This window comes from Glycine soja, chromosome 3, assembly GCF_004193775.1.
Source record: "Glycine soja cultivar W05 chromosome 3, ASM419377v2, whole genome shotgun sequence".
Taxonomy (NCBI): domain Eukaryota; kingdom Viridiplantae; phylum Streptophyta; class Magnoliopsida; order Fabales; family Fabaceae; genus Glycine; species Glycine soja.
Genome location: NC_041004.1, coordinates 28,282,093 through 28,354,181, shown reverse-complemented (window position 1 = coordinate 28,354,181; position 72,089 = coordinate 28,282,093). Strand labels below are relative to the sequence as shown.

Below are 72,089 nucleotides of genomic sequence, written 5' to 3'. Positions count from 1 at the left end.
TAGTAGAAAAACCTGAAAATTATCCTGTCATAGGAACAAAATGGGTTTTTAGAAATAAATTAGATGAACATGGTATAATTATTAGAAATAAAGCCAGGTTAGTAGCAAAAGGGTATAATCAAGAAGAGGGAATAGACTATGAAGAAACATATGCTCCTGTTGCAAGATTAGAAGCCATTAGAATGCTTTTGGCATATGCATCCATAATGAACTTTAAACTTTATCAAATGGATGTTAAGAGTGCCTTTCTAAATGGCTTAATTCAAGAAGAGGTATATGTTGAACAACCCCCTGGTTTTGAAATTTCTGATAAACCAAACCATGTTTATAAATTACAAAAGGCTCTTTATGGTTTGAAACAAGCCCCTAGGGCATGGTATGAACGATTAAGTAATTTTCTTCTAGAAAAAGAATTCTCCAGAGGTAAAGTGGATACCACATTATTCATAAAGAGAAAGCATAATGATATTTTGTTGGTTCAAATATATGTTGATGATATAATTTTTGGATCCACTAATGATTCATTGTGCAAGGAGTTTTCCCTTGATATGCAAAGTGAATTTGAAATGTCAATGATGGGAGAACTAAAGTACTTTCTGGGATTACAAATCAAGCAAACTCAAGAAGGTATATTCATCAATCAATCCAAATACTGCAAGGAATTGATCAAAAGATTTGGGATGGATAGTGCAAAACACATGTCTACACCGATGAGCACTAATTGTTACTTAGATAAAGATGAATCTGGTCAGTCTATAGACATAAAACAATATCGAGGTATGATCGGATCTCTTCTTTATTTATCTGCTAGTAGACCTGATATTATGTTTAGTGTATGCATGTGTGCTAGGTTTCAATCCAACCCCAAACAATCACATTTAAGTGCAGTAAAGAGAATCATGAGATATCTATTAGGAACAATCAATTTAGGATTATGGTATCCTAAGAATTCAACATGTAACTTAATAGGATATTCTGATTCTGATTTTGCCGGATCTAAAACTGATAGAAAAAGTACAAGTGGAACTTGTCAATTTATTGGATCGGCTCTTGTCTCATGGCATAGTAAGAAACAAAACAGTGTTGCTTTATCTACTGCTGAAGCGGAGTATATCTCTGCCGGTAGTTGTTGTGCACAGATTTTATGGATGAAGCAACAATTATCTGACTATGGCATCATTCTTGATCGCATACCTATTAAGTGTGATAATACTAGTGCCATAAATCTATCCAAAAACCCAGTTCAACATTCAAGAACTAAACATATAGAGATTAGACACCACTTTCTTAGAGATCATGTCTTAAAGGGAGATTGTGTATTAGAATTTGTTGATACTAAGAATCAACTTGCTGATATTTTCACTAAACCTCTCCCCAAGGAAGTGTTCTTCTCTATTAGAAGAGAATTAGGTCTCTTAGATGTAAGAGATTTAGAAAAATAGGGATTGATTGGTTGATTGATTGGTTGATTTACTTTTACCTTTTGATTGTAGATTATTTTGTTTGATCTTGTTTGAATTCTTGTTTTTATGATAGAATTTATGATTTCTTGTGTATATAGTAATTGAATGATTGAATTTAGTGTATTAGTAGTGAAAATTAGTCATATAGGATGTATTTGAGCATAAATATAGATATTCTCTTAGAAACTAGCCTAGGATAGGCTCTGGTAATCGATTACCATCCAGTGTAATCGATTACACATGAACAGGCAGCCTGTAATCGATTACAACATCCTGTAATTGATTACCAGAAGGCTTATTGGGCCTGTAATCGATTACCAATACCTGTAATCGATTACAATGCGTCATCTTCTATAAATACTCACGAAATCAGAGCTGCTGCGCAGCCAAAGCTTCCTCCATGTTTTCCTCCATACCTAGAACTTCAAACCTTCGATTCTCACTCTATTCTTCACCAAATCACGTCCCATAAAGCCCAATCTTCCTCTTTTTCACTCCTCTTTCACTTCAACCGACCAAAATCCAGAAAAACTTCATCAAATGGCAGAGCCATCAAAGAAGAGAAAGGGATCATCCTCCACTGCTGCCCATCGCCGTCACAGCCCATCCGGAGCACCCACAGCACCTATTCCTCCTTCTTTGTCATCTCCAAGATCATCAACACTGTTTTCATCCGATGATCAACGTCTACGGTACCTTTCTCAGTTTTCTTCTAGAATAATCTTAGACCCTAAGTACCTAGACGTAGAGTTCTTTAATGATGAAACGTTTGATTGCTATCAAGTGTTTCAAAATTCTGGTCTTGTTGATTTCATGTCATTAAAATTGCCATATTATCCTGAACTTGTAAAGGTCTTCTACTGCAATTTAAAAATTCAGGATGGTATTATTATGTCTGAGGTGCATGGTACTTCTATGGTCATTGATCAGTCATTTTTCTTTTCTTTGACTCATTTACCCAGTCAAGGTGCACCTTTTGAGGGCACCATTGTTGATGACTGGAAATTCGATTATTCGAGTCATGATGCTCGTCGCATGGTCTGCAATGATCAAGCTGAAATGACCGGTAGATTGTTGGCCGGGTCATTAACTTTTGATAATCGCATCATGCATTATATCATTGTTAGAATTTTGCTTCCTCGGTCTTCAAATTTAGCACAAGCCTCTGAGGAGGATTTGATTCTTATGTGGGCTTTTCTAACCGGTCGTCAGATCGACTGGGCCCATTTGGTTCGGTACCGAATGCATAAGGCATTACGGGCCAATGCACCTCTTCCTTATCCACATTTGATTACTCTGTTTTTGCGTCATTTTCAAATTCCGCTTGATGATGAACTCTTTGTTCAAGTCAAGCGTTCCTTTGCCATTGGTGCTGGTGCAGTGACCTCCTTTGGGTATCGTAAAGATCGGAATGGACAATGGCTGAAGAAGGATGCACTCCCTCCTCAAGATGAACGTACTCCTTCACCTCCTCCTCAACGTGAAGATTCCGCACTCATGAATGAAGTCCTCTCCGAATTACGGGGTCTTCGTTCTTATGTTGGTGACCGCTTCGACTCGTTAGATTCACGCTTTGCCAGTATGGACATTCGTCTTACACAGCTTGAAGAGGATGTCGGATACATTCGTCAGAGTTTCGATCTTCCACCACCACATCCGTCTTCTTAGATTTTAGTTTCTGATTATTTATCTTTTATAAGCCGTGTATTTTGGCTTTTAGTTTCTTAGAATTTACATTATTATGCTAAGTACTTTGCTTATTTATCTTGTGGTTTTAAATTTCAGTCTTGGATGTCTTGTGGTTGTTGACATTTTATGTTATTTGAATTCTGGTTTGATTATTTCTTGTTTATGAGTTTGGCTTATTGTATTTAATACTCTGATACTTATATCTTGCTACTCCATTGTTATAACTGTGTTGATTTCCGAGTTCTTTGGCTTTTTGATGTTGCCAAAGGGGGAGAAAAGGTTGTAGAAAAAGCTTAACAAACTTAGAAATCAAGTGATCATGAATTCCGAAATATAGGGGGAGTAAACGAATGCACATTTTATCTATATACAATTGTTTGTTGCTTGCTTGATTCTTGATTTCAGGTATTGTATTGTCATCATCAAAAAGGGGGAGATTGTAGATGAAATTGGCTTTGATGGTTTGATGATGATCATGATGATGTGTTGCAATTGATGCAAATGGGCTTTTCAAGATTAAAATTCAAGACAATACTTCAAGATTACAAGTTACAACATCAAGATGATCACTAGAATATTAGGAAGGGAATTCCTAATTGAATTAGCAAAGGTTTGGCCAAGTGATTTAAATTAAAAAGTGTTTCTCAAAGGTTTTACTCTCTGGTAATCGATTACCAGAGGATGTAATCGATTACCAGTGGCCAAATACGTTTTATAACAGCTATAAAAATTTGAATTCGAAATTTTAAAAGCTGTAATCGATTACACAATTTTGGTAATCGATTACCAGCAGTTAGTAAACGTTTTAATTCAAATTTTAAAAGCTGTAATCGATTACACAATTACTGTAATCGATTACCAGACAGGATTTTCAGAAAAATAATTTCAAGAGTCACAACTTTTCAAAGGCTTTACTCATGACCACCAATGGTCTATATATATGTGACTTAAACACGAAATTGCTCAGAGATTTTCAGAACAACAAAGTGTTTATCCTCTCAAAGAGCAAATTCATTTTATCCTCTTAAGAATTCCTTGGCCAATTCAATTGCAATTCATTAAGGAATTATTTGAGTGCTCAATCTGTAAAATCCATCTCTTTCTAGAGAGATTTGTTCTTCTTCTTCTTCTCATTCTCTAAGGGATTAAGAGACTGTGAGTCTCTTGTTGTAAAGGAATTCTAAACACAAAGGAAGGATTGTCCTTGTGTGTTTAGAACTTGTAAAAGGAATTTACAAGATAGTGGAACTCTCAAGCGGGTTGCTTGGGGACTGGATGTAGGCACAAGGGTGTGGCCGAAACAGTATAAAACTGAGTTTGCATTTTCTCTTCCCTTAATCTCCTTTATTTATTGTTGCTTTATATTCATATTCAAATTGTTTCATTTGAATTAATATTTAAGAAAATTGTCATTAAGGGAATTCATAACTTGAGTAAAAAGTGAAATAGATTTTTTAATTAGGGGAAACAGTTTGGAATATCTTAATTCAACCCCCCCCCCTTCTTAGGAAACAGTTTGGAATATCTTAATTCAACCCCCCTTCTTAAGATATCTGAGGCCACTTGTCTAACACTCAATACACACATATCATCTCAATACACATGTATTTCATCATCTGTCACATGTTCAATTTATCACATAATCACAGTTTGAATCATTATTTCATAACCTCAACATAACAATTTATACAAAAGATTTTATCAAAACATGGGGTGTAAAATCCATGAAATAGTTTCTCACAATTATATCAAAATCAATTAATCAAATGCATGGGTTAAACACAAAGACATCAAGAGCACTCAAGTTTATCAATCAATTCTCGTCAGGACATCAATTGGTACATAGAACACAATAATATTGTATTTATAATCATAAAGAGAAAATTATAATTCAATAAATATTCCAAAATAAATCCAAATTTAGTTCTCTAAGGATCCCTACACATGTTCATTCTCTAAGGATCCCTGAGATTCCTCCAGTTATTCATCCGACTGCTCCGATAGAATTCCTAAACTGCTCCGATAGAATTCCTAAACATCAGAGAGACGGAGAAGAGATTAAAGCCTCCACTTGTACTGTCTTCATGCGATTCCTTTTTCTCCCTCCACAAATATTATCTCGTAAATCTCAACGGTGAAAGTGTGAGAAATTAAATTTCTAACAACATATCCAAATTTCATGAAAATCCAACGGTTAGCAAAACCACGATCGTAGTATTACTGAGACCGTTTTGGATTTCTGCGGGAAAAGAGAAAGCTACAGTGAGAAGGGTATTTCTCTTAGTTCTGATACGTTTTTATAATTCCCAACGGTGCGAATACTCGAAATTGGGTTGCAAACGTGGTACTCAAATTTCACAACGATCCAACGGTGAATTAGTCCGAGATCGTCATTTTTTTAAACATGTTTGGTGGTCTGCGGGAAAAGAGAGATTAAGAAGGGAAAACGAAATTGAGAGACGAAGGAGGCGGCTGAGGAGTCAGTCTCAAAAATGACCTAGCATTTTGCTATTTATAGCTAGGGTATTCATGACCTATTATTTACTCTATTTATTTATTTTTATTATTTTATAAAAAAACTCTATTTTATTCTCCATCAAATGAATAATAAAATATCCTTTTATTTTCTCTCAAACCATTATTTTTTTATAACTATTTTTCTTTATTTATTTAATTATGAAACATCATTATTCTCTAAAATTTTATTTACGAAAAAAATGAAATGTTACAATGACGTGCATGGTGATGGTGGGTTTCATGCAGTGTGGTGGTTGAGGTGGTGGTTTTGGGTGGTGATGGGGTGTAGTGGTCATGGATGTTTGGAAGAAAGGTAGGCATGGAGGTTTATTTGGGAGAAGAAGGGTAAGAAGGGGATATTAAGAATTTTGGGGGTTCACCAAGTCAAAAATAAGATATGTTAAGTAATTGTCCAACTAGTAAGTAGTGAGTATTGGATCAATGGGTATGGGCTAAGTTAGTTACCTGATTGAGATTTTTTAGGTATTTGAATCTTACACCCCCTTCTGCAAAAATTGGCGACGCACTAGATGACTTATGGCAAGCCCGTCCGGCTAATCCAATAGGCCAATAGCAAGGCGGGACGGTCCATCATGCATATATATTTCTTAAAAAATATAAATGCTAATAGGTGTTTAGGCTTTTGGTTTCCACTTTATATTTCTTTAAGTTTATAGTGTTGTTCAAAAATCAAAATACATATTTATTATTATTTTTATATTATTTTATAAATTCAATTTCTCTAATACTAATACAAAAATTTATATATGAATCAAATTTATGATAAACAATTGATATGTTTTACGTTCTCAAACTAAATTTGTTTATTTAGATTAATTTTATGAAATAAGATACTAAATTTTTTTATTTTTGTCATCTCTGATGGATTAGGCCGCCAACCCACTCCTATGTGGGACGGACCCGTTTTGTCATCCTATCTGGAATATTCATTACAGAATGTAAACTAATATTTTAAAATGAGCTTTCCGAATTACAATGAAAATGGCTTGATTCAATAGTGGGAGTACAGTGCATTTTTAAGTTGGGTAGCCAACTAGATATGGGTCGGTTAATGAGATCTAGTGGGATAAAAAGATTTCGTTATCACAAATGCTTGGAGGATCAATAAATGAAGATTTCGTTCCCGGGAAGATAGGAAAAGAGATTAACATGAGAGTTGAAGGAACTGAATGTTGAGGAGCAAGCTGGAAATATAAGAGAATTTGCTAGCCACAATCAGTTAGGAGGACCCACCATGATCCATTGAGTTGTTAGCCAAACTAGATCTATAGTCTACCAAATTAGGATAGAAGTTACCGTAGGGCTTTTGAGCCATGTTTTAGGTTGTTTATGTTGGGGGGGGGGACCGTGATTAATTAAGTGGATAAAAACGCCTTGTATTTGAATTTTACCTTTACAACTTTTATCGCATTTCATTTAGAACTTTGCCTTTAATTTTCAAGCAAATTTCAATCTTTTCTACTTTTACCTAAACCAAGAACTTACTAAAATAGTTTGATAATCCACTACTACCGAGAGACTGATTCTCCCTCTCGGTATCAATCACCTGAGTTATTTTGGGATCATGTTGAAACATTTAGCCGATTCGTTCAGTTAATTATTTTACGCGACAACACATTAATTGGCATCCATTGCATCCTTAAATCGTCGCTCTCAATCCATGATCTCAGTACATTTTGAATCTTAACCAACTTCCGTAATAACGAGTTAGAACTAACATGCAAGAAACCAGAGAAAGAAAGTGTAGCGCGTAAAAATTCTGTAGACACTTAATAAATACACATACACAGTTCCAATAATCAACATTTGGAGATCCTCCTTCATTATCAAGGGAATCACATACTCTCTTTCTTCCTAATTATAAAATGTTTTTTAGAAATTAATTTATTTCTTTTTATAAGATCTTTTATTAATTTCTAGATTCACTAATTATCTTTTTTCCTACCTATCCTTACTTAATTATTTTCTCTCCAAACATTAATAAAAAATAATTAAATAAATAGAGAGAAGGAAAGGTAACTTTGGAATGATATTATAAATAATTGATATATTTAATGTAATTAACTAAACTAATTTTACTTTTCTCAATGAGCATAAATATGTTTAAAAAATCTTATAATTAGGAATGAAGAGAGTGAAAAAACATCCCAAATTCAAGGTAGTTAAAAATCTTTTCAAACTTCTCAGCTACCTCCTATATTAAATAGATGGAGTTCCATCTTGTTAACGAATCTGGCTTCTTTTCTGTCCCTTTCCAAGCTGTCCTTATATTGCCCATTCAAAATGATGTTGCATAATAGTTGTGTTAATATTTAGGGTTGTGATTTAATTTTAAAAATCATGAAAATGGTATCGTTTCGAATGGACAGTACAGGAAAAGCTTGAAAAGAGACAGCAGAGAAGCCAAACTCCTTGTTATCACATCAAGTATAATCATTTGATAACAAGATATATTTTGCCACATTGAGGCAGCTCTTAAAACTTGCGGATTTTTTAGATGGAAATGGCTTAACATACTTACAAGCAGACATTCTAGCAATGCAACAATCTATTTCTTTTAATACATTAGATACAAGTAAGTTCATTGATGAAATAGATGATGTAGGGAGGCTAAGAGGTACAGGTATAGTTGGAGGAAATGATGAAAGAGAGCAAACATTGAATCAGTTGCTCACTGAAATGAAGAAGCTTGACAAGGATGTCTCTCTTAGTGTCATTGCCATGAGAACTCCGGGATTCAGTGGTGCAGACCTAGCAAACCTCATGAATCAAGCCGTGATTCTTGCCAGTTGAAAGGGGCAAAGATAAAATCACAATGGAAGAAGTTGATGACTCCGTAGATCGCATTGTGGCAGGCAAGGAAGGAACCAAGATGATGATAAAAAGCAATTTTCTATCTACTGCAAATTAACTTAAAAGATTACTAAAAGCTATAAAAGACTGAAGAGAATAACATAAAACTTGAGATATTTCATTCATTTGAATGATTTTCCTTAAAGAGGGATACGTTTATATATAGCCCTAATTGATGTTAATCAATGGATACTATTTATCCATGGGTCAACATCTCATTATTTAAAATAAAACTATGATTTATAACTACAAATATCTAACTATATCCTTTATAATCTCTTATACATTTAATTTTGAGAGCATATTTGGATCTTCCTAGGCCCATCCCAACATATGACTGATGGCAAAAGCAAAATTCTGGTGGCTTAACATGGTTCATACCAGGTGAAGATCCATCCCTCATCTCTAAGAACCAACTATTTGCTAGAATAGTTGGAGGGTTAGGGGAAAGAGCAGAAGAGGAAGTCATATTTGGTGAAACTGAGATAACCACAGGAGCTGCAGGGGACTTGCAACAGATTACACAAATAGCAAGACAGATGGTAACAATGTTTGGCATGTCAGAGATTGGACCATGGGCATTGACTGATCCTGCAGTGCAAGGTCATGATGTGGTACTAAGGATGCTGGCTAGGAACTAAATGTCAGAGAAACTAGCTGAGGACATTGATAACTGTTAATGCACTGAAATTTCTGATGTAGTTGCTGGATTTTCTGATGTGCATTTATTATTATGCTTTATGCAGTGTAGTAAGTGTGTGTTAAGTAAGTGTGGTGTGACTAGTATTTGTTGGAGTGTGTTATTAGACTTTGTATTTATGATGGGTAGATGAGTTATTAAGCTGTTTGGTAGAAGTAACTTCAGTTATGACTTTTGTAAACTGTATTATATAAACCAGCTAGCATACTGCAGCTGTGTTGAATGAATGAATATCAGATTTCTCTCTAGAGAATTACCTAAAGTGTCTCTTGAGAGCATTTTTACGTTGTCTGATTTTATAGAAATCTTTTGTGCCAACAATAACTCAGTGAGGGTGATCATAGAGACCCTAAGTGGAGATGAATTCAGAGCTATATTGTCAGAATCTACTGATATTTCTTTCAATTTTTAAGATGGATAGAATCCCTGTTTGTGTATTGATCGATGCATAAGCATAGTTTAGGTGATGATGAGGAAGACTATATGGAGTAGGATGACTTTGTACATGAGTACTGGTATAGAGCATAGTTTTGAGATACTATTTTCATGATAATTACCTTTCATCTTGTTTCAGAAGTTGAATGATATTATGATATTACTGTTAAAAAAAAGCTCAAAATATGACGGGTAGAACACCTCATGTGCAAATAGTCTCCTTTCAGTAATATAGTCCCAATTTCAGGGCTAATTTTTTGAGACAAATATGATAGAGCCAAATTGTTAGAACTAACATTATCGGCTGCAATAGCACAAATTTTGGCAATCTCCTACTTTTTCTAGCATTTCTTTATAGTTATACCTATTTTTTCCCTCTTGTGGTTAGCAATGAATCCTAAACTCAAAATCTTCTTGTGTAATTCCAACCATCCATCAATTTAGTGAGCAGTCACACATATAATTCCTATTTTGAATTGAAGTTCAAGTCTCAGTAGTCAATGATACCATTTACTAGTTGAGAGATAGTATATATTTTATTTTCACTTTCTTCTCCCTATTTAAACTCCATGCAATCTCTACCAATGGTCATAGAATTGAGAATTTTAAATTGAGGTTGAGCAGAAATAATAAAGCCTCTGAATCTCAGATTTTTCAACAACGATACTCATCTTAGCACGCTCTTCTCTATATTTTTCTTGGTTGAATTCCACAAGCTTAAAAGAAAGGGTACTATCATCTTAGTTTGTTTCCCAGGTGAAATTGTTTTCTACTTATCAATTTCCCTATGTGAGTTCTTTGCACAAACCTTAAGATGTCTTAGCATGTTTGTGGCTCCATGATTCATGCTACAAGTATTATGAGTTCCATTTGCATCTTGCTCCTTTTAAGCCATGTATTCTGAAGCCAAGTTGCACTTCTGAAATTTTGAAATCAAAGTCAATTATGACAGAAAAGTTCATGTAAATAAATAAATAAAATGGAAGAAAATATTGGTAAATATAAATAAAAAGAATTCTTGTCAAAGACACTCACCCAATTAATTACTTATGCAGACATTAACTATCTGTTATTACAGTATTCTCTTTCCCCATTCATGTCAAACTATTATTTATTCTTTCGACTTTGTCAGTGCGATTAAGAGATATTTACTGTTCTGTGTTATTCTTTACAGTGGGTTCTGGATTACAATGAATCATTGAATTGGAGAGAAATTCATTTTTTTTTAATGTGTATTATCATGAAAGATATCTTTTTGTTCCTGCTAACCTTTACTCATGCCACATGGATCTCAGGTATGTTGAGAGTGAGACCATTCCCTAGAACACTTTCACTTGCAGGGACCTAGGAGATATAAGGTGGGTTAGATGGTTGAGGGAGAAAGGAAGAGAGGAAAGATCACGGGTTCGATCATCTTTGCTAACAAAACTAACATTCAGATGTATAATGATGTGATAGGACATGATATCTGATTTAGGGGAGACTGAATATCCTTTACTTATGTATAATCAATTCTACCTGTTTATTTAAAGTTGTCTATTCTGTCACGGGATTTCAGTCTATTATATATCCCTCTATATTTTCTCTCATTTTACACTCACAAAAAACTAACATTTTGTCAATAAAAAATAAAAATATAAAAAAAAAACTTGCAGGGACCTACTAATTGATAAGGAGCACTGCTGCCAAACAACGCTTGGTGTCTTTGCAATTGGTCTTGCTGAATGCCTCAAAGAAACTTCCACATTTCACCTTCCTGATGAAAACACTTCCTCTACCTGCTTAAATGATTTCAAATTTAAGTTTGCAGCCTTGTCAATAAAAAAAAGGGTCATAAAATAACAGAGGAAAAGGGATGAAACTGGTTTTTTACCTCATTGGGGTCTGTAATTGGTTGTCTTCTTGCTTTTTCATATAGAGAAAGAGACAGAAGAATTTTGAAATCAAAGGATCATATCACCAAAGTTGCTAACACAGCCTGTTATGCTATTTGGAGTGAAAAGTCACATTATTGGAATCATCAAACATAAGAATAAATATGGCAAGGATGATGTTGGGATGCAATTATGATAGCAGTAAAGAGAGATAAGATAACAAATGAAGATTATTTTAATGCAAATCTTCACCATAGACAACGGAAGGGGAGCAATATTACTGAAGCAAAATAATATCATTTATTGCTTATACCTAGCAACATTGCGCAGCAGAATCTTTGGAATCAATAATACCACTTTGACAAAATTTATGTTACCAATGATGAAAGGGAATTCACAATTCACCTGTTCTGGTGAAGCTAAACATCTTGCAATGAGCTGATAAAGACTGCTATAGTTGAAATCAGGATGGTTTAAAAGAGCAGATTCTGATGTATAATCAAGTATCAGCGCACAAATGCTTGAAGTCATCATCATACTTGATTTTCACCAGTATTTTCTATAAAGAACGTTTCAATAACTAAATGTTAAGATAATTGCTTTATTCCATTCTTTCAATTTAATAAATAAACAAATAAGCATTAAGAATTAATATTGATAGTATTTGGCAGAGTTGAGGGCGAGCCCTGGTGCAGCGGTAAAGTTGTGCCTTGGTGACTTATTGGTCATGGGTTCGAATCCGGAAACAGCCTCTTTGCATATGCAAAGGTAAGGCTGCGTACAACATCCCTCCCCCATACCTTCGCATAGCGAAGAGCCTCTGGGCAGTGGGGTACGGAGTTTTTTATTTGGCAGAGTTAGAATCAACAGTACTATGATCAGTCAGTAGCATCTATAAAATTTTAAATTTCCATGGGTAAAGGATTGTGAGCTTTGCATATGCATAGCCACTTATAATTTTGAAATTCATAACCTTCTCATGGGGCCTATCACACAGATAAGCACTAGATCAGGCATAACCACTTACAACCATGAAAATATGAAGGTTTTTTCTAAATCCCAACTTCAAGAACATGAGCAAGATTACTTCCCTCTAAATTATTGTTACTTTGGACAAAACTTCACATGCTCTCACAACTAAGCTTAAATTCTTGAGAATGACGTTCACCTGCATTTTGTACACAATTCTAACCCAATACATTTATTTTTCATACTAGCTCAAAATATTAAAAATCGAAGAAATCTAGAATTAAGCTACAAGGTAGTCAGTCCAACACCACAAACAAAAATCACTTAGTTTTTAGATACATGCTAGTCCATTTGCTGTAGAGCACCCATCACATTTTAAATAAGCTCAAACAAGTAGATGAACAAGAGAGGAATTCGATCATGTAATAGTGGACAACAAAAGAATAGAGAGGAGACTCATGAGTGACCCCATTATTTCCTTAAAGTTCCATCCCGGAATGGATTGATGCTCAGTGATTTAGAGCATTACATACAATTATCAAACTAAATCTTTGTTTTCAATGCAGATATCAAATCTTAACTTTTTCTCTGGCCAGATTAAAAAAAAAAAGGATTTGTCAGGAATATTCCTTTAGCATTTGTTGCTCCCAATTTTTCACTCTCCGCCCTTTTTGCTTCTGTTTTTGCTTGGTATAATGGTATATACATGTAAGCATGGGCGGTTTCAAGGCCCGGCTACCCTGGGCAATTGCCCAGGCTCTGGCCCAAAGACATAGATAGGAATTTTATTATTTTTATACAAAATGATATTTTTTACAATAAAAAATATAAAAAAGGGGGGCATACTTAGTAAGTTGAGAAGTGAATTGTAAAAGTGAAAAATTATTTGAGTTGTAAGTTGTAACAGCATATTTTGGGCTATTATTCTGAAGACCGAGGATTGAACTTGTGGTATACGGGCTCTTAATGGGCTGTATTAACGTAACTGCAATACTAGCACATACAAGTCGTTCTTCACGTTTTTCAGAGCTAAGATGCTCAAAAAGATAAGCTCAAATAGTTCCAATGCCTTCTTATTTTATTTCTTATTCTTTTTTTTATTTTCCTTGCTCATGGAAATGTTGTCTCAAATCATTTTTTTTTAATCCACTAAGATAAGTCTAGTAGTGAAGGGTTGAAATAGATGCATAGGAATTTAAGTTTGTTCTTCATTGCTATTATGCATTGTTTTTTATAGTTGTATTCATGAAAGGATAATTGTAAAGATTTACTTACTTTTTATATCAAAAAAATCGATTCCATCTTGTTTCCTTTCTATTTTTTTTTCTTTTTTCCTCATCATCTCACTTATTAGTTATTATATTTTCTTGAAATTGTTTAAAATTTTGTGAAATGAAATAACCTGACTAATTGTTTAGTAATTTGCTTCCTATTTTATTTTCTCAAATAATGGAATAAAAACTTAAAATTTTTCTCCACTTTTATCAAAGAATATTCTAATAATAATTATAATTTTATCTATTGCATGACATTCTATTTGGCAGGTCACTGGATATCCTAATGTGGCCTCAGTCATCAAATTATGGCATTACAGTGTACAGATAAATGGCAACTCTTGGTTCAAACTTCAAACAGTATTGTGTGATAATATTATTTGTTATCCAAACAAAAGTTATGTTACTACAAAACTCCCGTTTCCGTAAATTCACGTTGATTCAAAATTAATTTTACAAATATATATATATATATATATATATATATATATATATATATATATATATATATATATATATATATATATATATATATATATATATATCCAAACGCACACTAATAAGATGCTTGTGTTCAATATGACATTATCCTCACATGGATTTAGTAAAATGTAGAAATATACTCTGCCAATTGGGTCTCTGCTCTGGTTACTTTCTGGCTTGTCTGTCTCTCTGTTTCAAACAGGGATATCGCGGACTTAGGTCACGCACGCCTTATGTTCTTTTGACTGGAAATGATTCCTAATTTCCTTGGCACTTTTGACATGTTAACAGAAATTGCGTGCCTTCACCACTTATCCATATTTTATGAATTTGCTATCTTTAAATTTTTGCCCAGGCTTTATAATTTTTCTGGCTCCGCCACTGCATGTAAGTACATAGAATAAGCATGATACCGTGTTGACTGATTGTATTCTCATTTTTTCCTAAAATCTATATTAAAATACTTATTTTAAAATATCTGCCACTCGAAAGCTACACCAAGTCACTAATTCCATAACTCCATTATAAACCAAAAACAAAAGAACACCATCTCTATCTTCATTTTTTATTCCTCTCCTTTCACCTAACTTTTAAAATCAGAAATTAGTTTAATAACTTGGAGGGAGTGGGAGAGGAAAAAAATGTACTGACACTGGTTTGCCATGGTAAGTTATACATTACAAGAGAAACCCTTTTTGTCCCAAATAATTAAAGAACATAAATAACATGAGCATTCCTCATATTTCTAGAGTCAATTATCTGACCAACAACCATACAAGTCTCCTTGACTAAACCAGAGGTGAGTGGTGACACATGAAATACATTCTCTAAGAAGCAGAATCAATCTTGAGCTAAAAGTTCAACAACAATATGTGAGTATATATGATAGGTAACCCTCTCATAGTTTCATAATAGAATAATTAGAGAGTTATCTAGTTAGGTAATGCTGAAAGAATAAATAAGAGGGGAACATAGAGAGGGAAGGGAAAATATTTTGTAAAGGAAGCCCATATTCTTGTAAAGCTTTCCAAATCCCATTACCGTACTGCATTGGGCAGGGCTGGGACATTGGGTTCTTCATCAAAGATTCACTCTTCCATTACTAGCTAATCTGATCCAGTTTCTATCAATATATTACAAATAACAAGATGCTATAAATAAATCATACAAAACTGATTTCCTTACCTAGGAAAAAATATATTTATAGACAATAATGTCAAGCCAGTTTGAGTATAATTTGCAACATGTTCAATGGCCACCACCATTTTCCTAAGACAGTTAGAAAAGTGTAGGATATTGAAATGAGAAAGCCACAAGCAAAATAGATTAGCATGATCTGTCTTCATACATGTAATCAGTGTTGGGATCTATCAATACATTGCAGCATCTCTGAATGATGCAGTGACAATGAAATCAAATACAGATAATAACCCTCTGAACTTCTTTATTCAAGTGGGAAGGAGCATTTATTTGTGTGAAAGAGGCATGATGATATTGTAAAGAAACAAACTAGAGACAGAAATGATCTTTTATTACATGAAAAAAAAAAAGAATCAGAGAAATACAGAAACACTATTCATTCGGAAGTTAACATCCATAAATGAAGAACACTACAATTATACCCTAGTTGAAATGAAAGAATAGTTTTCCAAGTCTAGTCAATTGAAATCCTTAAGTCGCTTTTTGAGCATGTCCATTGATTTCTTTTTAGCACTTTGCTTTGTGTTTTTATTTGAAAGACTTCCAAATATCCCATCTGGAGAATCCTTGAATTTATCACAAATGGAGCCTACCATCTTATAATCCAACGCATAGTAGTTTTTCTCCCTTATAACAGGATTCATGAAGTTCTCAGGCTGACTACTTGACAGAAGATTCATTAATTGTCGTGCTTCTATCATACAGCTCTTAAAACTAGCTCCAGAGTAAAATTCAGCCAAGCCAGAACAATGGAACTTCTCATCCGCAAAACTCTCCAACATCCTAAGATCATTGTTGAAATTCATAACTGCATTTGCATTAAACCTTTTGACATTATCACTAAGGAAAGCAGCCACAATTGTATTGGAAATATGTTCAATTGCACTTGTCCCAACCTTGTACATAGCATCTAGGGGTAAAATTTGTTGCGCTGTAGACATTAGTGAATCAAGGTAAAAGATCACTTCATTTATGTAGTCATTTCCATTTGGCTTTGCCTCCTCAGAAGTCCAGTTGATACTTTCTACAAGATTCATATACTCATCTAATTTTGTGTTCACCAAACTCAGTAGAGTAATATAAACCGCATCCCTCGAAGTCTTGAGTAGCACCTTCGCGGTTAAAGTAGCTTGAGGCTTCTCAACTGATCGAACTGAGATGCAACACTGTTGAGAAGCATGTCGAAGGAAAAAGTCACAGGCTCTTTCAAGAACAGTTATGTTGGCAGCAAGCTGCATTGCTTGAGACACACTGATATTTCCACTATTGATTGTATCAAGTAAAGTTTCATTTAATACTTCTATCAGGAACTTATCCAAATACTTCCTCACAAAATCAAAGAAACCGGTACGTACACCATTAGACAAGTAATCAACAGAGCCTTTGATGAAGGATCTCACAATGCGACAAGCATCGGGTACCATCGAGGAGAATGGTGCAACATATGGAAAAGCAGGCATAATATCTGATGTTTGAATATTAAATGACAGAACATTATTCTCATAATCAGTATCCTTTTTTATCACCATTTGCTCATATGAGTCTTTGCCAAGAACATCAACAATTTGTTTCTGACATTCTTGCAAAAGAAGCCTATGGTATTTATCGCGGCTATTATCAAGCACATCAAGAAGTTGGCCAATGTCATATCCATATTGTCTAAGAGTAGAGGCAAGAAGTGTAACATAATCCTTAACTAGGAGAAGATGTGTGGCAGAGTTCATATGAGAGAATTGCATGTCCAACATTGATGTTACTTTTGCTAAAGCAGTCTCCCACATAGTTTCAACCTTATCAGGTACAAGGAGCCCACCAGCAGTCCTCAGGACCTTATCCTCCACTATGAAGTACCCTGCAATTTGAGCCAAAAATGTCTGATGTGATTCTACAAAAGGTTGAGCTGAAGATATCTCCAAATCTGAATTTAATTGTAACAATCTGTTCTTATAGTAATAGTCATGAAACTGCTCCAGGATCCCCAGGCAACTATGAATATGACAAGCGCGATAAAGAGGTGTGAGATCGAATTTCATGGCAGAATCCTCATCTTCTTCAACCACCAAATTATAAGCTTGATCATCAACTTCTGAAATGTTTAATCCCTCAGCCTTTCTTTTCCTTTCCAGCATTTCCTCATCCCTCTGGCGAACTTGTGCAGCACGACCAATCGCCGTTTGCCCAATTTTTTTACAAGAACTCCTTATTTGGACCATCCATTCATTAACTTGACTGCATACTTTCTTCTCAATGTGCAATTTTATGGAAGGTATTTTTTTCTCTATCACCTTTTTGAGAGCCCTGGCAGGAATATTCTGAATGTAACATTTCTCAAGTAAATCCACAGTTTTCAGTGCAGGATAAAACTGGCCTTCAGAAATGTGATTGTTGCACTTGACACAAAGCTCCAACACTTTTATACAGTTCTTTGACATTTTTATAGCTTCGGTCACATTCTTCTTGATGGTATACGATTCAAGAAGCTCCTCAAGCTTGATAAGAAGGGTAGTTCCAACCTGCTGCAACTTAAAATTATCACTTTGGAGCTCACTCTTGAGCTCTTCAGCATCAACTAACACGCCTCGAAGTTCATCAACTGCAAGGATGAATTCCTCATAGTGAGTCTTGCACATTGCCTCGATTTCAGCTTCCTTTTTCTTCACCACAAAATCGAGCTGGCGTAGGAGGCCCTCCGGCCGCCCCATTTCGAAGGCGTGCCTGACAAGAGGACTAATGTCATCACCATTGGCAACCAGAGTAGCTAGAACTAAGTCTTCTCCTTCGTCGCCATTCTCTACATGAGCTCTCCTTTTTGTTTTGACATCCATTGTCACTTGAATCCCTGTAATCTGAAAACACTCTGCTCATTAGAAGCCAAATACTAAACCAAGCCTAACACAAATTTATTAGATTACAGTAATTCTTATATGAGCACAATGCCTAAATTGCCTATAGAGACCAATGGAGATGTAAAATTCCTCCGATCCTCCCTCTACTATTCACAACCTTACTCTTAAATATAAAAACACAGAATTTACTGTTAGGGTATTGTGAATCCATAGAGACCAAAAAAAGAGGCTATTCGTTTACCAATCTTCCCCTCTTTCATTTTATTTTACATACAATTAAATTTTCTAATATTCCTTCTTTTGCACTCCCTTAGTGAACATGTGAATGAAATATATCTCCTAAAATAGGAACTCTTCTATAATCATATGAGCCACTAGAAACAACAACAACCATGAACAAAATAGAGTGTTAACCAATCAATTTAAACAAGCCATTTTCGTGGATTACAAGTTACAAGACTAAATCACTTCAACATGTTTAATTAAACAAAAAGAAAATATTCTACTAATCACTAAAGGATTTGGTTTAGAGATTAGAAACAGTCTATTTAGCTAAAACGCAAAAGGGATTTAGAACTCAATATGAAAGAGCTGCAATCCAACTAAAACATAGACAAAATAGGAAGAATAATGAAATTAAAACTCAAAAACAATCAACCCCCCCCCCCCCCCCCCTCCAATTTCTGCATGCAAAGTTTCAGTTGACACATTTGGATTTGGCTAATAATTATGTGATCAGATATTCAGAATATAGATTAACTTTGGGAAATTAATTAAGGAATTAAATATTCATGATCTGAGTGAGAAGCGAAAATTGAAACTGAAAAACTGAAGTGAGGAATTGATTGATGTACGTGTTAAGGTAGGTGACGGCGAGAAATCAGAGGCTGAGGCTATTTCCTTCTTGGTCACAGACACACACAGGCAGGTTTGGGTTTACGTGTTAGCAATAGCATACGTAAGTAGCACTCTCTTTTTTTCGTATCCATGCATCCCAATGCCAATGCCACGGATCCAATCCGAGGTTGTATTTAAGTTTTAACTTTTTCAGAAACTGTTTCCCATGATAAGCGTAGGAGGGATATAGAGAGAGAGAGGGGAGGCATTTTAAGAAAAGAAAAATAAAAAAAGGAGAAATTTAAAATTACTGTTATTTAATTAGAATGCATTGTTTTTCTACTATCATATCTAGATTATATGGCAAGTTTAGTTACTTTTTAATTATTTATTGTAAAGAGGTAGTATGTTGTAAAGAGTTAGTATGTATATATCTTTATTGGAGATACTTTAATTTCTTGAGCACCAAAGGCGATTATTATACGTAACAATTTTTTGTTTAGTATTTAATACAGTCACTCAGGATTTAAACTTAAGAACATGCATGCATGTAATAATTATTATATTAAGATGTTTTTCTTATTAGTTAAAAGCATAAAATCATATATAAGATTATTTTTTATTATTTAAAAATATAAAAATCTTTACAATGACAATATATAAAAGTTAAGTTATTATTATTATTATTATTATTATTATTATTATTATTATTATTATTATTATTATTATTATTATTATTATTATTATTATTATTATCATCTCTAGTTTCAACAAATATGATAAATTTTGGTTTTGATTAATTCCTAAAAAAATTGTTTATTTTAGTTTATATAAATGTAAAAGGTTATGAAAATATCCTTATCATCATTTACTAATGGTATGTCATGTATCTAGACATAACACATTACATGTCATCTCAAAGTAATTGTTGACATAATGTATCAAAATATATGTCATGATCACTAAATGATAATAGAAAGTGTTTAAAAAATAAATTTATGAAAATAAAAATTAATAAAAAACTAAAGATTAAAATGAAAACTACCTACATTTACTATAAATAAAATATGTTTAAACCCTATTATTATTTAGTTACAAACAAAGAGCATGATTGTTATATTACCTTTAGCGCCAAAACAGAAACTCATGATTGTTATATTACCTTTAGCACCAAAACAGAAATTCATTTATGTTTTGATTATTTATCAGTAACAACAACGAAAATGCACTTTCATTTTGATTATAAAAACAACAAAATGAAAACGCATTTTTGGGAGATCAAACTTCAGTTAAAATATGTTTCCATTCAAGTGTGTACAAAAATAAAAAACGAAACGAAACACATGCAAGTTCAATGAACTTACCTTCGGCAAGTAACTTCATCGTGAGATGCCAAACAATGGAATAACTTGGCTTTAGCAGTAGAGGACGATAATAAACAGAAAGAGTATAGGAAAATAGCAAAATAAGAATAGAAAAGGTGGAGAAAATGCGAGTTGAGTACGGGAGGAAGAATGCTTTTGATGTAGAGGTTAGGGTGGGGGTGAAGAAGGGAATCATAATGGGTATAATAGTAATATCATGTGTTTTGGTAAAATCTTGGGGTCTCATAGTAAACAGGATGGTATCAACAACATTTCCCTCCAAAAGGGATATAATAGTGATATAATGTGTTATTTTGTTTTGCAAAGTAATATAATAAAAGTATGATTCTGTTGTGTTCCTTGACCTAAGACACAATAGAAGTGTTCTTCCATTGTGTTGGTTTGTGAAAAACACAATGGAAATACATCTTCGTTCTGTTCTGAGTTGAGAAACACAATAAAATTGTATTTTCATTTTTTTTAAATATTTAATTTATTGTTTAATTAATTTTACTTCTAATTCTAATTTTTTTTTGTTTTTTTCATAGGGTGCATGCGAAACATACTTCCTATGTCTCAGATGCTAAAGTATATAGAGGCAACAACTTGTGATTGTGTTAGCACGTCGTGATGCAAACTTGGTTTAGCAGTAGCAGAGCATTAGGGACAACATGAGGCACAAGCACAAATACCAATTGTTGATCGTATCATTAGACCCCCATTTGGAGAAGGCCCTAGGGATTTGATGCTGCTTAGGTCATATAAAGACCACGTAGTTGGGCATGTTTGGATAAGTGAGCCCATATCAGAGTTGAAGCTGGTCAGCCATGGTGACAAGGTTATTATTCCTTACCCTACCCAACCATTGCATACAACTCGATTGGACCTTTAGAACTAAACTCTGAAAAGATGAAAAATATCTTCCCTACATGGTTGTCATCTTTAAACTTCATATAGTCATATTCAACACAACCATCACCTACATATGTAGGTTTACAGTAAAAAAATGTCAAGTTAGCTTATTCCACCTCCTATGGCATTCGTAACTACTTTTCTTAAAGCATCAAACAACATTTTCTCACTAATTTTAATGAATTTGGGGCCACAAGGACAATCAAACAATAGCCCTTCATAAGTTGATATCATATCATCATCATAATACACAACAACAACAATGGTTCCCTCCATCTACAAACCAATATGATGAATATCAACATAATGCATTGATTTACCTCAGAACACCAGTTCTATTTATTAGCATCTTGCATTGTCCTCTCGTGAGTTAATTATAAGCAATGACCAAGATTGCACCAACAAAATTGAAAAATTAGATTGCATCAAGCTCTACAAAGGCACTATTGGCTTGTCAGACCACCATAAATATGGTTTTTAAATCATAATATAAAACATTATTTTTACTTCTTAAAAATTAAAACACTTTTCATACAAAAAAATACGACATAATCATGATTTTGTTGTGCTAATCACTACAGTGGAATCACAATTATGTTGCACAAAGGGGATGAAAATAAAATAGCAAAAAGGAATCATACTTTTGTTACACACTTTGGGTGGAATAAAAAATCACAACAAATCATTTTTTTGTTATTAGGGGGTGAAAAGAAATTGCACAATGGAATCATGATCTCATTGTACACCTTTACAACAAAATCATGTTATGTTGTTATTCATTTTTTCACTCCCATATACAAAATAGAAACACTATTTTGTCATTTATTGGTCCAAGGGGAAATTCTAAGATAAAGCAAAAAGACACTCAGATCACATGGGTAATGTAATTAGCATTTATGGTGGTGTCAATAGTAAATTTCCATTCAATAATTCAAAATTTTTGAAAGCCTATATGGTTTTGGGCTTAATCAGCCCAAGCTGTACAAATTTACAATTTTTCTACTTTTAATATTTTTTATTTACTGCCTACTTTTAATGTTTAAGAGTATGTTTCTTTTTCTTTATTTTTTTTTAAGTTAGATTTTAAGAGGGTGTTACCAGAGAGTCTTTGTATAAGTTATTTTAATAATATCATGATACGTTGAACTTTAGATTGAATACATGTGCAAAATTGCTTGTTATTAGATTAACATCTGTTATGAGACCACCAAACAACCATGGTGCATTACATGGATTTTAGAAGCTCCATTTTTTAACCAAGAAAAAATAGATAAACAATGGTGCAATGTCCCATATGGAGTGAACACGACCAAACAAGAACATGATGGAAACATCAGCTAATTATATACATAAATGACTGCAAAAGAAAGCCACCATTCATACACAAAACACGTTGCAGGAAAATGGGAACACAATGCAAAAAGGTTAGGACCAAAACAGATTAAGTGTGCAAGACCATTTTTATGAATCGTACCCGACAAAAGTGGGTTAAATATTAGTATAATACTCTCCTAATTTGGTAGTTTTTAATAAATTTGAACTAACAATAAAAGTATGTTAGAACTTATGTTACTACTTACTAGCACTCTATTATTAATTGTTTGCTTTTTTTTTCATTGACATATATTGAATCTAATGGAGCATAACTTTTTTTTTTTCATATTGAAGAGACTAGAGGTTGTGAAATGCTTGAGTGCTTAACTCACTCAGCTGATCTATATTTATAGACTTAGGGAGTAAATACAATGTGAAATTTACAAGAATATTAATGAAGTTCTAGTACCTATGTACATGCATGTGAATTCCTAGGTACATGAATATGTGACTAACTAGGTACATTAATAACTATTCTTTATTGGAACAAGTACTCTTGCAATGTGTGGAACAACTACTCATACAATGTGTGTAATTCCAACACTCCCCCTCAAGTTGGAGCATATAAGTCAAATGCTTCAAGCTTGGAACAAATATTTTGAGTTCTTGGTCCCCTTAGAGATTTTGTAAATATGTCTCCTACTTTATCATTAGAACTAACGAATTCAGTAATAACTTCCTTAGAAAGAACTTTCTCCTGGACAAAATGACAATCAATCTCAATATGTTTAGTTCTCTCATGGAATACTGGATTAAAAGCTATATGTAGGGCTGCCTGATTATCACAGCATAGCTTCATTTGTTGAGTATTTCCAAACTTCAATTCTTGAAGAAGTTGTTTAATCCAAATGAGCTCACAAGTGGCTACAGCCATAGCTCTATATTCAGCCTCTGCACTAGACCTTGCAACAACATTTTGCTTCTTACTCTTCCATGAGACAAGATTTCCTCCAACAGACACACAATATGTTGAAGTGGAACGCCTATCAATGGGTGATCCTGCCCAATCTGCATTGCAAAATCCAACTATTTGAGTGTTTCCTTTGTCTTCATAGAGTAGTCCTTGTACTGGGGTCCTTTTAATGTATCTCAAAATTCGAATTACTGCATTCCAATGATCATTATGAGGAGACTGCATGAATTGACTCACCACTCCAACTGCAAAGGAAATATCTGGCCTTGTAATAGTGAGGTAAATAAGCTTCCCAACCAATCTCCGATATCTTTTAGGATCAGAATAAGGCTCCCCCTGATTGGGTAACAATTTTTTATTTGGATCCATGGGACTATCAATTAGTCTACAATCTGACATACCAGTTTCTTTAAGTATGTCTAATGCATACTTCCTCTCTGAGATGATAATCCCATCTTTTGACTGAGCAACTTCAATTCCAAGAAAATATTTAAGTTTTCCCAAATCCTTAGTCTGAAAATGACTAAATAACTGAGTTGAATTTTCCAAACCAAGCTCGTGGGGATTGTTTGAGTCCATAAAGAGACCTCCGAAGTTTGCAAACCAAGCTAGACTCCCCCTGAGCAACAAATCCCGGTGGTTGCTCCATATAAATCTCCTCTTCTAACTCCCCATGTAGGAATGCATTTTTAATATCCAACTGATACAGTGACCAATGATGGATGACAGCTATGGCAAGAAAGAGTCAAACAAAAGTAATTTTAGCCACAGGGGAGAAAATATCTCCATAATCTAGGCCATAAATCTGGATATAACCTTTGGCTACCAATCGAGCTTTGAGGCGATCAATTTGTCCATTGGCCCTAACTTTTATAGCATATACCCACCGACAACCAATAGGTTTCTTGCCTGGGGGAAGAGGAACCAGCTCCCAAGTACCATTATGCTCCAAAGCCTGCATTTCATCAATCATGGTTTGTCACCAAGTGCTTCACAAAGATTTTTAGGAAGAGAAACAAAAGATACAAAGGAAACAAAAGAATAGTACGAAGAAGAAAGACGATGATAACTTAAGAAGTTATAAATAGGATAAGAAGTGAGAATGGAAAAAATTTCAGATCGTTTTTATTAAGAAAACCCAAGTGCATCGAGAAAATTCATCAATGAAAGTAACGAAATATCTATAACTCATAGACGAAACATGACTAGGACCCCATATATCAGAGTGAATAACCGAAAAAAGGGAATTAACACGAATTTCAACATGCCTAAAAGAAGAACAGACATGTTTTCCTAGTTGACATGACTCACAATAGGTTCTTTATTTTTTCAAGACTCGGAACCATTATTTTTAATTTAGATAAATGTGAGTGTCCCAAACGTTCATGAAGGAGCTTTGGTGATGTGGCAGCACTGCAAACCCAAGAAAGATTAGACTTGAGGTAGTAAAGACCATGAGATTCATGTCCTACGTCAATCGTCCAACCCGTACCACGTTCCTGTATGACAAAGGAATTAACATCAAATGTTACTGAACAATTATGAGAACGAGTAAGCTGACTGAGAGATATTATATTGAAAGGACAACCAGGTATGAGCAAAACATAGTTTAAAGACAAAGAAGAAGTGGGTGATATATGGTTGATTCCTATTGCTGCAACTCTAGAACCATCATCTAAAGTAATGAAATGGGGAATTTTAGGAGGAGAGAGGGATGAAAATAAAGAACTATTATCAGCAATGTGATCAAAAGCACCTGAATCAATTATCCATGAACTTTGATTACTACCAGATTGGGAAATGCAAACAATGGAGTTATGACCACTTATAGTAGATGATGTTAGAGATTTCTTGGCAACTTTTAGCTGGAGATACTCTTCATAGTCAGCCTTCGAAAACTTTACCTCAGATGTTTCAGACTTTGAAATATTCACCGATTTTTTGGGGAATTCGTGAATAGAATAACAAGTGTCTTGTGTGTGGCCCACTCTCTTATAGTAAGAACATTGAAGATGACCTCCTCTTCCAACTCGTCCTCCTCGGTTTCCACAACCACCTCGTCCCCCTCGATTAGATACCATGGCAGAAGTTTCAATATTGTCAACTAAATTTCCTCCAATTTGGAGTGTTGGATATTGAGGTTGCTGTTTGGACAAAGGGACAAACAGGACTTTTGACCAAATGTAGAAACCTTTAAAGAACAAACAAGGTGACTCTAGATACCATATTGAAGAGACTAGAGATTGTGAAATGCTTGAGTGCTTAACCCACTCAATTGATCTATATTTATATAGACTTAGAAAATAAATACAATCTGAAATTTACAAGAATATTAATGAAGTTCTAATACCTATGTACATGCATGTGAATTCCTAGATACATGAATATGTGACTAACTAGGTACATTAACTATTCTTTATTGGAACAAGTACCCATGCAATGTGTGGAACAACTACTCATACAATGTGTATAATTCCAACATTTCATATTGAAATTAAGTTGCTTTCTCTAATAATATTTATATTTTAAAAGCATGTATCCAATTATTCGAATAATTACTTCATCTACTTTTTACCTAGCCTTTTTATCTACGTTTAACAACTATTTTAATACAAACATATGCCGTGTGATACTAGTTAATGAACAACTCTAAATCTGGTCCCATTGGTTATTAGTTACCGAAATGCAGTGCTACGGCCAAGTTTGAATGTTTGATTCAGTAAGTCGGGTCAAACACCCAGTCATATTCACATAACATTGGATGATTGGATTCTTTGAAATGCACATGAATGCATTGAGCAATCAAACACATTTGCATTTGAATTCATCCTGTTTCAATCTAATTGCATTTTTACCAAGCCTGACAATTCAGCAAACTCAAAACTCAAGAATTTAAAATAATAAATAAATAAATGATTGATAATATATAGCTAGTGTGACAAATAAATTAAAATTTGCCTTCATATAAATACCTTCTATCTCTCTATATTATCTAGGGAAAGAATGAAACCCTAACAATAACAAAAATTATTTGAACACCGGGCAGACCCAATCTAACTTCTGTTGAGCAAGCACCAGGTCAATTAAAAGGAAAAGTTGGTCCTTAGGGCTTCCTCAGGGCAGATGCTGCACCCATTACAATTGCCAGGACAAGGCCAAGACCAGCACCAACGGATGCTCCCACAGCAGCAGAATTCAATGAATTTGCCTTAACTTGAGCATCTCTACTTGCCTCAATCGACATTGCTTGTTCTCGTGCCAACTCCATCAGAAGCCTATCTCTTGCAAATTCCTGTGAAGAAAAACATTAAAAAGAAATCAAATTTGTTGGTGTATTATACCAAAAAGAAATTGAAATTGTGTAATGAAAAAATATGGACAAAAATTGTGCATCAACGAAATCACAATTGATATGGTTAACAAAGTTTCACTTGAAACAGGGAATCTTGAGGATAAATAATTGAACTTCTAACCCAATAGCTTTGCTGGTTTAGCAATATCAACTTCTAACATCTAGGTTGGATCAGATGCAAAGATCAAAACATTCAGCTGTCAAATTCTAATTTTAAACAAACCCGTTCAGCTGTTTAGTACATGGTCGTGGTTGAAGGCTAAGGTTCTGGGGTTTAATGCTTCTCTGTATGAATGGAGCAAGAACGTCTAAATGAGGGGGAGCCTAATAACTAAGCTTCTCTTAACCACAGGTTTCCATCTTTTATCTTGACTAATCCTCATTCCTGAGCTGCTTCTATGCATTTAAGTATCTAAAGAACTGCATCATTATATGATACACACATTGTTTAGTGGAAGAACTTCACTGGAAAGAGGAACCACTCACCCTTAAACCACTAGAAAGAGCGTCATAACCAAGGTTGTCAAACTCTTGAGTTAACTAATAAAATCTTATAGTTTGTGATTCTAGGTAGGTAGATTAAATGAGTTTGCCCGCTGTCAGACTCTTTTCTGGATAAACCCAAGTAAACACTTTAAACTCTCAGTGAGTTTCTCTTATAAGCTAATTTTTCAAAAGCTCTCCTAATCATATATTATTAGCAAGGGGTTAATGATTGACTCTCCAATAAGTTTAATCTTTTAGCTGAAAGATCAAAGATCAAGCTAATCTTTTCATACTCTATCTTGTGATCAAATTCAACTTAATTTTGAAGAATGAGGACGGTATCAAAATTTGATTGCTAGGCCATCAAGGCTTTTAAATCATGTTGGTTACCAACTACTCTAAAAAAGTTTTAACCATTTATGTGAAGTCTTGTGAATGAATATATAAAAGCATGTAACACACCATTCTATGATTATAACCTTTAGATAAAAAGCCACAATATAAGTGCTCGAAACATATCCTCTAACACATTATTTTCAATACTCTCTTCTATCATTGGTTGAAATTTATTGGGAATCACAAGTGAGACATGTTAAATAGTGAGTGGGAACCTCAATCAATTTTAATTAATAGTGAAGAATGTCTTTGAGAATGTTACTAGCATTTCTAAAAGCCATCATCACAGTTGAAGTGAAATATACTCAACAAAATTATGTACTATTAGAATTATTCAAACAAACAAAAGAAGAAAGATTTGATACCCTGAAAAATTCCCCACCTGAAAGGAAGACTCCTCACGACTGCGGAGTATACAGTGGATTTGCTGACAAAGAGAATTTACGCCTTCAACTGGAAAAACAATCTCCTTTTTCAGGAAAGGCTTCCTAATAAAGTTAATAGGAGCAAATATAAGCTTTTCAGCCCCCACCCTTCTATTAGAATCTGTATTGGTTGCATCCAAGGAAAGAGAAGCCCCAACAAATCCAGGCATAACATATGGACAAGAATTTATAACTTCAGCAGAGCTAGGAGATGCTTGGTATGCTTTCAAAGCGGCATCAATTGCTGTCTTTTGATGGTGTGCACTAACTGCAAATTTGTTTGTGATAGCAAGAACCCAAGGAATTCCAAGAGATTTAGCTTCATCCAAGAAAAGTGACAAGACTGGCCTTTGTTGAGTATCATTTGAATTACTACATCGAGGTATGCTATGGGATAAGTTATGAACAAAAACAATCAAATCTGTCTTCCGACTTAGATCTCGGATTCCAAGCCATAGTTCATCCCTGAAGCGGGAGGTTTCAACATTCAGCTCCTGTAAAACGATTTTTTTTTTAAAAAAAAAGTCTGTTTATTTCCAACCTAACTCATCTTGAACAGAAAGCTACATGTGCTCATGGCCAAGCTCTTAAAAGCAATCATAAATATGCACCTGAAATAATTGTTTAACTAAAATATTTGACACCACCTGGTCATATGAATATTTTTCTACAGAATTCATGTAATCAGAATCTATATCAAGCTCAAGTATTTATGCATATTAAGAACACCATTAATGGTGAGTTTTGTTATCATATTGACTGTGTTGACTAAAATATTAATCACAATTCATTGAAACATATAATGCACAAAATAGATTGTCAACATCATTACCCTCCTGAAAACAAAAATGTATTAGGAGTGTTTCAACACTTTGGCATCTGAAAAAGGGCACAGAATATTGTCATACCAAACAAGTAGAATTGATTAATTATGACCACAAATCAAACCATCAACATATGGTCAGAAGGCAAATTTAGAATGAATCTAGTACAAGCAACAGATATTCAACCAGTGTTATCAATGGTGGATGGCAAAAATTCTGTCATATAAACATGCCATTGCAGCCTATGGCAACACCATAGTGGGCCTCCCTTCGCAAATTACATATGACAGCTGGCAAAAATCTGCCATGTCATTCCGCCATGGTGCTTCCATTTAACAACATTGCATTCAACTGGTTAGCATTAGGTTGTTTGACCCATAAAACAGGGAATACTTCAGCAAGGAAGAACGTGCTTAGTTTTTTGCAAGGAAGAACAATAACAATTAGAAAAATGACAATAGCCAAAAATGGAAAACCTGCATATTTATTCCGTTGGAATCACAATAGCACAAACCATCAGCAATAACTTCTCGCACAACCTCTGAAGCTGCATCCTCATTGGCAGCAGTATTTGGTTTGCATTTATGCAAGACAGCCTTTAAAAGAGTAGTCTTACCAGCTCCCTGCCCATAAGACAACTCATGTAGGTCAGCAGATGGATAATAAAAAGAGTTGAATACACTTGTCCCAGAGAAAAAAAATGTCTATACCTCTAGCCCAACTAATTGTACTCTACGTGTTCTCACATGAACTTCTTTAGAAACAGTTGTAAAATCACTGGTGCAAAATATTACGAAGTTATTTAGATTTTCTGGACGGATGAATTTATCCTTGTCAGCAGGTGCTGAACTGCTTGCAGTCTCAGAGTCAACAGAAGTAAAAGCAGGCATCAATGAGTCTAACACAGTTTGATGCTTTGGTGGACTTCTTAGAGGAGGACCAACAAATATCCTCAACTTCTGTAACTCAGGCTGGATACCTTGATTTGAAGAATAGTTTGGTGGAGAAGGAAATGATTCAACAGTAGTTGAGCACCTAAAGAAAACATTAAATAAGTATCACACCTCTAGGCGCATTGAAGTTATTTGGCAGCAAAACTATGCACTGAGAAACAGTTAGAGTGAAAGACGGGGTGTTTTATATGTTTCAATTACTAAGTTGCACTGCATTGCAAAGATGTTAATTTTGTTCCATCCTACATCACTAATCAAGGAATCTAGATTATAAATATTAAATCAGATTCTCTTTTCCAGATCAATGGGAAAAATAAACACTATACACATGCTCATTCAGGAATTGCATTGTTTAACAGAAGACAGATGTCAGCAAAACTACTCTAATAAAACTAGCTCATTGATAGCTTCAGAAACCACCAATACTCAAGCATCCATAACCTGTACTTGAAACAATGGACTGGAGAGGGATGATGTTGGAAAAATTTGATAAAATATGTTCATGCAGAGGAATAGTATGGAAGGGAATGGAACATCCTCCAAACCATTGAAATCCAATCCCATGATTTGTAATGGTTATTGATTATTAGCAATTTCAGAATATGTTTAACGCCTTTATCATTCATGGTTTTGTTAAAACACATTACATTGAAAATGAGTATCTTAGTCCATGGGCCCGGTCTGGGATACTATGCTACATAGTTAATCCCATTAAGTATGACTCTCTTTACATGGTATAACAAGCTTATTATGACAGCAAGAGACCGCAGATGAGACTGCACTTATAAACCTTAAGCAAGTAGGGATGAGTGGTTGGCCCGTGACAATTTTCTTCACTCTTTTAAATTAAAGTACTGGGCTTATTTTAAATCAGAAAAACTTAAATAAGAAACAGGGAATATCCTCTTTATGGTAGCATAGATGTTGTAGAGGATGACAGGTCCTGTTTATGTTTAGAAATTAGAATCCATGAATGAATGCTAGCTAATGTACTCTTTTGTTTCTCTCACAGATCAGTTAGTGAATCCTAAAAACCTTGATATTCTTTCTAGTGCTTTAACAGTTCATATTTCTGACCATTTCCACCCCACAAATCTAAACAGATTCAATAAGTCCTGAAAAACATTATCAAAAGAAAACTAAACAAATTAATGATGATGTTTTATTGGGTAATGACAATACCAGTTACCATTCACTTGAGCATGAACAAGTGTACATAAATGCAACCCAAAACCAGTAATATCAACTTTCAGAGGTTCTCCATTTTTTGCTCCTAGTCCATCATTCCATCCCAAAGGAACAATTGAAGTTGCAGTTCGAATAACAGGGGACTCAACTATATGACCAAGCTCCACAGTGCCAGCAGCTTTAAAGCCAAGCCATTGCTTCAGATGAGGAAACTGTTGCTCAATCCGTGAGAAAGATGAGAAATCATCACTCATAAACAAATCATAGATTCTGCAACCAAAAAGGGAGAAAGATAAAGTATTATTACTATTTGAAACACCAATTAATGATGTATAAAAGCCTTTATCAAAAGCTTTATCAACCAATAATTAGCCCACTAGGTTGGAATTCAATAAGCTAATAGAGGACAAATCCTAGAAAATATATACAGTAGACAAGACAAATCAGTTTGGACATGATATAATCTTGGGATAATGTAAGCATATGTCATTTTAAGCATGTAATAATTTTGAAAACTATATAAGTGCAACTTTTATTAATATAACATGATTACCTCTGAAATCGAGATCGATATGATTTCATTGAATGTGATTGAAGTCTTTCCCGCAATTCAGCAATCACTGATCTGACCTGAAAATGTCTTTGCCAAAAGAAAGCAAACAAAATGAGAGAACTTACATTACTATATTCATAAATATAAAATTAGAAGATAAATCCTCAGCCTATAAAGGGACAGTGAAACTATAACAAATATTGATAAGCAATGAAGAAAAGCTCATACCGATGTCATCTTTGAGTACTCTGCACCTGATAGAGACTCTACAGAGGAATTTCCCAATAAATAAAGCTGTCTTACATGAAATAAGTTCTGATGAGTTCAAAATTATTTGAAAGAAACATAGCACAGAGAGCATATACAAATTGAAAAAAAAAATGCACATTAATCGAGGAAATATAAAAGATATATGAGATCCTATACATTAAAAAATATTTTGCATTGTCAAATACATAAAATATAAATCCTTGTTGATATTGATTATAGAATCCAATGTCTTGACCATTAGGTTTTTTTCATTAAATACTAATCCTACAAACTGCTGTAAAATGTGGGCTTTTGTGGACAAAAGGTAGCCAGAAGATGAAGGTATGGAGAGAACAGAAGGGCAAGAAAGCTACATAAATTGGGAGAAACCCAACAACATTCTGGACAAAGAATCAGAAAACAGAATAAAAAAATGCAGTTCCTGAGATGAAGAATCAGTGACAGAGGTGACAGAGATGACAGAGATGGGTCCTTTTGGGTGGCAAAGAGGAGGCAAACAATTGAGGAAGGCCAATAAGAACCTTGGCAGAATCACACTACAAAAGCTAGCTGTTTTAGTTGGAGAACCAAGCAATTGGATCCTCACAGAAGCCTTAATGCCTTATGTTTGACAAAAGAGGAAAGCCAAGGACTAAACCATAGGCAATAACAGAGGTTTTGGGTGGTACCACAACCCACCACAAAAGCACAATAAGGCGCAGGATCTTGATAATTACCAGCTGCAACCATGTGGAGTAGTGCAGTTCGCAAGGGAGCCGTGTGATCTTAGTTTAATTATGGAGTCTCTGATGCTTTGTTTCATGGCCAAAAATATCATGGAAAACACCCAAAACAGAGCATTAAAGGAATAAAGGAGCATTCATATGTTAGTGTTTGACCCAGTGGGAGGATTGGAAGCTATTCTTGTACTGCAGGGTGGAATTGATTTAGTCATCATGCTCCAATCAATTGAACATCAATGGCCATTTTTTTGCCAACCGCCACAAACAAGACGGCACCATAGGCTACAAAGGCTGTGTTATATAGCGGAATTTTGGCCTTCCACCATATTTTGTCATTGATAATATTGTTAACCAGTCACAACTCACAAGCTGTTCACCTTAAGAACTAGGTGAATGTTTTGGGGAGGGGGGGGGACTATTGATAGGGGGGATATTGACAGGTCTGTTAGTGGAGGGACTTAGTTGAGATAGTTTGACAAAATAAATAAGATAGCTGTTTGAACTTATGAGAGAGAATGAGTAGAGAGAGAAACAGTGGGTGGGAGAGTGTTAGGCATAGAGTGAGGAAAACAGGGAGAGACAGAGTGGGTTTCCACAGGGATCCGCGATTGACACACGCCGGAAACAAGGAGGGCCAACAGCAAGGCTACCAACGAGTAAACTAGCGAGACAAGAAGGATATATCGTCCTTCTACTTCACGCGATTTTCTCAAGATGTGACGGAACTGGACCTTTGGCACCAGTTCAAGAAATGGGGCGATGTGAGGGAGATTTTCATCTCCAAACAGAAAAACAGAAACGGAAGAAGATTTGGTTTTGCTAGATTCAGAGGAGTGAGTGATGTACATGAGCTAGCAAGGCAGCTGGACCAGTTTGTCATCGGAGGTCTGAAGTTGTATGTCAACATTCCCAAATATGGGAGAGACACGACAATGAAGGGAACCACACAACCTGAAACAACCAGGTATGAGCCGAAACAGCAGCACATTGCACGACATTGGGGACAACATAGGGTAATCAACAGCAAGACATCGTACGCGGAAGTGGTGGCTCGCGACAAGCATACTGGTGGCTATGTGAAGGAAATAACTAGGGAGCGTCACGCTCGTCGTTAACCATTGACATCCCTTTGACTGACAAGAAATGGTTCAGCGAAGCTTGGGTAAGGCGCATGACAAACCTAACATGGTTTGACAGACTCGAAGAAGATCCTCTGTGGGACTTCGGAGCAGATATAACTCCGAAGTACCTAGGGGACGACATGGTTCTATTACTCGGGCTCTCGGATGACAGGGCTGAACGAATGATGCAAGAGGTAATGGAGGGAGAGGAATCCATGTTCTACTCGCTGGAGAAATGGAGTCCGAAGTTAAGAACGGGGCAAAGACTAACCTGGGTCCAATGCTGGGGCATCCCACTTATAGCTTAGGAGAAAAAATATATCCAGCAGATTGTGGCGGCAATGGGGGATGTGGTCGACGTTGACAATGATGTAGAAGAAGCCCGTAGGGTGGATAGAGCAAGGGTGCTCATTCGTACCCTGTGGAGCCCAGCTTTTCAACACACTGTATGCGTAGACATAATAAGGGGGGAATCATACATGGTGCAGGTTGTGGAGGAAATCAATCGAGGCTTTGATAGCTATATCTGTCAGCGAAGGAGGGATTTATGGTCGTCGGAGGAAATCGACTCCGACGAGAGCTGCTTCAGAACACCGACCTCAGCCTCACCAGTCGCGCCATCCGACAACGATGACATGCATCACAGTCAGGCGTCGCGCAACACGGTGGAACCACGACAATCGCCACTCGCGTTCAACACCGAGAACGATGGGGTCGGGATCGTTAAGTTACCCAGTGGGTTATCTGAGGACGAAGATCCAGAGGGTAACCCCTCCGACCAGCGGGTAAAGTCTCGCATGTCGACAAGCAGCAGAACGGCTCTCTGCGTTGAGAGGGATGGTGGCCATGTGGGATTCTATTCTAGATGGATCAGATGGATTGAGGGATGTCTATCATCTGCGTGCGTTGAGAGGGATGGTGGCCACGTGGGATTCTATTCTAGATGGATCAGATGGATTGAGGGATGTCTATCATCTGCGTCCATATCCGTTTTGGTAAATGGGAGCCCTGCGGCAAAATTTACCCCTAAAAGGGTCTAAGACAAGGAGATCCACTAGCGCCCCTCTTATTTAATATTGCTGCTGAAGGCATAAATGGTTTGATGCGAGAAGCTATAGAGAAGAGAATCTATACAGGCTATCCAGTTGGGAGAGATAAAGCGGACATTAGCATCTTACAGTATGCAGATGACACCATATTTTTGGTGAGGCATCAATGGAGAACATCAGGGTGATCAAAGCCATCTTGAGGACCTTTGAATTGGTGTCAGGTCTCAATAAATTTTGCAAAAAGCAGATTCGGATCAATTGGTATGTCGGAGTCGTGGAAGCAAAATGCAGCCAATTACTTGAATTGTAGCCTGCTGTCCATCCCTTTTGTTTACTTGGGGATGCCCACTGGGGCAAATCCAAGGAGGTGTCAGTTGTGGGACCCAATAATCTATAAGTACGAGAGGAAACTAGCAAAGTGGAAACAGAGACACATATCTTTTGGGGGAAGAGTCACTCTTATAAAATCAATCCTAACCTCTATTCCAATTTATTTCTTTTCTTTTTTCAGGGTACCCATAAGGGTGGTGGACAAATTGGTGCGCATACAACGTAGGTTCCTTTGGGGTGGTGGAGATGATCATAATAAGATCGCGTGGGTCAATTGGGAGAGGATATGCCTTCCAAAAGAAAGTGGTGGTTTGGGAATCAAGGACATAAACAAATTTAATCTGGCACTGCTTGGCAAATGGAAGTGGAATTTATTTCATCACCATGGAGAGTTATGGACAAAGGTTCTGGAATCAAAGTATGGGGGCTGGAGGGGGTTGGATGAAGCATCTTGCGATAATAGCGCTTCCATATGGTGGAGGGACTTAAAATTAGCTCTCCATCATCCGACACACCAAAGCATTTTTTCAGGAGGGAATAGTCTGGAAGGTGGGAAGTGGTGACAAAATAAAGTTTTGGGAAGATAGATGATGGCTTGATGGTGAGACAACATTGTTAGCAAAATATCCTAGGTTATACCTCAATTCTTGCCAACAAAATCACAGAATTGAGGAGATGGGAGCTTGGAAGAATATGGGTTGGGAGTGGAACTTCAAATGGAGGAGGCATCTGTTCGACAATGAGATTGATATGGCAGCCAGCTTCCTAGGTGATGTGGAAGGCAGTCACATACAAATTAACAGAAGGGATGAGTGGAATTGGATAGCAGACACTAGTGGTCAATATTCGACAAAAAGTGCCTATGATGAGATGTGGGGAACTGCTACAGAAGGCAATCAATTGAAGGAGTTTGAAGATCTATGGAAGCTAAAGATACCACCCAAAGTTGCAGTCTTTGCATGGAGACTGATTAGGGATAGGCTGCCAACTAAATCAAACTCGACAAGGAGACAGGTGGAAATCAATGATTCATCTTGTCCATTTTGCAGAAGGGTTGAGGAGGACACTGCACATTTGTTCCTCCACTATGATAAGATCCTGCCTTTGTGGTGGGAATCTATGTCGTGGGTGAACATCGTAGGTGCTATCCCGCAGCACCCAAGGCAGCATTTCTCCCAACATGTCGAAGCTATGGGTAGAGGAATCCGGGATAATAGATGGAAGTGCTAGTGGATGGCCCTTACATGGTCAGTGTGGCAGCAGAGGAACAAGATTATTTTTTCTAATGAGACTTTTGAAGGCAACAAACTATTGGAGGACGCCATATTTTTACTGTGGACCTGGCTGAGGAATTTTGAGGAGAATTTTGCAATCCCCTTCAGTCACTGGTCGTCAAATTTATCATCAGCTTTTGTCTAATAGTGGGGGGGAATATAAGTAGCTGCAATGGCAGTAATCACATACTGTATTTTCTTAGTTTCTGGTTCCCATCAAGACTGACTAAAGTCTGAGTTTGGAACCAGTTCACTGATGTTTCATGCTAATTTGTACCCTTAGTACCTCTGGTACTTCATTATCAATATAAATTATCTTTGCTGATCAAAAAAAAAAAAAAGATAGCTGTTTATAAAAAAGGATTGAAAGGAGGAGTGAGTTAGGTGGTGAGAATTAGTTTTGGGTGGGACAGACCAGGCTGTCAAGTTCCCGGGAGTTCATTAAATCATTCTTGTAGATTTTGCTCTGGTCCATTCTGCTATCATACTGGTTCAGATTGGCAATTAAGGATTTGATCAAAAAAATCTCATTTCATTCTAGTTTCTAATCCAGTTGTTATCATCTTATGGGAGAAAGCAATCAACCTTTTATGTGCAAGCACAATAAACAATAACATGCAAAAGCAATACACCAGGAAACAGTAGGAAAGTGAAAAACTACAGAATAAAAAAAAAAGTGAAAAACTATAGAACCTATGGTGACTGCAAAAGAAAACTGAAACAAATCATCAGTCCATAATATCTACCTGTCCAAATGGCACATATGAAGGTAAATAAGGCACTCTGCGCCACTTTATTTCGTCTCCAGTCATCACATTGCTCTTTGTATCTGTTTTCCCATTAGTTGGAACCTCTAATGAATGTTTATCTGTTTCAGGTAAAGGCTTGAGTGATATGCCATCAGAACCCTCTTGTATTTCAAGTGGCTGTGGTGCAACTACTTCCTCCTCAATCAATGTATTAGCAAGAGAACCAGGCAATGAATTTGTTTCAACAAAATTGATCCGTCTTTCTCTGTGTTTACTTAACTGTCTTCGTAAACCTTCCAAAGGAACTAGCCTTGAGAGTCTCCAGAAAGATCTCTGCACTGGACCTACCCCCAAAACCAATTGCTCTACATCCTTCTGTTTTGGCTTCCCTACCCCTTGCTCATGTTTTCTCAATATTGAGCTGTTAGTTTCATTTTCAGAAGGCCCTGGCAGAGTCTGAGCATTATAATGGTGAAAATAAGCAGGAGATAAAATACGTGGAACCAAATCTTCTGGAATGCAGTAACTCTTGAAATATTGCTGCCAACCTTTTCTATTAACATAGCTGGAAAGAAAAGCAAAAAAAGAAAAATAACTAACTAATGTCCTTGTTTTGCAGGTTTGGAAAAGGATAAGCAGTTAACCAATTTAGAAAGTGAGAAAAAAAAAAAACAGGAAGACTTACTCCTTCAAAGCAGCATTTCCAACAGGAGGTTGAGAAAATGTAATACATTTGATGGAGACATTTTCATTGTCCTTTGATGAAGATGAAGCAGCAATTACTCTAAGAATGGCAAGAGTAGCTAATGCAGCTACCTGTATAGAATGTGAGAAACTTAATATATGTAAATTGTTCAGACATATGAAGCGATGTTCTGAAATCCAAATGCATGAATCAAACTCACTGCTCCGCCAAGTGAATGGCCACATAGAACAAGCTTGCGTTTCTTCTTTTGAGCAAGCCTATATAATTCTAAAGCAGGTATTCCTTTAGCACGAGCCATGAAACCCTGAGAAGTAACATGAATTTTGAAGGAAATTATTGGGATCGAAAGAGTTTCTATAACAAAATAATATTGGTCTATAACAACATATCAAGAACTAAGGTTGCAATTTTATTCTTGATTGAGATACCAAGAATATAAAGTGTTTAACAGTTGAAAAAATAAAAAGCAAAAAAGATAAGACATCCACGGAAATTAAACTATTATAAATTTACCATATACTCCCTCCGTCCCTAATTATAAGACCCTTTTCAAAAATTTGTTTGCCCTTTTTCTAATTTCTAGATGCATTAATTATTCTTTTCCCTACTTAACTGTTCTCTTACCAAACATTAATGAAAAACAAGTAAGTAAATAGAGAGAGAATAAAAGGGTAATTATGGAATGATAGTACAAATAATTGACAAATTTAATGCGATAACTACTTTTCTTAAGTGGTGTGAATTAGTTGAAAAGGTCTTACAATTAGGAAAGGGGGGAGTATTTAAGCAACAAACTATATGAATTTTACAAAATGGTTAAATTGATCTATGGGTTCCTTACCATTTTCAAATTAAGTCCTAATAGAGTTTGAGAGAGAAGATATTATTGCTAAACTATGTTGTGAATAAAATGAATTCAACCCAATTGATTTACAGTTACAACAGAGTATTTATACTACTGTTCTAACACAAGCTAACTGTTGAGAAAATAGTTGGCACAATGCCAGTTAAGCTCATGAGGGATAGGCAGCATGCTTTTCTACCACTCTGAGCTTGGTCCTGTAAGTAGGGAAATTTATAGGGGTAAGAGCCTTAGTTAGAATATCAGCACGTTAATCAACTGCTGGAACATGAATGACTTGAAGATGCTTGGCAATGACTTTCTCTTGAACAAAAAATAAGCCCAGCTCCATGTGCTTGGTGTCAGAGTGCATCACAGGATTGTGAGCAAGAGCCACTGTGCTCATGTTATCACAGAAAATAACAGGAGCAGCATGAGGAATCTGAAGCTCAGAAATTAGGGATCTTATTCAATATTGTGGCGGAGGCACTGACTGGACTAGTGAGAGAGGCATGTAGCAAAAATTTATTCCGGGGATTCAAAGTGGGCTCAAACAGTGTTGACATAAGCATACTCCAATACGCAGATGATACAATATTTTTTGGAGAGGCATCAATGGAGAATGTGAAGCAATTCTGAGGTCTTTTGAACTTGCATCGGGCTTGAAAATTAATTTTGCAAAAAGTAGTCTTGGTGCAATCGGTATGTCGGAGAGGTGGAACTTTGATGCAGCCGGCTGTTTGAACTGTGGTTTATTGTCCATACCATTTGTCTATTTAGGTATACCTATAGGTGCAAATCAAAGGAGGGGGCAGTTGTGGGAACCTATCATTAAAAAGTGTGAGAAAGCCTTATCTAAGTGGAAGCAGAGACATCTTTCCTTTGGGGGGTGAGTGACCCTTATTTAGTCAGTCTTAACTTCTATTCCCATTTATTTTTTATCTTTTTTCAGGATCCCCAAGAAGGTGAACGACGAATTAGTCAGACTGCAACTAAGATTCTTGTGGGGAGGAGGATCAGACACAAACAAGATTGCTTGGATCAAGTGGGACACAGTATGCCTTCCAAAAGAAAAAGGTGGATTGGGTATCAAAGACATAAGCACTTTCAACCTGGCTATGCTTGGAAAATGGAGATGGAACTTATTTCATGATGAGGGACAGCTTTGGGCAAAGATATTGGTGTCTAAGTACGGCGGGTGGAGGGGCTTAGAAGAGAATGGTGGTAATAGCTTTGAGTCATTGTGGTGGAGAGACCTAAAGTCCATCTTCCAAACAACACAACAAGGTGAGGATGCAATAAAAGGTGTAAAATGGAGGGTGGGGTGTGGGGACAGCATAAAATTTTGGCAGGATACGTGGTTAGATGGAGCGACATCACTGGTAACGAAATATCCTAGACTTTTCCTAATTTCGTGCCAGCAAAACAACGTAATCCAGCAGATGGGTGGCCATAAGGAAGGGGGTTGGGAGTGATATTTATCATGGAGGAGACAGCTATTCGAAAACGAGATCCCAATGGCTGTTAATTTTCTACAAGACATTGAAGGGAAGACTATCTACACACAGAGAAGAGATGAGTGGGAATGGATGGCAGATCCAAGTGGGAGATACACGGCGCAATCAGCTTATAATTAGATGAGGAAGACAGCAGTTGAGGGGATTCAAGATCAGGCTTTTGAGGAGCTGTGGAGATTGAAGGTGCCACTTAAATATGGGGTGTTTGCATGGAGGCTGCTTATAAATAGGCTGCCTACTAAAGCAAACTTACATAGGAGACAAGTCCAGCTTTTGGACAGGAGATGCCTATTTTGCACAAACATGGAAGAGGAGCCAGGACACATGTTCTTCCACTGCAGCAAAGTTATACCTAATTGGTGGGAAACATTATCCTGGGTGAAGAAGTCTACAACCTTACCGTATGATCCAAGACATCATTTCCTACACCATGGATCTATATTGAATGAGGGAACTAGGGATAATAGATGGAAGTGTTGGTGGTTGGCAGTGACATGGACAATTTGGCAGCAAAGGAACAAGATGATATTCTCCAATGAATCAAATGAATCTTTTGACAGCAACAAAGTTATGGAAGACACAGCTTTTCTGTTGTGGACATGGCTGAGGCATCTGGAGAAAGATTTCTCAATGCATTTCAATCAATGGATTTGTAATCTTAGAGCAGGCATTTTGTATCAGTAATGATTGGCAACATAGCTTGTCAATACATCTTCCTAATATGTTCTGCCTGGTTGTGGTTCCAATCTAGACTCTATTTAGTCTGAGTCGGAACCATTCATCGGGTAGCTAACCTTATATAAACTAGTACCTCTGGTACTCTTTTATCTATATAAAAAGTATTATCTTTGCTGATCAAAAAAAAAATCCAAGTGACTTTTGCAGCTGCCAAAGCCAAGCTGCGATATTCGGCCTCTGTGCTGGAGCAAGCAACAACTGTCTGCTTCTTAGACCACCATGACACTAGATTGGGGCCAAAAAAGATTGCAGCCCTAGAGGTGGAGCGTCTGTCACCTGGGTCAGAAGCCCAATCAACATCAAAGTAAGCATGTAATGGAAACTGAGGTCCAGAGGAGTGAGGATGAAAACTCAAACCAAAGTTTATGGTGACAGCCAGATATCTGAGAATTCTTTTCACTGCCATCCAGTGCTGTTCAGATGGATCAGACTTGAATTGGCAGACCTTGTTGACAGAGAAGCTGATCTTAGGTCTGGTGATTGTAGCATACTGCAAGGCAGCCACAACAGACCTGTAAAGAGTGGGGTCAGAGAAGGATTCATAAACTGATTTTGTCAACTTACAGCCACCAACCATACGGGATGAGACGGGGTTGACCTCATTCATCTTAGTCTTTGTCAACAAGTCCCTGATATACATGGACTGTGTGAGAATGAGAGCTGATCTCAGGTCTGATGATTGTTGCATACTGCAAGGCAGCCACAACAGACCTGTAAAGAGTGGGGTCAAAGAAGGATTCATAAACTGATTTTGTCAACTTACAGCCACCAACCATACGGGATGAGACCGGGTTGACCTCATTCATCTTAGTCTTTGTCAACAAGTCCCTGATATACATGGACTGAGTGAGAATGAGAGCACCATTAGGTTGATTTCTGATTTCAATGTCTGTGCTTCCTCTCCACAACACCATTCTGATAGTGTGTATGAGGACAAATCAGCCAATGTAGAATGCCAAGATCTGTAAGAAACTTGGTAAAGGGTCTATATTCTCCTCTCCAGTCAGATTGAATAGCCTTTATAGGCAAATTAAATTGAGTTTTAACCATTACTTGAAACTGTTTAAAGACATTTAATGTGGCTGATTTACTTTTCAATAAGTACAGCCAAGTAAATCTAGTGTGAGCATCAACAAAGGTCACATAGTATCTATATCCTGAACTAGAAGAGAAGGGTGCAGGGCCCCACAAATCAGTAAAAACAAGTTCAAAGGGTTTAGAGTAGACAGTGAGAGAAGGGGAGGAAGGAAGTCAATGAGACTTGCCAATGTAACAATGAGAACAGAAATCAGAACCTGTTTTATTAACAATGGGAAGATTACAAAGTTTGAATACAAGCTTCATGGCCATCACACAGGGATGTCCAAGTCTAGAGTGCCAGGTGGCAAGGGAAACTGCACTTCTAGAGACAGTGTTTACAAAAGAAGCCTTATTGGATCTGTTTACAAAATCTGAAACAGAATTTGAACAAATGACGCTTGGTACAGGTTCTGAAACACCGGGATAAATGGTATTGACAGTGAAATCAGACTTGAGTTGCTGCCTACTTGACTGGAGCAAATCAGGAAATTGGTAAAGACCATCGCAAGCACTTTGCAAAATTGACTTACACTTATTAAATTTTTGGTTATGGAAGGAACAAACAGAAGATTATTAAGAACAAGAGGAAACTTAGAGTTGAAAGGAGATTGAAAGGTTACACCTGAGGAATTGGTGTTCAGGTCCTGACCATTACCAATCGCTATTTGGTCTGGTTCTTCAAAGGGTGTGACTTGCTGAATGTTTTGAGAAACATTGGTGACATGATGAGATGCCCGAGTCAGGATACCAGTTTTGTGAAGGTACAGATTGAACAATGGTTAGGTGAGTTTGTGGAAGAATGAACTGAGGAGAAGTTGAATATGCTTGAAAAGATGGCATGGAATTAGAAGGCCCAAAGTAGGATGTTGACGGCATGAACTGGGGCTGATTAGGGTACTGGAATGGTGGCTGATTAGGCTACTGGAAATTGGAGGGAGAGCTCCAGTTAGAAGAATACCACAGTGGAGACATGATGGGTGCAGGTGGGACCAATGGCTGAGTAGGAACATAGTTTTCCTCAACTCTATGGTAGCAAAAGGAAGCTTCAAGCCCAAATTTATGGCAAATCTGACACTGAACATTGGAATAACGACCCCAACTGCCACGGCCATCACCACGACCATAGCCGACCACAACCACCACAAGAGAAATTCCAGCTGCCACCACAGCCAGAGTTTGTGTAGCGATTGACACCATTGTAGTCACTGCAATTCGACTCAGTGCTGTAGGTAGAATCATTCTGAGCTTGAGCGAGATTGGCCTGCGGCTCTTGAGACGAGGTAGCATTCGGAAAAACTTGCTGAGAAGTTTGAGAAGTGGAAATGGGGCCAGAATTAGGTTTCACAGATTTGGTAAAATTGACAGAAGCAAGTGATTTCCAATGAAATTTATCAATCCAAGCTTCGTGAGCTAGGAGTAATGTCTCAACCTCATCAATGGTGAGAGGCCCAAATTTGCTACTGATTAGCGTGACTGTTGATTCGTATTCTTCAGGTACTCCTTCAAGGGTTACATCAAGGTGCTCATTCTGCGAAACGAAATCACCGATAGACAACAAAGAATCGATCGGTGTTTGGATGCGAAGAAGATAATCAGAGACCGTGCAATTATCGAGAGAGAGATTGCGAAGCTCCATACGGAGTAGCCTTTTCTTCGCACGGATGAGAGAATGAAAATGCACATGGAGTTTGTCCTATAAGTGCCACAAGGCCTAGCAACCGATGAGCCTGGGAAGAACTTCGCCAGAAATTGTGGACTGAAGCCATGAAAGCAAGAGTTAATCGTGTTGTTCCCAAAGGAGAAACTCAGGGGAAACATTTTTGGCATAGCAATTGGTGATAGTCACAAACCGTGGTGGAATTTGCAGATTTTCCAGAAAATGATGAAGATGATGGCCTTTGATAACAGGTTCTACCTGTTGACACCATAGAAGATAGTTGGAGTTGTTTAACTTGTAAGAGATCGAGTGCAAAAATGAAGTCACAGCTGCGGCGGATGAAGCAACGGCCACCAGTGTCAATGTCGGCAGTGGCGGCTGAGGAGGAGGTGGAGAAGAATTATTAGCGGAAGCCACGAAAATACCCTAGGAATCGTAACTAGCTCTATATACCATAATAGAGTTTGAGAGAGAAGAGATTATTGATGAAACATGTTGAGGATAAATGAATTCAACCCAACTGATTTACAATTACAACAGAGTATTTATACTATTGTTCTAACACTAGCTAACTGTCAACCAACTATAATTACTTGAGAATACAGCTGGCACAATGCCAGTTAAGCTAAGCCTACAGCTGTACAAAGTAAAAAACACTTATCTGAGAGCTTTGTTATCAGGTATGTATAGATTCAAAATAATAATACTAATAAGAAGAAGAAGATAAGAATAATAATTAGACTGGATTCAAGGACTATATTAAAAAACTTTATGCAACTATTGGAACCCAATTATATTTTTTAAACTATCAGCCCTATATAAAATTTTCCAAAAAGTATAAGAGTCTACAAATTAATTTAATTGCAAAAACATTATATTGGATAACAGACTTATTTACCCTATGCGCTGCAGGTTTGTATTTACTCTTCAGTTTTTTAGGCCTTGATTGTAGAGGATTCCACATATAATCTTTTCCGTTTTGGTTTTCATCCTTGTCAGATTCAGTCACATCATGTTTGTCAGATTCCTCAAAAGCATCATCATGAAAGATGGCACCTTGAAGTATATTTGCATCAGCAATTATATCCCTTTCAGCAAAACAAAAAAAGGTCAAGATTCTTGAAGCTGCAATGATTTTAAAGGCTTACACAAAGAATCATAAGAAAGAACTCACTTGTACTGCTTTGTTCCAATAAAGGAGGCAAATAAAGTGTCTCCTGCCTCTGCCAACAAATACCTTCAACAACATAATAATCAAATAAGTATGACACGACAACAGCAACAACAATCAAGTTTTTTCCCACTAGTTGGGGACAACTACATGGATCAAACAATGCCATAATGTTCTATCATAGATCATGTCTATGGAGTATGGACAAACTGTTGACCTCTAAATCCTTGTTAATGGTTTCAAATTTCAATAGTAGTTTTTCCCAGTCTCCCTTTACCACTAGGGATTGCTACTCTCCATCTGATTTATTGGGCTTATTGTAGATCTTCTCCACACATGCCTACCAAAGCATAAGGTGAGTGATAGATGCCAATTGGTAAGGGAATAAGGACTGAATTTTATTCAAAAGAAATAGAACAGAAATTACAAATTACACAGGAAACTGAGTAAACCAGTTAATACATAGGTTTCCCCCAAGATGTTTGAGAGCCTGGTCTCTCCCTTCCTGAAAACCCACTAAAAACTACCTAACCCCCCTGCTATTACTCCATAATTTATTCTGCAATAAATGCTTAAGGCAATTACATATGGTCCTAAAAATACACACATAATTTATTCTGCAATAACTGCTTAAGGCAGTTACTTACACACACACCTAATTAAAATAACAACTGCTTGAAATAACTACCATAAACAACAACTGAAACAATTCAGTCCTATTAATAAATCTTAAGTCTTGGCTCTCCTCTTATAATATTTACTTATAAGAGGCCTAACAATACTCCCCCCCAAAAGAGTCACCTTGTCCTCAAGGTGAAAAGAAGGAAATTGGTGCATGATGGTGTCTACTGGTTCCCAAGTGGCTTCAAAGTCTGGGAGGTCAGTCCATTGAATAAGCACCTCGGCAATCCTTGCAGCAGTGTTACGCACGGCTTTTACAGCAGCCGGTGTTACCTGCAACTCCAACTCCTCCGATAACATAGGTGGTAAAGGTTGAGGATTCGCTGAAGGGGAGAGAGCCTTCTTGAGTAAAGAAACATGCTCTTATAATATTTACTTATAAGAGGCCTAACAATACTCCCCCCCAAAAGAGTCACCTTGTCCTCAAGGTGAAAAAAAGGAAATTGGTGCATGATGGTGTCTACTGGTTCCCAAGTGGCTTCAAAGTCTGGGAGGTCAGTCCATTGAATAAGCACCTCGACAATCCTTGCAGCAGTGTTACGCACGGCTTTTACAGCAGTCGATGTTACCTGCAACTCCAACTCCTCCGATAACATAGGTGGTAAAGGTTGAGGATTCGCTGAAGGGGAGAGAGCCTTCTTGAGTAAAGAAACATGGAATACCGGGTGGATTTTACTCTCCGGTGGAAGGGCTAACTCAAAAGCAACTGCCCCAATCTGTTTTCTGATTTGGTAAGGACCATAAAAACGTGGACTAAGCTTCTCATTTGTCTTCCTAGCCAATGATCGTAGCCTATATGGCTGTAACTTGAGATACACCCAATCGCCAATATTTAATGGTATTGAACGCCTAGATCGGTCAGCATACTTCTTCATTTGATTCTGCGCCTTGGCCAAATTTCCTTTGAGATCATGTAACATTTGGTCCCTGTCATTAGTCATCACATTTACCTCTTCCACAGTTGATGGAATAGTGGCTCCTTTCAAGAGATGGGGTGGGTCACGACCATACAAGGCTTTGAAAGGAGTCAATTTCAGAGAGTTGTTGTAGTTGGTGTTAAACCAAAACTCAGCCCAGCTTAACCACTTAGGCCATTGTTGAGGTTTAGTCCCTGTGAGGCACCGCAGATAAGTCTCCAAGCAACGATTGACCACCTCGGTTTGACCATCTGTTTGGGGATGGTAAGCAGATCTAAATTTGAGTCTAGTGTCGGCCAATTTGAACAATTCTGACCAAAAGTGGCTGAGAAAAATTTTGTCACGATCCGATACAATCGAAGAAGGGAACTCGTGCAATTTAACTATCTCTTTGATAAAAACTTCAGCAACCTCTTTTGCAGTAAAGGGATGGCTAAGTGCAAGGAAATGAGCATATTTAGTCAATCTATCAACCACTACTAAGATGACATTTTTTCCGTGAGCCTTGGGTAGCCATTCAATGAAGTCCATGGATATATCAGCCCACACTTGAGTTGGTATAGGCAATGGTTGAAGAAGTCCTGCTGGAGAAAGAGCTTGATATTTATTCATTTGGCTTACCTCACATGTAGCTGCATGTTGCTGGATGTCTTTCCGCATTCCCTCCCAATAAACAACTTCTGAAATTCGTTTATAGGTTCTAAAGAAACCTGAATGTCCCCCCACAGCCGAATTGTGAAATTCTTGTAACAACAATGGAATTAGAGAAGAGCCTTTGGGAAGCACTAACCGTCCTTTATAAAACAGTTTCTGGTTCTGAAATTTATAGCCCGGATGGGAATTAATATCTTGTATCAGATCATGAATGATTCCTTGGAGCTTAGGATCACGATGAATTTCCGTTTCCCAATCTTTTAATTGCTCAAAGTGGACTGAAGACAAAGCTGAAAATGTCATCTTTCTAGAGAGAGCATCAGCCACCCCGTTTTCCTTTCCTGGTCTATATTGTATCTCAAAATCCAAACCCATGAGTTTAGAGGTCCACCTGAAATATTCCTCGCCCATTACTCGCTGTTCAGTGAGGAATTTGAGGCTCTTCTGATCAGTTAAAATTATGAAGTGTCTTCCTAACAAGTAGTGCCTCCATTTTTGGACAGCCATCACAATCGCCATTAATTCCCTCTCATACACTGACTTAGTTTGCACCCTATAAGATAAAGTTTGGCTGAGAAAAGCCACAGGTCTGCCCTCCTGCATTAGAACTGCTCCTAGCCCTTTGTTGGATGCATCAGTTTCTATAGTAAACGTTTTGGAAAAATCAGGGACTGTCAAAATAGGCAATTCAGCCACCAATTGCTTTAAGTTTTCCAAGGCAGCTTGTGCTTCCTCATTCCACTGAAACTTATCTTTCTTCAACAATTGAGTCAAAGGTCGGGCTATCTTACCATAGTCCTTAACAAACCTTCTATAGTAACCCGTCAACCCCAAAAATCCCCTCAGAGCCTTAACATCCTTGGGCATAGGCCAGTCCAACATAGCATCAATTTTCCGGGGGTCTGCTGCCACGCCTTCTGCAGAAATGATATGACCCAAATATTCCAATTGAGTTTGGCTAAAAGTACATTTTTTTCTTATTAGCAAACAACTGGTTCTCCTTCAACAATGCCAAAACAGCCGTAAATGCTCCTTATGGTCATCCTCGCCTTTGCTGTAAACCAAAATATCGTCAAAGAAAACAAGTACAAATTTTCTCAAATATGGTTTAACACCTCGTTCATAAGAGATTGGAAGGTGGAAGGTGCATTGGTGAGTCCAAATGGCATGACAACAAACTCATAATGCCCTTCATGAGTCCGAAAAGCCGTTTTATGAATGTCCTCCTCACGCATCCTGATCTGATGGTAACCAGATCGTAAATCTAACTTTGAAAAAACCATCGCTCCTCCCAATTCATCAAGCAGTTCATCTATAATAGGAATAGGAAACTTATCTGGTATAGTAATCTTGTTAAGAGCCCAATAATCTACGCAAAAACGTCATCCACCATCTTTTTTCTTCACCAAGATTATAGGACTAGAATAAGGACTAACACTAGTTCTGATTATACCAGAGTTAAGCATATCATCTACTAACCTTTCAATTTCATTTTTCTGGTAATGTGGGTACCTATAAGGTCTGATGTTGGGAATATTAGAACCTTCCTTCAATCGAATCGCATGATCTTGCCTCCTAGGGGGTGGTAATCCTTTCGGCTCTTGAAAGACTGATTCATACTCTTCCAAAATCGATTATGTCCAAGCAGGATAAATTGCTGACTCTCTACCTTCCCCTTGCAAGTGATAGTACTTCACCAAGAATCCTTGATCTTGATCACTTAGAGTCTTTAGGATAGATTTTAAAGAGGCTACAGCCCTAGTTAGAGCCGAGTCTCCCTTCAATGTGTGGTATCCGTTCGCAACTGGAATTTTAAGAGTTAATTCACGAAAATTTGCTCTTACTTCTCCCAAACTAGCCAACCATTCCATTCCCAACACCACATCCACTCCTCCAAGTTCAAAGACATAGAAATCTTGTTGAATTTTTAGACCCTGCATCTCCAATGTCAATCCGGAACATATCCCTTCACAATCTAGCTTTCTCCCATCACCCACCTCCACAGTATAGATGGAGGTTGCCTTCATATCTAATTCCTGTTGTTTCACAAACGTGGCTGAAATAAAATTATGAGAGGCTCCACAATCAATAAGTACCATGACTTGTTCCTTCCCAATTTACCCCACAACTTAATTGTTTTCTTTGATGACAGGCCAGCAATACTACACATAGATAACTGGAGGTCTTTTGGCTCCCCCTCTTCCTCAATTGCATTAGCATCCCCCGCTGTACCCACTTCGTCATCCTCTTCGGTCAACACTAAAACTTGTAACTGTTTGTTGGCACACACATGGCCTGGACCAAACTTTTCATCACACCGGAAACACAATCCCTTCCTAGATCGCTCTTGTAACTCCGCATCTGTTAACTTTCTAAAGTTTCTTCCTCTGAAGGTATTGGAAACCTTCACTACACTTCCTTCTCCGGTAGAACTTCCAGTCTCGGACACATTGGGTTGTTGCTTCGCTCCTGGTTCCCACGTCACTGTGCGGTTGCTGCTGTACGTTCTCATTGGCCTGCTCATCACACTTGTTGGATTTCCCCCCTTGATGGACAACTGGTTCTTCTCATCCACTCGCTGTGCACAATCCATTAAATCAGACAAACTTTCTGTTGGATGGAGCTTTAACTCTGCCCTAATTATTTCCTTTAGTCCATTCAAAGAAATCCCTCTCAAGTACGCTGGTTCTACACTCTTTAACGGACCAGCATAGAGTTCAAACTTCTCTCTGTATTCTTCCACTGAGCCTGTTTGTTTGAGACTCAACAACAATTCAAAAGGACTGTCAACCATGGTGGGTTGGAAACGTCTAATAACCGCTGTCCGAAAATCCTCCCAATTTGGATGGTGCGCAGAAAACTCCCACCATTGATACCAAGTCAGTGTTTTCCCTTCCATTGCTACCATAACCGCCTGCAACTTTTCCTCTCCAGACATTCCCTTCAAATCAAAATATCTCTCTACTCTGGTTGTCCAGCCATACGCATCCTCTCCATCAAAAACAGGTATCTCTAACTTCCTCCATCTATCCACTTTGTGTCGTCCTCCATTGTGACTTCCGTGTGTTTCACCTTGAGGAATTGTGTGGCTGTGTTCGCTGCTCTCTTCTTCCTGTCTGGCACGAATTTCTTGCACTGCGGCCTGCACTTCTCTTAACTGTTCAGCGCTCTTCTCTATTGTTTCACGCATCGCCAGCAAGCCTTCAAACCCCCTCTCCAATGCCTCCATTCTAGCCTCCATGCTGCGTGTTGACACCATGAATTTGTCTCCAGGAACTTGTTGCTCTGATACCAGTTGATAGATACCAACTGGTAAGGGAATAAGGACTGAATTTTATTCAAAAGAAATATAACAGAAATTACAAATTACACAGGAAACTGAGTAAACCAGTTAATACATAGGTTTCCCCCAAGATGTTTGAGAGCCTGGTCTCTCCCTTCCTGAAAATCCACTAAAAACTGCCTAACCCCCCTGCTGTTACACCATAATTTATTCTGCAATAACTGCTTAAGGCAGTTACATATGGTCCTAAAAACACACAATTTATTCTGCAATAACTGCTTAAGGCAGTTACTTACACACACACCTAATTAAAATAACAACTGCTTGAAATAACTACCATAAACAACAACTGAAACAATTCAGTCCTATTAATAAATCTTAAGTCTTGGCTCTCCTCTTATAATATTTACTTATAAGAGGCCTAACAGTGAGCTTCTACAATCTTTTCTATAATAGGTGTTGCCCCAACTTTCTCTCTAGTGCATTCATTCCCAATCCTATCTTGTGGTCTAGTATGTCCATTCATCCAATGCAACATTCTAATTCTGGCTACATTGTGTTAATATTGTCCTGTTGGTTTTTTCCCTTACTCCTGAGCAAAATATCTTTCTGTTACAAATAACAAGCCAAATCCCTCCTCTATTTCATCCACTGCATAAGTATGATAAAAGAACCCTAAGCAAGAAAGTTCACAAAATTTGAACCCTATACTACATAATCTTTTAGAGTCTAAGAAGAAACAGAGAGAAAATACTTGAATGCACAATTTTACGTAGAGATAAAATCCAACAATCTATATGGTTACCAATAAGGTAATTGCAATTATTAAAATATTTCTTCTAAGCAATTTGAGCTGTCAAGAAATTCACATGCTAGATTGTCAAAAAAAACTAAAAAGAACAAACTAAAACAACTACATTAAAAAAAATTATTAAAAATAAAGATCAATACAAATTAATATATATAAAAAAAATAATCCAAATCTTCTTTTACCCCTGCCCCCTCCAAAATACAATCAAAATATACTATAGCAAGAATGAGAACATTGATAAAGGATAAAAGCCTCCCGATATCAAAATAAATAATGGCATATTTGTAATTAGTCAATCAATATAAGATTAGAAGAATGATTAAATTGTATAAAGAAAGAATGAAAACCTATGAGGAACATGATCTGATGAAGGTTGCACCCGCTCCAAAGCAACAACTTGTCCACCAAAATCATCCTTAAATTTATTTACAGCTCGAATCATCTCAGCAGCGGGTCTCTATGATATGGGAAAGGCACAAATGACAGGCAATGAGTAACAAGTTTGATTATAACTAACTAACAAACATTCAAGAAAGCATAGTCCCCATAAAAATTTATTAAAGTTGCAAAGTTGTTATAAGCACTTGTCTGTGACTCTAAGGGGTATATACCATGCAGATAATTCAAATATAACAGAATGCCAATATATTTTCTAGAGCCACTATACAAATAACATTTAACTATAGAAAACACTACATCATAATAAAACTCCATGACCCTCAAAACAAATAAACAGAAATCATTTTATATAGCATAAGGTTCAGAGCCTGTTCATTTAAGCAATTTCTCAAGAAAAAAACACAACCTCTAAAGGATTCATTGAAATTGTTTAAGCTTTTGGGAAAAAATTAAGAAGAAACAGAATTCTGATTATTTAAGAAGCCACTTAGCATTTACTATGCTTTTTATAATTATAACCAAACAAAAACAAGTTTCTACTTTACATTAATATATATATATATATATATATATATATACTAGTTTAATTTTATATGCAGTCACTGTAAAACATAATTACACTGACTTTTATAAGAATTCACCCTTTGCCCATGCTATGTTAATGTAAAAGATATTGAGGTAAAATGATCAAGTCCTATTAGGGTCTGTTTGGGTAAACTTATTTAGAAGCACTTTTAGGAGAAAAAATAAGAAAAAAATAAATGGATTTCTCCATAAGCTCAAATTAACTTTTTTAAAGAAACTACATGAGAGAACTTCTACAAATTAGCTTATGCATAAGCTAATTTTATCTTATGAAGAAGCTCGCTGCATTTTTCTTCTCTTAAAAGTATTTCTGGATAAGATTACCCAAGCAGAGAATTGCCTACCTTGCCAAAGATACCTGCATGAAACTAAAAAAGTCATTTTTCACACATTCTTAAAATCACTATTTTTCAAAGTTTAATAAAGTCCCCTCCCTCAAATGTAATTTTAATCAGACCAAAGACACCAGTTTTCTATTTTTTTTACACCCCAACTTGAAACTGCGTTTCTTGACATTGAAGGAAATTGCATATCTTGAAGCTGACGTGATCACGATCACAATTGCGAACACTCAAGAACACCCAAAACCCTTGAAGCCGGTCGGAATTGCAGTCACAAACCAATTTCATTTTTTTTTTCAAAACATTGCCGCAACCAATTCCCAATTTTCCACGTGTCTCTCAAATCGCAAGCTAATAACAAGTTAACAACCCTCTACACCCAAATTTACACCAACATTTCTTATTTCAACTTTCTTATTTTCAATTTCATTTCTATCAGCAGAACAGTAAATTACTATTATTATTGTTGAAGCGAGGTTCCTATCTTTTTTCCATCAATATTTTTTTTTTGCCTATAAAAAAAAAAAAAAAAAAAAAAGAGGACCACCTTGTAGACGCACTCGGAGAGGACCATACAGCAGAGAAGGTCCTGCAAATCGGAGACGGATTCCGCCTTGAGGGCGCGGCAGAGTTTCCGGAGACGCTGGTACTCTTCTTGGATCCGCTTCTTGTACTCGCGGTGCGACGCCCACGGCCACTTCATCCGCCACTGGAGTGGGCCCCACGACACCTTCTCCTTCAGCCCCAGCAGCCGCGCCCGCTGGTCCCTCATCCACGGCTCCACGCGGCTCTGTATGAACTCCATAACCAAGGTTTTTTAAATATCGGTCTCGGCCGTTGCGTTGTGGTTTGTGACGTTTGCGGTTCCAATTGCGGTAATGAACAGTTAAAAGCCTTGATGGGGTGGACCGTTTTTTAAAACCATGTTATAAGAATAGCCCTAACCAGTCAGACTGCTGCAACGCTGAGTGAGTGAAGAGAAGAGACAACGGTGTGGTGAGGGAGGGAATTATAGGAATGAAAAAGGAGTGTTTAACAGTAATTAAAGGGAGAAAAATTAAATATGGTTTTGTTTTTGTTAGATTTTATTATTTGGGGAGAAAGAAAAAGAAAAAAAAGAGGGATAAGTGAGGGAATATTCCTATGGTTAAGAAACGGAGCTCTGTGTGTAGGGTCCGCTCTCCACGTCTTCTGTTAGTTTGTTTTGATTTGCCCGTTCTTCCATCTATCTATTTCTATTGTTGTTAGGTCATCATCTTAACATCTTAATCACTTTTTTATCTTATCTTTAAGATTTTCTAAATTTTTAACTCCAACAGTAAAATTTATTTAAAGATTTTAAATTATTTTTCTGTAGATTTTACCGGAGACTTCTTTTTAATATTTATTTACAATTTATTTTAAAATAATTATATTATTTTAATTTCAAAAAAATATTCAAAAATAAAAAATTTATTAATAATTAAATATTTATTTATCAATATAATTTAAACTTACTTAATATATAAAATTGACTGGAAAAAAAATACAAACATCGACATTAAATAATAAAAATTAAATTTCATTATTATTGTGACCTAAATGTTTTCAAATATGTTCCACCAAGTCTACTTGAAGTTGTTGATAAACTCTCTGGTATGCATATAACGTCTTGTTGTAGGTATGCAACAAAGTTGGATGAGCATCACAAGATACGTTAATGTTTAAAATTTATTTGTCGATATGATCGTAATCAACATTAACATTATCATTGTATGTATCTCGTTCGTCTTCAATAATCATGTTATGCAATATAATGCATGTCAAGATTATGTTCTTCATGGTACCCATTTGTCAATTACACAATGGACCACATATAATTGCAAAACCAAATTTGAGCACACCAAATGTTCTCTCCACATTCTTTCTTGTCGCTTTTTGACATTTTGCAAATAACTTTCTTTTCTCTCCTTGTGGCATTGGGAAAGTCTTCATTAATGTGGCCCAATCCAAATAAATGTCATTTACAAGGTAATACCCTATTGTGTGTGGTTTCATTAATTGTAAATTGTACTGGAGGAGCTCGACCTTGCATAATGTCACTAAACACGAGAGATTGATTTATCACATTAATGTCATAGTTTGAACCTACAACTCCAAAATGGGCATGCCAAAACCACAAGTCTTGTGACGCGATGGCCTCAACTATTTTGTGGGTTTCCGATTATCACCTCTATGATGTAGCCCTTACCATGCAACTAGATAAATTTTCCATTCCCAATGCATACAATGAATAGAACCCAACATATCTAGAAACCCATGTGCCTCTCCAATTTGTAGTAGGTGATTGATGTCGTTGTTGTTAGGCCTTCTCAGATACTTATATCCAAATATCTCATCCATACCCTTCACAAAAGATTTTGTTGGATTTATGTGGGAAGCCCTCAGATTCTAAGGGATAATTTGTTTGGATATTTTAGTAGGTAGTAGGGGAAGGCCTATAGTGTTTCTGGTGATTTCTTCACAAGCCAACTTCAACATGTTATTATGAAGAGAATGGATTCATGGAGTATGAGCAATTCCATCAACAATTCATCAAAAGCTTTTCTTTTGGAATGAAGATGGGAAACTTTAAATGGTGGAAGCAGATTAATCATCGTATGAAATTTATGTTGCCTTTGCAAGTGAAGGTGACCAAGCAATGGCAAGAACTACTCCATTCGAAGTTGAAGATTCATTCTATGTGAACAATAAATCAGGTGATGAAAAAGACAAGTTCTTTGTTGGGATGCAAATGGAGGTTTCTTGTTAATTAACAAGGCTGTCGAAAAAATGACTAAATTCGAAGAGTCATGACTTCATCAGAAGTGTATGCGAGCTTTGTGGCTCACCTATTGGCTTACATAGCCAATAATAAGAAACAAGCGACTACTGTGGTCATTGAAATAGGAAAAATGGATATTGTAGTCGTCAAAATCGAAAAATGGCTACTGCGACCGTAGAAAAGAAAGAAAAGATGGACATTAATGCCATCAAAGGAAAAGGGAAAGAAATGAATACTAATTCCATCAAAGTAAAAAAAAGAAGAGATGGACACTGATGATATCAAAGGAAAAGGAAAAAAGATGGATATTGATGCCATCGAAGTAAAGAAAGAAAGGATGGATACTAATGCCATCAAAGAAAAAGGGACAAAGATGGATACTAATGTCATTGAAGAAAAGAAAGAAAGGATGGATATTGATGTCATCAAAGAAAATGGGAAAAAGATGGATGTTGATGCCATCAGAGAGAAAAAAAAAAGGATGATAAGGAGAAATCAAAAGATGTTTTCCAGCTAAAAGGTAATGATTTAAAATTAGATTGTATTTATGATAAATCACCTTTAGGGTTTTAAAAACCGATGTCCACAAGATTAAAAAAGATGGAATATCAAGATCCTTTAGAAGAAATTAACCTAGGGACTAAAGAAAATCAAAAGCCTACATATGTTAGTAAATTGCTAGATGTTGGGCTTTAAGAAAAAAATAATTTCTTTGTTACATGAGTCCAAGGATTGTTTTGCATAGAAGTATGAAGATATGTATGAACTCAATAGAGAATTGGTAGAACATAGATTAGCTATTTGTGAAGGGAAAAAACCAGTAAAGCAGACACCAAGAAGATTTGTTCCTAATATCATAGAGGCCGTCAAAGTAAAGATAGAAAGGCTACTGAAGGTCAATTTTATTTGAACTACGAGGTGAATTTTGGGGTTTCATGATCCATCAAAAGGAAATTGAAGTAGATAAAAATAAGGTAAAAGCCATTTTGGAGACTTCCCCTCCAAAGAATAAGAAACAACTTCAGTCATTATTAGATTAAATGATGAAGCTGAATTTCGATGGGAAAAGGAACATCAAGAAGCCTTTGATGACATCAAGAGATATCTCGCCAATCCACCAGTTTTAGTATCTCCTTTGAAAGGAAGAGACTTGAAATTGTACATTTTCACATCAAATTTGACTATTGCAAGCATGCTAGTGCAAGAAGATGATAATGGCATAGAGTGAGCTTATTATCTTAGTCGAATTCTTAAGGATGTCGAAGTTAGATATAGTGCTATAGAAAAAATGAGTTTATGCTTGTATTACTCTTGTACTAAACTCAAGTATTATATCAAGCCTTTCAATGTTCAAGTGTTGTCTCATAATAATGCTATCAAATTTATGTTATCGAAGTCTATTCTACATAATAGAATAGGAAAATAGACCCTTGCACTAATAGAATTCTCACTTGCCTTTGTACCTTTGAAAGCTATTAAAAGCCAAATTGTAGTAGATTTTCTGGCTGATCATTCAAACATAGAAATTTTGGAATGCTATGTAGGAGTTACACCTTGGGTGTTGTATTTCGATGGATCAAAACATGTGAATGGTGTCGGGATTGGTGTTGTTTTAATTTCTCCAAATAATACACCTGTGAAGATCCTTTTTGAAATCCAATCTTTATGTTCCAATAATGAAGTAGAATATGAGGCTTTAATAATGGGTTTAGAAATGTTATTAAATCTAGGTGCAAAACACATTTTGATTAGAGGAGATTTAGAGTTAGTCATCAATCAATTAACCCATAAATTTAATTGCATCAAAAGTAATTTACTAAAATACTTTTTGTATGCATCCAAGCTTTTAACTAGATTTGACAAAGTCAAATTTGAACATTTGTTTCGAGAGCAAAATATGACTTAGCTCAAATTGCATTTGATTATAAATTGAGTAAACAAAATTTCAAAACTTTGATAACTATCAAAGAAAAATTAATGGAAGAAGTGGAAATTTTGAATATAGATGTGTTGACAATTCTTGACTAGAGAAAGCCTTTAGTCGAGTATCCTCGAAATCCTCATTTATTTGTAGATCGAAAGATAAAGTATAAAGTTGTAAATTATGTTACTATTGGAGATGAGTTGTATAAAAAAAAGTATAGATGGAGTCCTATTATAGTGTTTGGGAGAATTTGAAGCTTATATAGCTTTGGGTGAAACTCATGAAGGGATTTGTGGTTCTCATCAAGCTGGTGAAAATATGAAGTGGATGTTATTTCGACAAGGCTATTATTGGCCAACTATTTTGAAGGATTGCATTAATTATGCAAAATCATGTGAAGAATGCCAAAAACATGGTCTTATACAACAAGTTCCAGCATGTGAGTTACATTCGATAAGAAAACCTTGGCCTTTTCGAGGATGGGCTTTAGATTTGATAGGTCAAATTCATCCACTTTCCTTGAAAGTACATAGGTATATTTTAGTTGTAGTGGATTATTTTACGAAGTGGGTAGAAAGAATTCCTCTAAGAAATGATGATGGAACTCAAAATACTAAAAGGGTGGGTGAATTGGTTTCAAAACACTTTTAAAAAATAGAGTTAGCAAAAAACTTTTGTACGAATCGTATCACAAAACAAATATGAATTGAACGTAATCAATACTTAATTAAACCTTCCTTAAACATGATCCTTCATTAACATCTTTTCTTTCACAATCATAAAACTTGAATCTTTATGAAAAACTTGATTAATACTCAAATGACTTGATTAAAACTTGAATAAGTTGATTAATACTTGAATGAAAGAAAAAGATTAGAACAAAAGAAGAACGATACAATCTTTTATACTGGTTCATTCCCTATTTCTAGAGAAACTAATCCAGTTATCTAATCTATAACTTGAATTAGATTTACACTATGCATCAAGAATCTTTACAAGCAGTCATAGCCAATCTACTGTTCTCACCCAGAAGAAGAGACTAAGGCACCCAACATTAGGGTCCTGTGTGAATATAAGCCTAAGAGAATCCTACTCTTAGCCCAAACTAGAAAACCTTATTCTAGCATGTTGTAAGCAATTCATGCATAAACAAAAAGACCATGTAAAAACCATACACAAGAAATACCAAGTAAGAGAGATACAACATGATCAATCCTTCTACCAAAACCTTGCTGGATTGAGAATTTGATATTCTCCTATTCAAAAAACACAACTCACTTCCAAGAAAAGATCTTCATAACCAAACGGTTAAGAAGTTGTGAGTTACTATAAAGCTCTTTTTTTTTCTTCTCTTATTCACTAATGACAACATGAAATCTTGCTCATTTTGAGGCTGTTATTTTCGAGATATATTGGATATTCTTTATTGATCTCTTGATGTGTAAACATGAACACAAGTTGGTTATTTATAGAGAAAATAGACATAACTGTCTATAATCGATTAAATCTATAAGGCAATCGATTATTTTAGTAAAGTAATTGATTAGATTATCTAAGCAATCGATTAAAGTGTTCATCCTACATATGGAAAACAACTCAAGAACAATGTAATCAATTAGATGTTATAGGTAATTGATTAAAGTGTTCTTGTTCACCTTTGAACAACTAAACGAGAGATAAGTAATCAATTAATCCACTTGGTAATCAATTAAAATAGAGACTCATGAATAAATTAGTTATTGTCTCAAACAATAGTGTAATCAATTAAAATACTATTGTAATTGATTAAATTGATACGAGACTTAACTTTTTAAGCTTCAAACAACTTGTTGTAATTGATTACGACAACTCTGTAATCAATTAAAATAGAGAGTTTTTGCCTCTGGAAAAAAAATTCTAACTCAGAAACTTTTCTTCACATACAGTATGATGATGCATGATGCAAAACAAATATCAAATGTACTAAGATGCAACAACCAAGATAACAACCAATACAAATGTCACTGAAGGGAGTTAGGCATGTAAAAGCCAAAACATTTTCAAAACTTCTTCAAGCTTTTCCTTGAGCTTCAATCTTTAGCCTTATGTTGTTTACCATGTTGCTCCCCTATCTCTAACAATCTCACCCTTTTTGGCTTTGATGATGGCAAGCATGAATACAACTTTGAGTGCATTTGGAGAGTCTTGAGATTGGATTGGAGACTTGATCCTTAGTCTTATCCTCACTACTAAAAATATGAGTTTTAATATCGTCATATTAGCATCGGTTATTTTAAAATCGATGTCGTTAAGCACTTACAACATCGATTTTCAAATAACCGATGTTAAAACTGAATTTAGTGTGGATTTTAACATCGGTTATTTTAAAACCGATGTTATAAGTGCTCAATGACATCGGTTTTGAAAAACCAATGTTAAAATCACACTACAACCGATGTCGTTAACACCGATGTTAATATAACTGATGTTAATATAAACTCTTTTTCTTTAATTATTTATATATTTTTAAAAAAATCATATATTGAGTTATTAATTATATTTTAATTAAAAAATATAATAATTAATAAAAAAATAACAAATTCAAAGGTAAACATTTAAAAATTAAACTAATTTATATATTTTTTAAAAAATCATATATTGAGTTATTAATTATATTTTAATTAAAAAATATAATAATTAATAAAAAAATAACAAATTCAAAAGGTAAGCATTTTAAAATTAAACTAAATTTTCAAAATAAATTCTGTAATTTTAATTTTATTATTTTATGATTATCATTTAAATATAACACACATTTATATTAATTATTGCATATTAGTTCATTCGAATTAAAAAAAATATTTTTAATAGTAGAGGTAAACTTTTAATAGTAGATTAATTAGGAAAATGGATAAATTTTTAAAAAAATGATCATAAATGGTATTTTTTTAAAATTACAAAAATAGATAAGTTATACTTTGTTATACAATTTCATGATAAAGAAATCACATATCTAAATACAATTTTGCTTTTTATTTGCTTAAAACATTTTTCTTATATAAAAAATCAAACTTTTAAGTTTATAAAAAAAATTTAATTTTTATTTAAAAGTCTGGTAGCAAAACTTGTTTTTAAATAAGTTATCATAAATATTATATTATATTTTAAAAATATGTTTATATCATATAAATAAGTGAAATTCAATTTTTATAAAACCTGACACACTTATTTTTACATCTATCATGGTATTAAATTATGAAAAGTGAATCCTTGAGGAGACTTATAAGTCAAATCGAGCTTTTATGTAAGTTGAATTTAAAAAAAATGTTGATAATAAGTAAATAAGTTAAATTCAAACCATGTATTTTTAATTAATGTGAGACCCAAACATATTTGTCCTAACTTATTTTCTAATACGTGCTTCCTAATAACCTTACTAACTAAGGAGTTCCAACACTTGTAAATCAATTTAAATAATCTTAGCACACTTTGTTAATATTAGGGGTAAAATTTTAGATTTGTTTGGTGCTTGATCCAAACCTAATGTTTTTTCATAACAAGACAAACTTGGAACAGTTGTTCCAAACTAAAAAATATTTATTATAAATTTTAGTTTATATAAAAATAAATATCTATCTTATGTACTACATATATTTAGATTATTTATAAATCTATTAATATAATATACTAATCTTAATATTACATATTGTAGCATTAAAATTAACATATATACATAATAATAAATACTGAGGCTTACAACATCTTAACAAGTAATTAAATGCATCATGCAGGAATTGTTGCACTGAAATTATACATATTAATTTGTGAATTTTATATATTATGTTACTTGTAATAGTTTTTTTTAATGAAGTAAAGCAATTTTTTTAGATCCACAAATGCTAATTTTTTGTTAACGAAAAATTCAAACACACCACATGTCAATCTTATGTCACTTTTGAAGTAATTATCCCTTTGAAGTAAATGAATTAGTAGTATTAAATATTCATTGTCACTATTATATAAAAAAATTTATTAAATTAAGTACATGTCAGAAAATTAAACATTTATAACAATTTATAACGATTTGTAAAAATGAACAGAAAGCATGTTCCTCGCACCATATTCATCTAACATTTATAATGATTTTTTTTGTTTAAGATATTTCAGTAAAAATAATTTTAAAAAAATAAAGACTTAGCAAGTTTTGTTCGTTCCCTGTAATACCCTTTCCGTCTGTAATCAATTCAATTGAGGGTTTTAGGTTAAACCTCTTTCTCCTCTTATTCCCCTCTTAAAAATAAACTTCCTCTTATTCCCCTCTTCCCCTCTTCTCCACGCACGACATCCCTTACAACGCAGCCTCTCTCACTTTCTCGCTCTAACTTTCTTTGAGTTGTGTTTGCGAGTGAAATCTTTGAGCTGAGAGTGAAAGGTGGCAAGCTGCTCCTTCATCAAATTAGTTCTGATCTTTGCGACATTTTGACCCACCAAACGGAATTGATCTCTTGCAGCGGCGTGCGTTTGCAACCCTCCAATTCCTGGTCTTCTTCTTATCTCCCTTTACCCTTTGCCGAATCTTTGTTCCAATTTTTGTGGCTTTTCTGCTAATTGGGTTCAACGTAGTGCCTTTGTTGACCAAATTTAAAAGAAAGGAGCTATTTTTTTTTGTGCGAGAATTGAAATTATGGTAAATATGATATTTGAGTTAATTATTTTAAAAGTTTGGGCAAAAGTAAAATTTTGTTCCCAATGATAACTTAGTTGTTGAATGTAAAAAAAAAAAAAAATCTTACAAGTTCACATTTTTTCTCTCAAGAACTTTCCAAGTCAAGGGACTATCAAGTAGTTCTCACAGAATGTTTCAATTATTATTATTATTTTTTCTTGTGGCCTCACCAAAACGGATCATTGAATTTGGTGATTCTAGAGTTTAGTGTTTGCTTTTGACCAGCCATCTAATCCAACCAATGTCAAATGGGTGGACCCTATTCCTTAAGTGCCAACAATAAAAGTCACTTTAAAAAAGAAAAAAAAAAAGAAGAAGATGGTTCTATATAACATGATCCGGCTGGGGGCAGAAACCAGAAAGATAAGGTAAACTAAAGTAAGGTAAGGAATGACTGTAACTAAGAAAAAGGTTCACAAAAAAGTTAGCGTGAACCAAATTCAAACCCTTGGAGCTAGGCATATCAAACTTTTTCTAATTTTTTTCATTTAGTATGACTTAAATCCACAACTTATACTACTGAGTGTATAAAATAATTGAAAAAAGTTTCAACTTAAACCAAAAAATTTGATTTCTGAATTTTAGTATGTAACTGCATAAAGAGAGTTTCAACACTGGTGCTTGAACTGAACATAATTATATCCAATAAATGATACATGTTGTTTAGATAAAAAAAATTCAAAACTTCTAGTTCTAGTCAAGCTTACTCACCTCAAAGTCACTTGTGTTAGTTACGACAAGTGTGCTAGCTTAAAGTAGATATTATATATTATTATCATATACATGTTGATTACTACATTATTTTGGCAACGATAAATACTAGCATCCAAAAACTATTGGTTAGAGCTTTGATACTATTTCTAATTGTTGGGATGCAAAATTGGGATCAAAATGTTGATCAGAGCTAAGCATATCAGATACATGCCTTAATATCTTTATGGTTCCAAAGTTTATATGTCAAACAAAATATATGCCTTTCCCTTTTTTTATACTTAACTAGCTAAAATTCTTTTAGAAAATGCATTGTAATATATATATTATGATTTGAGATGCATAAGTGAAGAATAATTTCATAAATAATCTGGACATTTTTCTTTTGAATTTATCAGAGTTACTATGAATAATAAAAAATAAAATAAAAATGGTGTGAATGACCAAGCTTGTAGAGTCAGAGGAAAAACTTTTCATTTGAATCACTTATGAATGCAAATGTCTTACTTTTCAATTTCATTTAATTGCACTTAATTAACTTCTGTTTATAGCCTTTACCATTTTGCAAAGGTTTAATCCTCTAATGAGCTTGTTTATATTATTGGAATGAATTTATTATGTAGTTTCCAAGTACTTTTTACTATGTAAAAAAAAAAAACTTAAGTCTTTGTGTTTAGTGGCTTAAGCAATTTTGCAATTGGGTTTTTGCATCGTGATCACGACATTCACTGCTGCACACTGTTTTGGTCATCACCACAGGTACCAAACTTTTTCATAAATTTTTTATGCTTAATTTTGTTACGATTGTTTTTGTATGTTGATTTATGGCATTAATGTATTTTGCTTTAAAAGGACTTGACGATACTCAACAAAGTAAATCCAAGCCTCCTGCTAGGTGGATTGTTGTTAAAGTAAGTCATTTAAACAATATGTTTCTACTTATATTTTAGTACTGTGTAGACTAATTTGTACTCAACGTTGAATATCTAAATTTCATAATGTATTTAGTGTAATAGACAAAAAGGAAGCACTGAGTGTGGGTATTACGTCATGCACTGGATGTCAACTTAATCTCAAGAAATTTCAAGAATAATTGGGAAATGGTAATTTTTAATTCACCAAATTTCATTTTGTTATGATTGCTAATATATTATTAACTTATATTTTATTATATCATATAATATTTCACTGATGCTAGACCATTGGAACCACAAAGATTAAAGGTGCTTCGCATCCAGTGGGCAAAGTACTATTTGAAAGTTAAAAATGAAACTTAGGATGTTTAGACAATTTTGTAATTGTAGTTTATATTTACTTACTTTACATTTTTTACAATTCATGTCTCAATATTAAAAATGCTTTAAATTCATAGTAATTAGTAAATTTTTCATGGAATTTATGGTAAAAACTATTTCAAAACATAATGAAAATTATATGTTATGTGATCTAGTTTTAAAATTTACAGGTTAATTTTGGGTTTATTGAAAAAATGGACAACATATTAAAAAAAAGTTCTAAAAGAACATTGGTTTTTTAAAAAACCGATGTTGTAAGTGACATTTAACATCGATTTTTTAAAATCCCGATGTTGATATGTAGATTTATAACTTTTTTTTTCATAATTCTTATCATATAATATCGGCTATTTAAATAACCGATGTTGTATTTATTAGTTAACATCAGTTTTAAAAAACTGATGTTAACGATACTACTTTCCACATCGGTTAATAACCGATATTGAAAGTCTTAAATAACCAATGTAAAAACCTTATTTTCTAGTAGTGCCTGAAATATTCTTAAATCTCAAGAAGAGATTAATGCATCATCATCATGTATCACACACACACACACACACACACACACACACACACACACACACACACACACACACACATATAACAATGTAGTCAAGAATGCAGTTAATATGCAACAATGTATATTCTTCTCCCCCTTTTGGCATTAACAAGACCAAAAAGTTGATTATACACAAAACAAAAAACACACAAGTAAACATAGAAATAAAACCATAACCATATTTCATTAAACTTAGACCATTACATAATCATTAAACAAAGACAAACAAACTTAATCATTATCTTAAAAATAAGATAGACAGAACATGACATGATAGATAGACCATCAAACAGAAAAACAAGTACACGAACATAACTACGCCTCATCCTCATCTGTGTTCAAAAGGTTACTAAGGGATAACCTAATTTATATGTTCTCAAGCCTAGTTGTAATGTTTTCTAAGGAGCTCTGAACTTCGGCTTGGTGCTCTTGATGGAGATGAAGGATAGCATCCAACTTCTGAATCATAAGAGACTCAAAAGGATTCCATTGTTGAGCTAGCTCTTACCGAGCTTTTTCTTCCATTTGATTGTCGCTTGTTGCTGGTGGTGGCTCTTCAGCCATAACCCATTCATGATCAACATATGTCATGCCAAGCTTCATGAGATGCCTTTTGGTTATCTCATTAAAGGCTTTGGTAAAGTCTACTATCTTGTTAAAAACATTGATATTAAAGTAATCAATGAATCTAAAGGCTAAGACAACATATAGAAATTCATAATCCACTAGTCGATGTCTCTTTAACATAATATCTTCAATCAAAAGTATCCAATTAAGTTGAATACCTGATTTCAACCTATATATAATCTGCAAGTCGTTGTTAGTAACTTAAGCATGATTGCTAGATCTTGGTGCCAGAATGTATGTAATGATATATACCAACATTTTGTCCTCATCTATCAGACCATCAACACCTAGTTTGTTTCTCAAAATCCTTGTTGGGTCAATGAGCATTCCTCTATATGTCTGCATTTTGTTGTAGCCATCCATTGATTCCTCAAACTTGCGGACTCCACCCATGTCTATCCCTACAACTGCTTTCCAAACTGCATAGTCAATAATCATCTCTACACCATTGACAGTAGTGTACAGATTCCCTTCCATGTTAGCTTTAGCACATGCATAGAAAACTTTTACCAATTCTGGGTAAAAGGTTCCTTTCATTTGCATGAACTTTGGCAGTCCTTGTGCCTCGAGCAAGTTGGGAAAGTTGAATCCTTACTAAGAGAACGATTTCAAATTCAGAAACTTTGGAATTCTCACATTCTTCATGGCATAGATCATCTTGAAGTCAGTCTTCTTATTTTTGTCCGTGAACCAAGTATCCAACCTGTTGAGAGCTGCTTGAGAGCACTCTCCTTGCTTCCTTTTCGAGGACATGGCTTTCTTATGAGCTTTGGAGGGATTGCTGACCATTTTTTAGAAAGAGGCTTAAAGGTAGAAGAGAGGCTATGATTTAGAAGAGGTCACTCTAAAATAGTGAAGAACCTCGGGAGCATGCTCAAGGTGACTTCGACCCATACCCCGCATTCACCACCGAGGGATCGGCATCTAATGCTATGCCATGACCCCATGTCGCGAGAGCTCCTCAACCTCGCCCGCTGCAACCGCTGCATTTCTTAGTAGGGGGCCACCTTCGGCAATGGAAGAGAGGGAGAAACTTGATCTCATCGAAGAGAGATTAAGGGCTGTCAAAGGGTTTGATGATTACTGATGTGTCATCATTTTCTCCTATTTCTTAACCCTTTTTTCACCATTTTAATTACTGATTAGCCTTAATTGTCAAATTAATTATGCAATTTTATCATTTGGGCCTACTGGACTAATTTTGTGTTTTTAATTTAATTTCAAAAGAATTGTAAGCAATTGGGCTTGAATCCGGAATTGGGCTTGGACTTGAAGAGAGCAAACAATTTTATCAAATCTTATATTATCCATATTTTTTCTCATCTAGATATTATTTCATCTAGATTTTATCTTATCTTATCTTATCTAGATTTTATTTCATCTAGATTTTATTTTATCAAATCTTATCTTATCTTGCCCAGATTTTATTTTATTTATGGGCTTGGATTGAAAACAGATTTGTAAGCTTTGAGGCTGAGAACCTATATAACAACACCAAGGTTTTAGTTTGAGGGCACTCTTTTCGTTTTGGGAGAGAAAGAATAATTTTAGGTTTTGCAATTCCAGTTTTTACTATTCACGTAGCAATCAAATTTGTTTTTAGCTTCAATCTACAATTTCGTTTTCTACTGATTAATGGAAGGCTAAGTCTCCAGCGTTGTTTTCTCTTGAGGATCAAACACAACTCTCTTTGAGGTTTTATTATTACTATTGAATTCTGATAAGTTTTTCCTCTTCACCGATTACTCTGTATTTGTTGCTATTAATCCATGCATGCTTAGTGCTTGATTAATTGTCTCTGCGCTTAATTTACGTTCATGCTTAATGATCAATTTTGTTCATGATTAATTGGTGTATGTGTTGCTTAATCACATAATGACAGCCTTATGTTAAATTTCGCTTAGTAATTTAATTTAGGGTTGGATGAAGTGGTTAAACTGATAAAGGATAAATTCTCGTAACCTAGGATAAGAGACTTGCTTGTGAATCAAGGGGAAACAACATGTTTTAATTCTGTTATTTTCTAATTAAAATTTGCTTGCTATTTAAATTACAAAAACAAACAACCCCCCCTAATTCGTTACTGTTTTATTACTATCTGTTATGAACGTTTGGTTGACCATTGCTCGTTGGGAGACGACCTAGGATCACTTCCTAGATACTGCATTTTTAATGTTTATTTGATTCGGGTACGACCTCGATCAAATTTGGCGCCGTTGCTAGGGAGCAGTGGGCTAAAGGTTCATGATAGTGTTTAGTTTTTTTGTGTGTAACTCTGTCATTTAGGTTGTGAGTGTGTGTTGTTTTGTTTTGTGTAGCATTCTGTTTTGCATTTGGTCGCGTCCCTTGTTTAGCGACTATTTTTAGTGACTAATTCAGTTTTGTATTTGCTGTGAACAGTGATTAGCGACTGATTTTGCAATTTAATTGGCAATTTTTGTTTTGATAGTTAGAGTTGTTATTTTTGGCTGATTTTTTGTGTGGTAGTTTCTTTTGGTCCATATTTTGTGTGAAAAATACCAGGAGCACTTAGTGTGGCAGTATTTGAGAGAGACAAAAAATTTGGGAACTTATTTTTAGCAAAACTTAAAACGGCCATAACTTTTGCTCCGGATATCTGAATGACAATTATTATATATGCATTTGGGGTAGAAAAAATTTCCCAAATTGTGATAACTTGCTTTAGCTGGTTGGGGTCTCCCAAGCTCCAAAAATCATCCGTTTACTAAGTTTTTTTTATTTTTCAAGTATTATTGTCCTATTTTTCTAAACTTTGCTTAAGTATTTTTCATAGTTAGACTTTGAATTTTTGTTTGAAATTTTTTGTGCTATATTTTCATGATTTTAGGGTGTTCCTCACAAAATTTCAGCTCATTTTGATATCGTTTGAGTATAGCTATAGTTTTACCCCCTTGTTAGGTGCTTGTTGAGAAACACTATTTGCTGCATATAGTGCATGACTAGGAGCAATCCATGTGATTTACAACCCTTTGATCCTGAAATAAATAGAACATTTCATAGATTAGTTAGGCATAGTGTGCATCCTGGTCATTCTGTGCATTTTGAGCATTCTGAATATTCTGATTTTGAACATTCCACTACTAACTTTCATACTGAAAACATGGTTCAACCTCCACCTCGTGAGAGGACTCTTAGGGAGATGGCTGCACCTGATTTCACTTATGAAAGCTTGTGCATTCAATATCTTGATGAGGGTGTTCCATATGTTCTCAAGACTGGACTAATACATTTGCTGCCCAAGTTTCATGGTCTTGCAGGTGAAGATCCTCATAAGCATCTTAAGGAGTTCCATATTGTTTGTTCAACCATGAAGCCCCCTGATGTCCAAGAAGATCATATCTTTCTAAAGACTTTTCCTCATTCTCTAGAGGGAGTGGCAAAAGATTGGCTATACTACCTTGCTCCCAGGTCCATTTTCAGCTGGGATGACCTTAAGAGGGTGTCCTTGGAGAAATTATTCCCTGCATCTAGGACCATCAGGTGGATGCTTTGGCTCCAAGAGTTTGATTTGGAGATCCGTGATCGAAGTGGTGCACAGAACCTCGTGGCTGACCATCTGAGTAGGATTGAGCGTGCGTCTGAGGACTCACCCATTCGGGATGATTTTCCGGAAGACCATTTGTACATTCTGTATAGTATTTTTGATTCCTTCCCCACTCCTTGGTTTGAAAATATTGTGAATTATTTGGTTGCTTCTGTTTTTCCTCCCTTAGCATCTAAAGCTCAAAATGATAAAATTAAGAGCGATGCTAAGCATTATATTTGGGATGACCCCTATTTGTGGAAGTTGTGTAGTGACCAGGTTATTAGGAGATGCATTCCAGACCATGAGATTGACTCGGTCCTACAATTCTGTCATTCTTCCGCACCAAGTGGCCATCTTGGCATACAGAGGACAGCTCACAAGGTGCTTGATTGCGGTTTCTATTGGCCCACCATCTTCAAGGATGCGTGGAGAATCTATAGCACTTGTGAGCCTTGTCAGAGAACAGACGACTCACCTTCATGGAGACAGCAAATGCCTCATCGGCTTTCATTATTTTCGAGACTATTAAAGTCTCTTTTGCCTTCCAAAGGCAATCAATTCCGTTGGCATGCGGAGACAATTATGGTCATCCGCTTTTGTTGTTTTCAACACTATTAAAGTCTCTTTTCCCTTCTAGAGACAATCAAGTCTGTTGGCATGCGGAAACAATCATGGTCATCCACTTTCGTTGTTTTCAAGACTATTACAGTCTCCTTTTCCTTCCAGAGACAATCAAGTCCGTTGGCATTCGGAGACAATCATGGTCATCCTCTTTCGTTGTTTTCAAGACTAATACATTCTATTTTGCCATCCAGAGACAATCAAGTCCGTTGGCATGCAGGGACAAACATGGTCATCCGCTTTCGTTGTTTTCAAAGACTATCACAGTCTTTCGTCGAGACTTCAAATGTCTCCCTTGTTGGATCAAGTGGCCTCGAAATAATTAAGAAGGGGGGTTGAATTAATTATTAATGTGCCTTGGCTAATTAAAAATTTATCCTTCTTAATGTTACTAGATTCAACTAGGCTTTTACTACTAAGTTAAGAAAGTAAAGAACAGAAACAATAACTTAACCAAAAGTAAAAGCGGCAATTAAAAGTACACAGCGGAAATTAAAAGGTGTAGGGAAGAAGAAGACAAACACAAGATTTATACTAGTTCGGTCACAACCCGTGCCTACCTCCAGTTTTCAAGCAACCAACGGTTCTTGAGATTTCTTTCAACCTTGTAAAATCCTTTACAAGCCAAAGATCCACAAGGGATGTACCCTCCCTTGTTCTCTTTGAACAACCAAGTGGATGTACCCTTCACTTGAACTGATCCACAAGAGATGTACCCTCTCTTGTTCTCAGTATAACAACCCAAGTAGATGTACCCTCTACTTGTACCACAAAGGATGTACCCTCCAATGTGTTAGGACAAAGAATTCTTAGGTGGTTAGTCCCTAGAATTCTCTGTGAGGGAGATACAACAGATATCTCAGGCGGTTAGTCCTTTGAAATCTTTTGTAAGAAACAGAAGATATCTCAGGCGGTCAGTCCTTTGAAATCTTTTGTCAAGAGGGAGAAGGGAAGAAACAAAAGAATTCTTAGGCAGTTAGTCCTTTGAATCTTTTGGCAACAGAAAGAAGTGAATGAAGAAAAAGAATAGCACAAGTTTTTGGTCAATGAACTTTTCTTGAAAGAGAAAGTATTGAACAAAAAACTCTTAGAAAGATGAAGAGAAACAAATGAAAGTGTTGGATCAAGTGGCCTCAGAATAATTAAGAAGGGGGGTTGAATTAATTATTCCGAAACCTTTACTAATTAAAAATTTACTATTCTAAGGCTTTTACTTATGTTGTTAAGAGAATAAGAAGTAGAAGAGAAACTTAACCAAAAGTAAAAGCAAAAATTAAAATACACAGCAGAAAGTAAAAGAGTGGGGAAGAAGGAAACAAACACACAAAAGTTTTTATACTAGTTCGACAACAACCCGTGCCTACATCCAGTCCCCAAGCGACCTGCGGTCCTTGAGATTTCTTTCAACCTTGTAAAAATCCTTTTACAAGCAAAGATCCACAAGGGATGTACCCTCCCTTGTTCTCTTTGAACCTAGTGGATGTACCCTCCACTAGAACTGATCCACAAGAGATGTATCCTCTCTTGTTCTCAGTCAACAACCCTAGTAGATGTACCCTTTACTTGTACCACAAAGGATGTACCCTCCAATGTGTTAAGACAAAGATCTCAGGCGATTAAACCTTTGATACTTTGTGAATGGGGATACAAAAGAATTCTCAGGCGGTTAGTCCTTTGAACACTTTTGTATAAGGGAAAGGGAAGAATCAAAAGAATTCTCAGACTGTGTCGTTTTGAATTCTTTGACAAGGAAGAAAGGAGACACAAAAGAATTCAGGCGGTTAGTCCTTCGTTCTTTTGGAAAAGGGAGAAGAGAGACACAAAAAGAATTCAGGCGGTTAGTCCTTGGCGAATTCTTTTTGGCAAAGGGAGAAGAGATGAAAAGAATGAATAGCACAAGTTTTCAAGGTTTAGAAAACCAGAAAACTTTGGAAAGCTTTTGGCACAAAGAAGAAGAAGAAGTTCAAAGAGATTCAAGGTTTGTAAAGGATTGTAATGAATTGATTGGAAAAGTGTATTGAAAAGCAAATCAAAGTCTTGCTTTTATAGACTCTTCATGTCTGGCCAAGAGGACCATTTAGAAGAGTTATAACTTTTAGAAAAACTTAAAACCAATTTGAAAAAGTCAAAAAACCATTTAAAGAGTTACATCTTTAGATTTATTCAGAAACAATCACTGGTAATCGATTACCAAATCAATGTAATCGATTACACAAAGCTTTTATGTGAAAGGAGGTGACTCTTCACATTTGAATTTGAATTTCAACGTTCAAATGCACTGGTAATCGATTACCAAAAAATTGTAATCGATTACAAATTTTTGAAATTAATTGGAACGTTGTAAATTCATTTGAGAACTTTTTCAAATCCATTTTGCTACTGGTAATCGATTACAACAATCTGGTAATCGATTACCAGAGAGTAAAAACTCTTTGGTAAACATGTTTTGAGAAAAATCCATGTGCTACTCAATTTTTGAGAAAACCTTTTCATACTAATC

General features: G+C 35.6%; 2 protein-coding genes across 3 annotated transcripts; both read right to left on the bottom strand.

Annotated features, from left to right (window-relative positions):
- Positions 1–15,823: 15,823 nt before the first annotated feature.
- Positions 15,824–19,322, bottom strand: LOC114406364 (exocyst complex component SEC15A-like). Its single transcript, XM_028369053.1, has 2 exons — positions 19,179–19,322; positions 15,824–18,324 (listed from the first exon to the last, which is right to left on the bottom strand). Exon 2 carries the CDS (start codon positions 18,301–18,303, stop codon positions 15,937–15,939), a length of 2,367 nt encoding a protein of 788 aa, XP_028224854.1. The 5' UTR covers positions 18,304–18,324; positions 19,179–19,322; the 3' UTR covers positions 15,824–15,936.
- A 7,286-nt stretch (positions 19,323–26,608) lies between these two features.
- Positions 26,609–53,855, bottom strand: LOC114406363. 2 transcript variants are annotated; one of them, XM_028369051.1, is made up of 14 exons: positions 53,345–53,853; positions 51,820–51,929; positions 45,130–45,192; positions 44,854–45,043; positions 38,322–38,426; positions 38,102–38,232; positions 37,414–37,981; positions 32,130–32,195; positions 31,902–31,978; positions 31,343–31,618; positions 29,918–30,242; positions 29,684–29,830; positions 28,341–28,877; positions 26,609–27,016 (listed from the first exon to the last, which is right to left on the bottom strand). In XM_028369051.1, the coding sequence occupies exons 1-14, from the start codon at positions 53,600–53,602 to the stop codon at positions 26,828–26,830; spliced, it is 3,042 nt and encodes a 1,013-aa protein (XP_028224852.1). In that variant the 5' UTR covers positions 53,603–53,853; the 3' UTR covers positions 26,609–26,827. The 2 variants fall into 2 exon arrangements, with proteins under 2 accessions (XP_028224852.1, XP_028224853.1); XM_028369052.1 differs by having other exon boundaries at positions 26,845–27,016; positions 28,324–28,877; positions 53,345–53,855.
- Between the last annotated feature and the right edge of the window lie 18,234 nt (positions 53,856–72,089).

What these genes read in the sequence shown, in the direction of transcription:
- LOC114406363 (XM_028369051.1), bottom strand. Translation starts at nt 53,602, where the DNA reads ATGGAGTTCATACAGAGCCGCGTGGAGCCGTGGATGAGGGACCAGCGG. An exon ending in AGTACTCAAAGATGACATCG is followed by an intron (nt 31,979 to 32,129) that starts GTATGAGCTTTT and finishes AGACATTTTCAG; the next exon opens with GTCAGATCAGTGATTGCTGA. An exon ending in GTGAGGAGTCTTCCTTTCAG is followed by an intron (nt 27,017 to 28,340) that starts GTGGGGAATTTT and finishes TTTTCTTCACAG; the next exon opens with GAATTTGCAAGAGATAGGCT.
- LOC114406364 (XM_028369053.1), bottom strand. Translation starts at nt 18,303, where the DNA reads ATGGATGTCAAAACAAAAAGGAGAGCTCATGTAGAGAATGGCGACGAA.